This window comes from Uloborus diversus, chromosome 3 (genome assembly GCF_026930045.1).
Source record: "Uloborus diversus isolate 005 chromosome 3, Udiv.v.3.1, whole genome shotgun sequence".
Lineage (NCBI taxonomy): Eukaryota > Metazoa > Arthropoda > Arachnida > Araneae > Uloboridae > Uloborus > Uloborus diversus.
The window spans coordinates 216,605,507-216,677,595 of NC_072733.1; the positions used below are offsets into that span (position 1 = coordinate 216,605,507).

A 72,089-nucleotide genomic window follows, 5' to 3' on the forward strand; every position below is an offset into this window, starting at 1 on the left:
TTAACAGGGGTGATTGTGAGTTCATCAAAAAATACCTGAAAGTTTCAAAGCGAGAACGGGGGGGGGGGGGGCTAATCTTTGGCCCCTATTACTTAAGTGCACCTTTACCATAGTATTAAATAGTTCTGAGTCAAAATATTATGTGTACATTTGATTAAATTTTTAATGGGTTACAAAGTTACTTTTGAGCTGGTGTTATAAAAATTATCTTGACATTTGTACATCTTAAGGGATATGGGTTCATCTTAAGGCTCTTGCAGGAATATTTGATGAGTATTATGTAATTTTAAAAAAATCGCGGAGGTAGGGAGATAAAAGCATTAAAAAAAAAAACATAATTCCGGTATTTTTGGACATAAAAATACCAAAAATACGTCCGAAAATACCGGAAATTCGGTAAAATACCGGAACACAATCACCCCTGTATTAATATTTAAAAACTTTTCTGTTCTATTAATAGTATTAAGTCTGGGCGGCAAATGAAAATGAGTGACGAGCGAAAAAGACTGACTGATTTTAAATGACGAAAACATGCTTAATTAAAAACCGATAAACAGAAAGGAATCTTCAAAAAGTCTTTAAAAGCGATACATATTTTTCAAATGGGCAGTTTTCAAAAGCAGAATGTTTGGACTTTTTGGAAAGTAATTCAGTAACAGTTTACGAGTGAAATACCATGAGTAAATGAAGAGTGGTAAGAAACGTAAAGTAAGTGAAAGTAATAACGCAGAGGAAATTATTTAAATCGTTGATTCGTAGACGAAAACAACTCTTAATTTGCCGAATGATAAAATACGAGCATGCACGAATGTCATACATAACACCTAATCGGACGGAACGTTAAGCATCATTACAAAACAATTTTAAAAAAGAAAAAAAAAAAAAAAAAGAAACTGATGTGATATACCCCACCCTTGGCGACTTTTTCCTGTTGGCGCCAAGAAAGCGTCGCCACGAAAACGATGTATGACGATATATGTCATACATCGTTCTTAGCGATGCTTTTTTTTAGCGCCAACAGGAAAAAAATCAGATAAAAAAGCATGATCAAAGCACTTCAGAACACAATATATATAAAAATAACATAAAACCACAACAAAAAACATCACGAATATACGCTTTAAAAATACCAGAAACTAGAAAGTTTTTCTACACGAAGAACAATTACTAGAAAGTATTTAAAATGCTTAAATTGACAAATTACTATAACAGCTCACCAATGAAATATGTACCAATAGAAATAAAAGCTATTTTCCAACATGCATTTCATCGAACAAAAACTTTTCTCATACTCTGCTAAAAAAGAGCAAAGCGATTCAAATTGCGATGTTTAAAGCGGAAAACATCCTCAAAATCAATAACTATTTCAGCCAAAAAAGCGCTTAGTTACTCAAATTTCGAGGTATGAAAAGTAGAAATGTCTCAACAGAACATCCTAAACATAAACAATACAAAAATACCATACATTTATTTGCTATCCAGACATGCTTTCAAAATACCTATTATATTTTACATAAAATAACACCTTTATATTTTTATAAAATGCTGGAGTCAACTTATTTTCAGAAATTCAGTACCGAAAGGAGGCACGTTAATAGAATGTCTAAGTAATTCGTGGCATCGATAAGAATTAACTTTTAGAACAAAATAACCGTACTATTTTTTGTAAAATTAATTTACATACAATAAAAATAAAGTTAAAAAACTACAAGAACCCCTCAAGGATTTGTAAAAACAAAGAACTTCGGAAGTGAGAGTTTTTTTTTTTTTTTTAATTCTAAAATAAGGAACTTACCTTTTTATGGTATAAATCCTCACACTCAGTCTAAAACAATACATCATATGACAATGGCACGTTACAGATACACAACACGTTTTGGAGTTGACTTTTAATTAACGTTCAAGTTTGAAGAAAATGGCATTTTCTAATGTTTTACTTCAAAACACAACTACTGAATTTAAACTAACACAAAATAAGCTTTCCTGTAAGGTATATTGCACGAAACAACACGTATCTCTCCTGCGTAAAACCGTGTAAACCCAAGTAAACAAGTTTGAACCAAAGAGTTGTTTGGTTTGAACAGATTTAAGATTGCCTTCGGGTTACAAAACACAGGTTAGTTTCGCCAGGGGTGCCATGCTTAAAAAATTATCGCCTTAATGGCGAGAAAAAATTTCAATTTTGTGCAAAAAATCGGATGTCGCCAAATGGAGGGGTATATCACATCTGTACCAAAAAAAATCTCAATGTAGCATTTTTGTCTCCAAATTTTCCAAAGAAGGAATCTTATATAAATTGCCATCATTTCTTCATAAGCTTGACAGTTTAAATTTCGGAAAAACTTTTTTTTTCGTTTTTTTTTTTTAATCACGGAAATTATGCATCTTTTTTTTTCAGGGGGGGGGGGGACGGCAAATTTCAGATCTGCCTAGGGGCAGCGTAGAGCTAAATTCGACTCTGCCTACCATGGAGTGAATATTATACTCCGGATTACGCTCATATTGTCTTAAAAAAAAGGACAGAATCCCACTATCTTTTCGTGTGTTGTGATGTATGGTGATGTATTGAATGTTGGCTATCAATTTCCTACGTCCCCTTACTTTTTGTACCTCACGACGGTCTTGCACATATGTGTCTAAGGCAAGTTATATAAAAAGCGCTCATAGTTTTGATTTGTCTTTTGTGCATCAGCTAACTTAAAATTTCGTTTCAACACAATTGAACATGAAAAGCCTTTTTTTTTCCTCGTTTGTAAAGGTGACATCACAAATTGCCGCCCCAGGTGTCACCCATGCTAGGTACGTCACTGCATATAGTATTATCAATAGACCATGTATAACGAAAAAAGTAACAACAAATATATCGGTAGCTCAGCCGAAGTACCGGATATTTTAATTTAAAAAAAAACTAAACCTTAAATATGAAGGAGCTTCAAAATAATTCCGCAGTACTGATAAGAACAGAAAAAAAAAACGCAACACTTTTTTAAATGGAGAAAAAAATTAAACAGTATTAATATTTAAAATAATTAATTATCCAACGTTTTGAAGCACAAAATTGCAGCTGGCACGTGTTTCGGCGTTACAAGGAACACCTTTTTCAATGCAAAGAAGTATAAGCTTCTGGATTATAAGTCATCCGAAAAAAAAACAAATTAAAAATGTCAGGATATTGAACGTAAAATCAGCTACTTGGAAGTCGCCACGCAAGTTAAATATAAAGCCGAATCAATATATATGGTAGTTGATAGGGATGACAAAAGAAAGAGAAAATAATCGCCAGAAAAGTTATAAAAGGTATATTTTCAGAAATAATTTTGGGAGACAGAAAGCTTGTGAAGGATTTTAGCAGGTGCGTGGGACAGGAAGTGGAAACATGCACTTCCGAACATTTTGTTTGTAGCCTAAACAAGTGACACAAAATATTAAGAACGGGGCGAGATCCTATTAGGCTTGCCCTACCCTCATCGAGTTTTATAAAATTTGTAAATAAAACGTGAAAGTAAGAATTTCTACCTCTTTCACGTGAACTAATCAAGGTTGAAAGTGGTTGAATGGTGACTAAAAATGAGTAATTTACCCTCATCGAGTTTCCAAAACTCGTTATCATAAATGAAAAGTAACAGATGGAAATAAAACGCTAAACTTTGGTTGCCTACCTTTTTTGCCTTCCTAATCAGGGTTGTCAGGGGAAAGAAGGTTTTCAGTGGAGGGAGATAATCTACCTTTCATCGAGTTTCCAGAAATTGTTGTCATAAATGAAGAGTAAACGCTGTGTTAAAGCGCCACCTATGTTTAGTTAAAAACCTCTGGCTGCAACCAATTCAGGGAGTTTAAGGTCAGAGCGGCTGAAAGAATGCTGCTCTCAAGTGTATGAAATTAATCATAATAAAAGTTATACAGTCCACTTTTGTTGTAGTTCAATGGTTGTGTTGTGTTGCAGAGTAGAGCCAACCGCAAGAAACCAGCTAATAGAAAAAGATAATCTTACCTAGAGGTAAGAACACGCTGTAAAGAAACGTTAAAGTACATTTGCCTACCTTTTTCTGGTCCCTAACCGGGGTTGTCAGGGGCTTAAAGGTGCCCAAAAGTGAGTAATTTACCTCATCGAGTTTCCACATAAGTTATATAAAAAAGAGTAGGTAAAAATATTGCAAAACCAATGGTATAGGGTTGCCTAAGCAAAAGTGCTCTAATCATAGGGTTGCCGTTGTGCGAAGTTTCAATATGGAAACTCGATGAGAGTAAATTACTCATTTTGGGACACTTTTTAGCCTCTGGTAACCCTGCTTAGGGACCGGGAAAAGGTAGGCAACCTTACTTTAGTGTTTTATTTACATTTTTATTCTTCATTTATGATAACGATTTTCAGAAACTCGATGACATGAGGGTAAATTACTCATTTTTAGGTACCTTTCAACCCCTGGCAACCCTGATTAGTTCATATGAAAGAGGTAAAAATTCTTACTTTCACGTTTTATTTACACTTTTACTCTTCATTTGTGGTAAATTTTAGGAAACTTGATGAGGGTAGGTCAAGCCTAGTGGGATCTTAGACTAGAATGGATACATTGGAAAATTGCAAATGAACTGCAACGATTAAAGAAAAATGATGAATGAAGCAGAAAGTAAAAAGGTTCGAATGAATATATTGTACTGCAACTGATAAAAAGGAAATTTGAGATTGTCCGAGAGTTAAAAATTTAAAGAACGAATTGAAAAAAAAAAAAGATGCGATTTTATCACAAGTGCATCTCAATACAATGTTCCAAGCTGCTCACCGTTCATTTTAAGGATTCATTCTTTTTGACTTGTTCGTTCATGAACGACACATCCCTAGTCAAGATCCACAAGTTGTTTCTACACGTGTAAGACATTGCAAGAGCTTTTTGTGGGATATCTCAGTTTTAAAACATTATTTTTGTTACATCGGCTAACTCTCGCAAAGCAGGAGGGGAAAACTTAGTATGTTCATTCTGGACCCATACTGAATGCATTAAAACAATTTCCAGCTTTCCACCAATTATGCTTTCAATTTCAATTTCCCAACCACTGGGCTATTACGATTCTTTCCACTTTCGTTTCATATAAGTAAAATAAGAAGTCAACTATGCTATTTAAGGATCATTGATCAATCTGAGAAGCGTCAGAGGACGAATTACGTTATCAGTAATGGAAAGTTATGTTCCATTTTAAGCATTGCACGAATATAACAGAATTTTGTCATGCAATTGAAAAAACATTCAGCTTCTGGCACTAATTTGAATTTTGACATCTTGAATTCAAATTATGTTCCTCGCAATCACAAATTGAGATAGGACCCTACTCGTGGGTTTTCTTGTTTTTAAAAATGGCTCCTATCCTAATCATAATTGCGAAAAACATAATTCGAATTCAAGACGTGCTGAAATTCAAATTAGTGCCTGGGGTTGGACGCATTTATCTGATTGTGTAAAGTTGAGAGGATCGGGTATAAATAAAATCAATTCTGAGGGAGATGGATGAGGAGCACCCCGCGGCTCCTCACGATATCTCAGATTGTAGATGCGTATTTTCAGTTTTCGTTTCATGTCTCAAAAACCTGTTTGCAGCGAGTTAAACTATTAATTCATAAATTAAAGAGCATAAAACTACCTTTTAAGGTATTTTTATTTCAGTTATATTTAACTTCATTTTTTTTGTGAATGTTGAACCAGAGTCCAAGCTAAAAAGAAAAGTCCTTATATACCTTTCCCAAAATATAGTCCCAAAAATAAAGGGAGGAAAATATTTTTCAAACATTCATTACATTTATAGTGCGTTTGAGTCAAGGCTGCGGAGTCGAAGGAAAATAGCCGATTTCGGCTACTGTACCCCAAAACCAATCAGACTCCAGCTCCGCAGCACTGGCACAGTTGCAAAAATTTGACTCTCGGAATTTATAACCTCTAGAGTCCGACACCATTACCTCAAAATCAGTCCGACTACGCAGTCCTGGTTTGCTTCTTACTGATAGTAATTTACAAAGAAACAGAACATATGAACGTTTAAATCAACTTTTTATTACATGCATTGATAGCGATGTATAAGGAAGCCCAATATAGGAATGCTTAGATTAAATTTTTATCATGAAGAACAACAAGTAAAAAATGACACATATCAGTAGCGACCCTTCATCTTTCGATTATATCAAGTGATGGAACTGATGTCTTAATGAGAGAACTCAACACCAGTAATAAAGCTGCGCATATCCCTGTCACTCAGATGAAGTGAGATAATATCGGTACATGGTTTGGGAAACCGACGGGTCTTACAGGTGAAGCACTCGATCCACTGATCAGTGAGGGCCCTCCTCTCCTTGGCTCTCTTGACTTTATACGTGATCAAGTCCGAATAATTCGGGAAAGTTTCGAATGAGCCATCCAGAACCTTAAGGATTTTTTTATTTTGCACATAACGTGCCACAATTGCTACGTCTTCTGTCGCAATATCAAAAAAGCTGATGCTCGATCCCTTTATTTTGGCTTCCTTCATGCGTTGGATCTCAGAGCGACACTCTGCAAGTATAGAGTTGCAAAAGTCTCTCTTATATCTCATGACGTCCATCTCTTTCCAGTCCAGTGCGATATCTTTTAAAGCGCACATTCGAAGGATCATCTTCGTTACATTTACAAATCGCGAGTGATTTAACTGGCTCAAAGCTTCCTCTAGAGGGTAAATTCCAGTCCCATCAGGAACATGCGGATTAGCACCCATAAACAGTAGCAGCTTTACACACTCTTCCAAGTCGGAATTAGCAGCAACATGCAGAGGATACTTTCCAGTTTTATCTGGAAGATTGATGCCACAATCTTCTTCTATCAGGACCTGTGCTGCTTCCTCGCAGCAGTCATTGAGCGCGATGAGGAGTGGCGTATACCCGTGGATGTCGTAGAGAATGGGATTGAAGCCTTGACCAAGAAGCTCTTTCACTCTTTCTTCATCTCCTCTTTTTGCTGCTCTATGCAAGGCATGCCGCCCTTGCATGTCAGTTCTATACATATTCTGATATGTATAGAACTCTCCATATACCGGCAGATCCCTCCTGGAAAAGAAAGGATTTCAGTGTTACAGTAGAAGACCTATATAACGCAATTCTCTAAAAACCGCACAACTTTTCAGAGGTAAACAATAGGTTTTGAAGTTTAAAAAATCCCTCTGTTTTGCTTTGCTAACATAAAAATTGCTAGAAAATAAATTTTGAAACAGTTTTTCATCATTCCATCTTAATCCAAAGCTTTTAAATGAAAATTAAATACTTACAGTAAATAGAAAATACCAGATGGCTCTAGCAAATGCAGCTGTTATGCAAACCATGAAGCTAGCAGAAGTGCAGGATAATGCACTTTCTTTTGATTGTGAAACATATTTATTTGTGAATAACTAATTGTAATATTGGTGCTTTAATACTCATTGTAGACAAAACTCATTCTGAAGTGCTAATATATAGACATATTCTGAATATTAGTTTCAAAATTTGTGAAATGACCTATATAACGCAAAAACCTGTATAACGCAATAGCTCTGGTATTAAGGAGTGCGCACAAATAAAAATACATACATACATTTACCGATGACAGCAGAAAATACAAACTGAATTTTTTTGCTGTCATCGGTATAATTCAGTCAGAGTAATGAATGGAATTCATTAAAACTAATGATGAATTTTAAAAATTGACATTTCTAATTCAAAAAATGATTGAAAACATTGCCGAATGCCCTCCAGGAACAAATGCAAAATATTTCAATTGTTTAGCAATATTGATAATTTTTGAATTGGGAAATGAAAATGTACTTGGAGTGGCAGACTCACAGTCAAACAATAGTAGTAACAGCAAAAATATTAGAATTTAGCTTCGACGACCGGATTTTAGTTATCGCAAATACTGCAAAAAACTAACATCCAGGGCCAACGATCACCAAATTGAACGGGAGTTTCTCGGAATTGGCGTAAGGGGCTTGCTAAAGCTCTTCATTCAGAACTCTAAGAAACTATAGAGGGATAAGGTCCGTTAAGAGAAAGACCACGATAGGATACTAATTACACCAAATTTCAGATTTTGTGAAATGGATAGCAAATTTCTTTTTCGTCCATTAACCTGGAGACTTGATACCAGATGTACTATGTGTGTATAGTGTGTGACCTCAGAGCCGATGCAACGCACTGAACCGTAATAACTCTGGAGTACAGGTGTTATTTGTTTTACTTCATTACGCCAAAAAATCAAGTTTTTCTATAATCATGCCATTTTGCATTGCGTCTTACTACTCCTTCATTCGCGTTGAGAACAGAGACATCATAAGTCCGGTACTTATGCCCTATCTGCAATAGGGTGGTTCAAAAAAAACTTTTTAAGCTAGAGTCTAGGACACCTCCTAATTTTTTTAGCCTTACTAATAGTATTATGCTGTAAAAGTTTTAGTTCTTACTCAAATTTTAAGACGTTGCTCAATGACCCCTCCATTTAACATTAGCCATAGCATAGAAAATATCACAAATTTAGAAACATTTCCGCAGCTGTTTTTTTGTAAATAATTATTTTACTGCAATGTATATGCATAATGCTCGTGTATAGTATAATATGTAGCGTTGTTTTTTCATTTCTATGTATTTTTGAAACCCCCGTCCCCATACTGACGAAGTTTGGCGGGGGGGGGGGGAATGATTGAGCACCCTCTTTCAGTTGAAATAGGTAGCTAAAATTCATCCAGTATATTGCTATCCACAAGTCTAAAAATATTGAGGGGTGTCCTGGTACCTAGAAGAAACTTTTTTTAACAGGTATTTTTGAACCACCGTAATCTGCAGCAAACAAAAATTGTGGCCCTAAATAAAGTGTTTTGTTGTACAAGGATTTTTTCCCCTTCCACACCAGTCGATTTCTCTACAAAAAAATATGGTAAAACCACAGCTAACTCAATTTTGCAAAAAAAGGGACCTATGTCCTTTCTGAACTAATCGATTTCACTATATGGGATGGTGGTCCAAAGCGGGTAGGTTTTCGAAGAATGCTCCAAAGTTGCAGTTTTTGAATTTATATCGCAACAATCTCGGTTTTATTTCCTAGCAGGGTCCTTGAACTTTAAAATAAAAAGTGATTTTTGTATTATTTCAAATCCAATATTTATTTATTATTAAACATTAAACATTTGAAAAACCCACTTTGCCACAAGGGGGCCCAAAGTGGGTAAGCTTAACTAATTGTGATTTGGTACATTTTCCAATCAAATATGAAGTTATAAATGATTAAATTAGTTGACTATCCTACCTGCTATCATAAAATCTATATATATATATATAAGGTTATACTTATCATATTTAAAGTCAGTACATCTATATATAAAAAATGAATGTTTGTCTGTATGTCATCCATGAACTCAAAAACTACCCGGCAGATTTGGCTGAAACTTTCATCGTTTGTTATTTTTGGTACTGGGAATGTTTATAGACCAGTTCGAAAAAAATCCGATCGATAGTTCCTTTTTTATTCCAATTTAAGTCACAATCCATTGGATAAATACGAATAAATGATCGGCTGCAGAAATTAATTCGCGCGAAAGATCTAATTGATAAGAAGTTAGCTGTTGCCATTTTTCTTGAGTTTGAACAAATAAATTCTTTCTTTATTGTTTTATGGCTTTTCATGCAACAGGGGGATTTAAAACTTTTTCTTTTTGATATTTTTAGCGATGGATCGATCTTGCAAACTGCGTGAGTACAAAATTTGAGGCTTCACTTGATACCTGGACCGATTATTATGAAAATGGCTATATATATATGTATTTTTCCACGGAGAAGGTGCATAATATGCTCATTGAAGCCACTCGCCACCAGGTGGCACTGCAGAGTAGCAACTTCTACCCTGTTCAACCAATTGTCATGAAAATCAGTATAATGATGTATTTCTTTGTTGGCGTAGCAACGCGCGTCAGGTACAGCTAGTTTGTTTATAAAACATAAAGAAATAACTGAGTTAATTAATAGACTAATTAATTGCCATCATAAAAAATAACTTTTTAAAGTTATACTTATCCAATTGAAATAGAAAATCTAAGTCAGCACATGTTTCAAAAAATTATAAATAAACACATGATTAAATCCTATACCCGCTTTGCCCAAAAGCATGTTTTTTTATTTCAATAATTATAACCTTAAATTAATAATTAAATGAACTGATTTGTGGATCACATGACTTCCTTTTATGTCAATTTAATGATAGTAGTCCCTTGTATTAAGCAAAGAAGCACTTTAAATATTTTTACTCCAAGTTTGTTGCGAAGCGTAGCAAAAAAACGTTTATCGAGATTAATTTTCCCAATATTGGAGAATTTAATGTGACTCAATGGTCAACTCTAAATATTGCCAATAGTGGCCAAAATAAAACCAGATTAGAAAAAAAATGTCGCCAAGTTGGCGACCAAAAGTTTGGCGATATACCGCCAAGTGTTTGGCAAATTATAATACACTTGAGTTCCCATTGAAATTAACAATGATTTCCCCCAAAAAAGGTGTAAAAAACCCCCTTTGGAACATTCGAATGCAACCAAAAATTGAGGTGCACAACTAGACCCCACTAGGAGTCTACATACCAAATTTCAACTTTCAAGGACATACCGTTCTTGAGTTATGCGACATACATCCGCACAAATGCATATACAAACATACGGACGTCACTTGAAAACTCGTTGAAATTACCTCGGGGATGGTCAAAATGGATTTCGGGTGTCTATACCTTCTTGGGCACTTATCCACATGTGGTCGAGTTGAGAAAAAAAATCAACATTCATTCCGGGGTGAGCAAAATGAAAATTAAGGCCGATTTTAGAGTGAAATTTTTTTCGCGAATACGACTCTTCCTTTTTTTGTAAAAGGAAGTAAAACGAGCTGATGTGTGCATCACATGACTTCCTTTTACTCCAATTTAATGTCATTTCCCCATTATTGGCATTTTTAATGTGATTCAATAGTTCACTCTCTAAATATAACCAACAATGGCCAAATTGAAACCAGATTTAAAAAAAAAAAAAAAAATTAAATCGCCAAATTTGTCGCTAAGTTGGCGACAAAATGGCGCCCAAAAGACTGGCGATATATCGCCAAGTGTCCGCCAAATTATAACACCACTTGATCACCAAATTTGTCGCCAAGGTTTCGACCAAAATACAGGTGATACATCACCAAATGTCTGCAAAATTATGACACTACTTGAGTTTACATCAAAATTAACAAAGATTTCCCCCAAAAAAGGGGCAAAAGACCCCTTTAGAAACACCCGAATTCAACCAAAAGGGGAGGTGCACAACTAGACCCCACTAGGAGTCGACGTACAATTTCAATTTTCTAGGACATACCGTTCTTGAGTTATGCAACATACATAGGCACAGACGTCACGAGAAAACTCGTTGTAATTAACTCGGGAGTCGTCACAATGGATTTTTCGCGTGTCTATATGTTCTTAGGCACTTATCCACGTGTGGTCGAGTCGAAAAAAAACTCAATATTCATTCAGGGTCAGTAAAAGGGAAATTAAGGGCGATTTTTGAGTGAATATTTTTTTGCAAATACAATACTTCCTTTTACAATGAGCTGATGTGTGCATCACATGACTTCCTTTTACTCCCATTTAATGTCATTTCCCCCATTACTGGCAATTTTATTGTGATTAAATAGTTTACACTCTAAATATCACCAACAGTGGCCAAATTGAAACAGATTTTAAAAAAAAAAAATCGCCAAATTGGCAGGGTACCCTGGTGTCAGTTTTGAAATATTTTTATAGTTTATAATGTTCAAACACTAATTTTGCCTGTTAGTAATATGTTAATGTTTGAAATTTTTTTAAATATTGATTTTATAGTTTGCTGCACTAAATGCTTGATAAATACTGATGATAAAGCATGAAATGCTTCAAAAAGGTTAGTTATTTTTTATTATAAAATTGATTTTGCTGGTTAAATATTAGTCTTAATTGTTTTTGTCTTGTTTCATTTCTTAATTTGGTACAAACAATTTTGACTTTTTGTGAATAAATAACTGATTGGTCCCAATAATAAATATTTGAATTGTAAAGACACTTTCCCTTTCCCCCCAGGATTAAGTATCCTTGTATGAAGGAGTCCTGTTACTTAATTTTCTTAAAAGTATCTCGTTATAAAAATAAATTTAAAAAACTGTATATCATTTTTATGGGTAGAAGACTTCTAAATATATAGCCTAAAAATGTTTAGTTCCATTGATTCAAATAAAAATGATAAGCTGCAACAAAAAAGGGATCAATTGTCCCCAGCCCCAAGCAGAATGGTTCATTGAATGAAATCATACCTCGGGGGTTCTTCCAAATCTTTAGCAGGGCGCTTGGCAGGTGCACTCTTCTTTCTTCCATTAGATCCATTGCCTCTTTTCTGGAACATAAGGTTATTTGGTTAAACAACTGGAACTCATTAATAAAAGAAACCCTAGTCACAAAGATAGTTATCCTTTTCCTGCAAAAGTTTATGAGGAAAAGATGAATGAGCAGTGCTATGTTATTTCATAAACGTGCTTGTTTTTATAGATATTTATATAAAATACTTTTTTTAACATTCTCAAAATATGTCTTTTTAGCAATAGAGACACCAGAGAATTTTTTATGCTAAATTTCACACAATGTACAGTCGAATCTTGATATCTCATATCTCCTTATCTCAAAACCCTTGATGTCTTGAAAAAATATTTTTCCCCTGCATTTTCTATAAAAACCCCTATTTTTTTTCCATAGTTATCTCGAAACTTATTTTTTGAAACCCTTGATATGTCGAAATTTTTGCACAGAAGTAAGTTTCAGTTATCGTTTTTCTTTGGCAATTTTTGTAGTAAAACCAGTTCTAGGGACCAGTTTTCATCTCTCTTCTTGGAAACTTTGTGATTAGGGGATTGAAGCAAGATAATAGGGTAGTGTTGGTATGAAAGGGGTGCTGTGTTTTCCCAGAGTTTAGAATCTTTGTGCATTTCTCTCGAACATGTTGTCCATTTTGAGGAAAGGGGGTTGATTTTTCGCCAGTCAGTTTTCAAGTGAAAACGGAAAATACGTTCCTCATTTTCATCAATCTGCTTTTTTAACTCCTACAAAATGGCTGCTGAAAAGTTTTTGAATGTGTGGAGCTACTAGTTGAAGATAAGAATTTTTCAATTTTTAGGTGAAAAACCAAGTTGAAATTTTTGTTCATTTCAAAATCTCTTCCTGTGCACTTTCAACAATTATAAAATTTCAAATCTAGTAAAATATTGAAGACTACTTTATTAATCGTAATGCAAAGTGGTCTCATAGTACATATATAAATGCATCTAGCATACGTGAGTATAATTGTGAGAGTTTCTAGTGTAATTTTTTTAAAACCTTGATAACTCAAAAACTCTATATCTCGAATTTTTTTCCCATCCTGAGAGATTTGAGATACCAAAGTTGTACTGTATACTCATAAAGTCTAGTGGCTCAATAGAAGTGATTTGCACTTTCACAGAAATGGGGGAGCTATTGTCTAGGTCAACCTGGGTTCTACTACCGAGTTGGGCATGGTGGACTCAGCCTTTCATTCTTTCCGTGGGTCTATCAAAAGAGTACTAAGCATGCTTGGAAACTAAACCCTGTGGGTTCTGTGTCCCATTGACCACACAAACAGAACATCTGCCTTCCACCCAAGATTGAGATGGGCACAGTAGGCATTGGCCCCCACAGTTTGTTGCACCACTTAGTTTATTTTATACTTATTATAAGGTATATTTTTTATTGATTTTTTAACCATAGAAAAAAAAGGGCGAATGACAAGGAAGGAATATTAGTAAGATTTATTATTTTTTTAAGTTACAAGATATTCCTATAAATTTTAATCCGATTAAGTACCAGGCATTCAGAGCCAAAAAATATCAAGTCCATTTCAACTTGATTCGCTTAAGTGGTCACAGTACCTTTTGAACATTTTTTTTAAATTTAAGTAAATTTTATATTTCTTTGAACCCATAACATGCATACTTATTTCGTAATTAATAATTTATTTTCAAAATTGAAAAATATTGCATATTTTTTTTAAAAATTCAAAAAATTGAGACAAATTTCAATTTTTTAAAATTTTTAAGGCTTTTTTATTTTTGCACTAATTTAAAAAAGTTTTTTGCTAAACTATCACTATAATCATCTCTAAAAATCTGTGCATTCATTTGCTTATGAGTTTATTAGAAAATTTTCTGTGATTAATTATGTAAGAAAATCAAAGTTTTTTTTTTTTTTAAATTCTGTTTTTAAGGTTTAACATGCTCTAAAAATTTGAGCAATTTAAAAAATGCTTATCCAATGCACATTTTTGTCAAATATGTTATCCCAATTGCAAAAAGTATTACTTTAAAGCTGTATCTTTAATAGTAAAAAATCCTTAGGGATTCTAATGACATGAAAACACAAAAAAACCATCATCGAGAAAAAGCAATTTAAAGTTTTTCTTTTGCGTAAGAACACATAGCAAGCATGATCTAAAACCACTCATAACTTTTTAAATATTTGATCTAAAGCAATGAAACTTTTCCCCCGTGTTTAGAATAGTTTTTAGTTTTGAAATAAGCAATAAAAAATTTTTTGATCGTTTCATCATTTTTGAGGTACTGTAACCCCTTAGCTCTGAAAGACTCAATTACAAATGTAACATTTTGTTTTAAAAATTTACAACATTCAAAGCTAAAGTGGGTCAAATCGAAATCACTGAATGTCACTAGTATACAGATCATTCCACCTCAAATAACCTAAATAAAATAGTTGGCTTTGTTGTCATGTCTCAGATGTTGTCCATTATTTTTTTACAAATAGATATATACTAGGGGATTCGTGCGGAACTCCACACCGTGTTTTAAATCGTTTCCTGTGGCATTCCACTCTTTAAAAATTTCAAAGAAAGGACATTATAAAGAAGAATAAAAAAAAGGTAAATGGATGTTGGCACAAAAGAAGCCACGTAATTTGAAGACATCACTAACAAAACCCCTGTAAATACAATGCCGGTAGTGATAATGTGACCATTTCTCACTTTTTGGTTGGACGTATCGTCAATGCAAACATAAATATCATTAAAAGTTTTTATTCGTGAAAAAGCAGTAATTGTTCATGTGAAAAAACGAGTTGTGGCAAATACAATTGTGCCTATGTGAGCCTCTGATGAAAACGAAACAAAACAAAACAAAAGAAAACATTAAAACGATATTTATTGGCACGGATTCAAACTGACGCCATTCTGATTATAAACACGACACCTTAACCAACCGAGCAAAAATGTTTTCGTTTTTGCATGCTATTCCTTAAAGCAATGAAAAAACAGCAAAAACAGGGCGGTCATTCCAAGCTCGTCAGCTTGTGAGATCAAGATTCTCGCTCACGTGATTGGTTGTGATGTAGAAATGCCACAAACTAGTATTCTAATCTACTCGAACTTAGCTTGCGGCTAGGTTCGAGTAGATTAGAATACTACTTTGCGACATTTCTACATCACAACCGATCACGTGTGCGAGAATCTCGATCTCGCAAGCTGACGAGCTTGGAATGACCGCCCAGTATTTTGACAAAAACATGCAAAAAAAAAAAAAAAAACCAATAGGTCTATGTTTTGTGATTAAACAGCATGAAATGCTTAAAAAATATTCATTAAACATGGAAATTGGATTAGGAAAAAAGGTAGATCTTGCGCAGCGACAGAAAAAAAACAGGCTAGAGAAATAGCAAACAAGATTGAAAAGAAGAGTTTCTATTTTTTAAAATTTATATAATTTCCCATAGCAGGCTACTTTGACCGTTAGGGCTTGGATATCAGCACATGCTTTTCTCTTAATCAAGGAGTTAAAAAATAAAATCAAGATCAGTTGAACCGAGTCCATTTTTTAAGTGTAATTTTTCAAACGTTGACAAAATGCAATTGTTTGTTTAATTTTCGCCGAAAGCAGAGAGGAAGAAAATGACATCTTACTTATGAATGTGATAATAATTTTAATTAAGTTAATTATTATAGTAATTAATTCATATTCTAATAAATAGTTAAAGGTTTACTGAATGAAACACGTAATTTCAACTTGGGGCAGGAATTTTTTATTTATAAAAGATCGAACACTGCTATTAGAAAAATCTACATTTCAGCACACAAAGAAACATTTTTCTGCACAAAAAGGATTCCCTTGAGGTCTGAAATTTCTGAAAATTCAAAGAATCTGCATAAGAACTACAGGCTACATCAAACAATAAACTGATAAAACAAAAACAACATTGAAACTAAAATTTCCGTCCCAGATACGATATTTTGCCACCTTCCCGTTCATACGTAACGCTCGATCCTACCGAGCAAATTCCTGACCTAAGCTATTGAGTGCTATTCATTGAACTAATATATAATACAAAAAGTAAAAAAACCGGGGGTTTTTGGACTAAAAAATTAATTTTTAGACCCTAGCAAATAAGAAAGTTCTTGGACACCGACAGAAAAAGTCTAGAAAAATAATATAGAAGATAAGATACTGAAAATAAGAATTTTAATTTTTTAAAATTTATACAATTTGACATAGCAAGCTGCTTGAGCCGTTATAGCTTAGATGGCAGCACTTGTTCATCATTTAACTGAACGGTTAATATACAAAAGAAGTTGAACTATTTACATTTTTTAAACGTAGCTTTTTGAATGTAGTCAAAATGTGACTGGCTATTTACTTTTTGCCGAAAGCAGAAGAAAAAACTGATATTTTACTCATGAAGTTGATAGTAATTTTTATGCTTTCCTTCGCATTTTCATAAATATTCATAGGTTAACTAAATGAAAAGCGTAATTTCAATTTGGGGAGTAATTTTTTTATTTTCACAAATGGTCAAAATCTGTCATTAGAAGAATCTGCATTTCAGTATGCAAAAAAAAAAAAAAAAAAAAAAACTCTGCACAAAAAAATATTCCCTTGAAGTCTGAAACCTTAAACCTAATACTTTAATACTTTTATAAATGCAAACATTATGCTTTAGTTTTCTGAGCGGAGCCAAAAAAAGCTTGAAAAAAAAAAAAAACTCCAATAAGAGTGAATTCATCTGCAGGCTGCATCAAGATTTCGCAACAGCAAGGAGCATTCCCGTCTCATTTATTTTATTGCCTCCCTTGTGTTTTTTATTGTATTTTAAGTGTTAATGTAATGCGTGACATTTTTCTAATTTTTCGTTTCCGGGCTGGGCCCGAACGCTCGTTCTTCTGGTTACCAGTCGAATGCTCTACCGATCAAGCTATTCAGCTCGTCGATCGCAGCTCACGCTAAACTCATAAATTTAACCGAAAACCTCAGTCTGATGCATTAAAATGGGGTTTTTTTTTGGACAGAAAAAAAAAATTTAGAGCGTGGTTCTATTTTTCATCATTAGCCTGCACGATAAGCTTTGAAATGAAGGGTAAAATCCCTTAGTCCTAGGTGTATACCTCCAGTTGCAAAAATGTTCAAAATCAGATGCAGAGTTAAGACATTGACAGTTTGAAGCAAAACTAAAAATGAGTTGAAAAATATAAAATTTAACTTTTTATATGGGCCCTAGGTCCCCTAACTAATATTTAGATAACACAAAAACTTGACATTTGTGAGACCAAAACTCAGGGAGATATTCCAATTTAAAGTTTTTAAGGACCATACAAAAGATGAGATTGGAACTTATTGCCCTTTCAGAAGAATGACAGATCGTCAAAGTGAGAAAAACAAGGTATTTATGTTTTTCATTGCTATTCAAAAATTTATGCAAATGCTATGCCGCGATATACACAAAAACACACGACAAAACCTCAAAGAATTTGAAAACCCACACTCTATGCACACATATAATTTCCACCACTTGTTAACAACTATCTTTTCCCTCAAAAGGTATTATTGACAGCAAGTGAAAAGTGGTGTAAGTCACAAAACGCTGCGTTTCATATCTCGGTAAATATTGGTCTTACTAATTTCAAACTTTTTGTGTTGGAATTATTTTTCAATGGAGATTATTTCCCTAAACATAAGTTAGGGGACCTGGGGCCCCTATAAAAAGTTAAATTTCATATTTTTTGACTATTTTTATTCTTACTTCAAACTTGCAATATCTTAACTCTGCATCTGATTTTGAACATTTTTGCAATTGGAAGTACAGTCAGATCCCAACTTACGCGAGGGATTCATTCCAAGACCCTCCGCGTAAGTCGGAATTTCGCGTTGTGGAACAATGCATGTTTAGAAATTTTTTTATAAGCATACCCAATTATTTCAGACATGTGTTAACACCCCCCAAATTGTTTCAAACCATTTCTTAGCTATGTTTACCGTATGTTTTATAAAAAACTGACTTTTTACTGCATTTTGGAAAAAGCGTTACTATTTAACATGATTACTGTTATGAATCACAAAATCAATGATCAATAAGATACGTTGCACTTAAACAGTAGGGTACTTACAGAAAGAACATTACTGCCTTATAATAGCACTGAACAGTAGATATCGTAATTTTAATTATAATTTTAAAAAATATGAAGTTTATGCAGTGTGGGAACACCACTATTTTCGGCTTGGCTTTCATTTTCATGATGTTTGCATTTTGCTCAGACACTACTCTGCGAGTTTCATTATTAAAACTAAGTTCTGAACTTTTGCGAATTTCCTTTTCTTGACCTTCGATCGTACGTATCGAAGGTAAACTCATACCTAATTGTCGTGTTACCTTCGAGGCACTTTATAATTGTTCAAGCATCGAAAATCTTCACCTTTTCTTGCATTATCAGAAACTTTCTGTTTTTCTTTCCTCTTTTGAAAACTTTAGATGAAAGTCCTCGTTTGTGAACCATTTTGTTTTATCAATGTTCATAAGAAGGAAAAAAAATGTTAAGAATCGGAGCATTAATTTGTATAAACTATAAAGCAAAGCATTGTTTAGACTAATACAGTGTGTGAACTTCCGCTGTCAATGATGCTAAAAGGATGAAAGTCCATTCACGAAACCAATACAGTCGAGTCCCGACTTGCGCTAGGGATGTGTTCCAAGACACCTCACGTAAGTCGGAATTTCGCGTTGTGGAACGAAGTATGTTTAGTAATTTTTTATAAGCATACCCCATTGTTTCAGACGTTTGTAAACACCCCTCATATTGTTTCAAACCATTTATTAACTATATACTGCTGTATCTTTTACAAAGAACCGACTTTTTCTGTATTTTAGAAAAAGCGTTTTAATTTGACAAATTCTGTAATTTCGCACAAAATCAATGATTAATGGGGGAGAGAAACTTAAAATAAAGCAGAATGGTACTTACAGTATGTACACTACATCATTATTATAGCACTTAACAGTACAGATATAGTAAATATATTTATAATTTAAAAAATGAAGAAGGTTTATACAGCACGATCAGAATGTTATCAGAATGTATTTTATCAACGTTCATATGTAAAATGAAAAAAAAAAAAGTTAATAATCGGAGCAGTTATTTGTATAAACTAAAGCAAAATGTTGTTTAGTCTAATACAGTGGGTGAACTTCCACTTTCAGTGATGCTAAAGGGATGAAAGTCCATTCACAAGACCAATATTTAATGTCAACGAAGCTCATTCTAACTCTACGCCACTCTTTTCCGAAAAATTTCATGTTGCAAGCGAGTCATTTGTGTCCGCACTAAAAAAATTCATTACTCATGAAAAACTCGCGTTATAGCCATTTCGTGTAAGTCGGATCGCGTTGTAGCGGGATCCGACTGTATTTAGTGTCAGCGAAGCCCATTCTAATGCTCCGCCGCTCCTTTCCAAAAAAAAATTCATGTTGCAAGCGAGTAATTTGCCTCAGCAGTGAAAAAAAATCATTACTCATGAAAAACTCGCGTTATAGCCATTTCGTGTAAGTCGGATCGCGTTGTAGCGGGATCCGACTGTATACATCTAGGACTAATGGTTGCGAAAATAAAGGTCTTTGCAGGTTAAAACGGAACACCCTATAAGTAACCAAAAGGAAGTATTGGACACATTGAAATTGATTACATGCAAGAGACATTTAGGGGTGGATACAGACTACCATTTTAGGGTGGTTCAAGCTGCCCCCCCCCCCCCCATGAACGAACCTGAGGTTTACGGTATGGAAAATTTCTGAAACTGCTTAGATGTCAATAAAAAGCACCAATTGGGCCTGCAGTTAGGCACCTAATGGGGCACAAAAGTTACAAATTAGTTTCATAAGCAATGAAAAGAAGTCTAGTATTTCAAATATTTACTTTAAAAAATAATTAATGAATTAAAAAGACTACTGAAATTGTTTACATTTTATTCATGAATGTTTGAACACAATGTGGAGGGATACTATTGTTGACGGTTTAGGGGGGGGGGTCATGGTCCACCCCTGTTGCCATTTTAGCGAGTCATTCGAAACTTACAGATTTAGCAGTTGCATGGAAAACTTAATAAGAATTTTTTAAACACATTTCACTGTAAAACAAAAATAATTCTGCTCTAAAAATTTAGTTCTAAAGTGTTATTTTAAAAAAGCATTCAAAACATTTGGTCTTCATAGATTTAAGTTTTTTAGAAAAACAAAACAATTTCTTCAAAAGTAGTCCAACTTACAGAGCTCATCTTTTCTTTAATTGATTTTCTGCAGTTCTTTTTTAATCTGAGTTCTTTTCAAATCTGCAACAAAAATTCAAAGAAACTATAAATTTAAACAAATTTTCACAATATAGACATTATCATTGTTGCAAATATTTCAAAAATCAATTCCTCACCAATCAAATGTTTCAAACCTCTTACTTAAAAAAAAAAATGTAAATATTGGTATAGTCAACTCCTTCTAATCTGCAATACTTGGGATCAGACGTTTTGCAGATTACACATTACTTCAACGAACTTTTCTAAGAAATGTAAAATTACTTTTAAATCATGATAAAAATGGAAATAATTAAGAAATAAAATGATCTAATATCATTTTAATTTTAATAAGAAATACTATTACTTTATTATTCATTGCTGTTTATCAATTTTCATACATAAGTTAGCCAAACAAAGAAGAGGTAGTTGATTCTTTAAAATTATTTTGGTTGAATTAGGTAATCATTAGTTCTTGCTGTTACAGTTTTGTCTTTGAAGAAATTTTAAGTATTTATTCCCAAAATAGATATCTTCCTCACCAAGAGGATATTCCCTCATTATCTCACAACATCTTATCATCAGTTAGAGTACAAACTCATTCAAATCATCATTACAGGGCTGCCACTGAGTTCTGCCCCTAAAAACAGCTGCTTTAGTAGCCTGTAAGATAAAAAATACTCTCCAAAGTAGTTACCACATGAAAAAATAGTTTAAATAGATTACAAAATAGTCTCTCATTTAAAAAAAAAACGCTTAGGTCATAATGTATGAATTTAGAAATAGTTAATACGTAGTTTATTTCTGAAAGATTTCCCCTTCCACTTTCCTATTTTTTTCAAAATAATTTCCAAATTTCATCCAGTTTCTTTGAGCTAATTTTCATGTTATTGTTAGTAAAAATACATTACGTTAACTAGAAATGAAATTTTCAAAATATTAGGGGGTAGCCTGTGGGAAGAGACTTGTTTAGAAGCACTTTTAATTTAAATTATTTTTTTTCATTATAGTCATTTAATCCAAGGTTTTTATTCCTTATAAAAATTAAAAAGTTATCTAGAAGTACTATGCTAAAGAAGAAAATCATCAACACATGAAAAACATTGCTAATTTTTATACATATGTATATTTAGTCAAAATAGAAAAAAATAAATTAAAAAATAACATTACTTCAACCATCATTTTGTAAATAATAATAAAGTATGCACACATTTCTTTAAACAATGAAATGATATTTAATTATAATTAATGTTTTGTTGAATCAAAAATCAATAATTTAAAGATCATGTCATAAAATGTATGATCCAATCATATGTATAGGGTCACACGGCGTAAAACGGGTATAAACATCAGCATTTTTATTTTCAATGATTAATAGCAGAAACATAATAAAATATAATCAAAATTTATTTTATATTCTATACAATGTGTATCTTAGGTCTTAATGTAACATAGTTTGTTTTTGCTTTTTACTGTAATTTTTGTTTAAAGAAATATACCTATTTTAACCCCATGTTTTGGGGTAAAATCGGTAAAGTTGAACTACACTGTACCAATTAATTGAGCATGGTTATTATTTTTTCATGGCCCTATAGTTTCATAAAACATGTTCTCTTTCATTCTTTAAAGTTTTCAAACATTTCCTTACAATGGCAAAGCAGATGAATTACTGAAAAATATTATAGACATGAGTTAGACCTATAAGAGAAAATATAAAGATGGAAAATGAGGGGATAAATACTAACCAAGATTTGTCTAGAATGTTGGTATGTTTCATGTAAGACAGCATCTTTATTTTCAGAAAAAAAATAACTAACTTCTTAGTTCTTGAAATACACCCCCCAGCTCAGTCAATTCCAGCCAAGGACTACAGTTTTGTGCTTATAAGCACTCATCAGCCCGGCTTAGGAAGTGACTGAGCTGGAGGTGGAAAACCTCTTAAGGAAGCCAAGAGTGCCAAACAAACTGGTAGCTAATATAGAATTAGCACTGACCAGACAAGTGACCGAAGCAATGGTTCAGTTCAACTCAAAGATTGAAGGCAAGGCTGGTATATTCAGTAAGTTACCGCCCTATAGCCAGGGCTAAGGCAGAAATACATGAAATACACCGCTAGTACGAAGCTGTAGTCCTCGGCTGGAATTAACTGAGCTGGCGGTGTATTTCAAGTATTTCTGCCTTAGCCCTGACTATAGGGCGATAACTTACTGAATAACTTCTTTGTTGTTTCATTATTTCCTATCGTTTGCTCAAAAAAACATTTTTATTTTAGGAGGGAAAAAAACAGATAAAAAAAGACGATTACATTCCGAATTAATTCTGTTACTTTTTTACAGTGTGATTTTTCAGTATTTTTACTGAATTCAGTAGTTTTTGAGAAAGCAAAATATCGTATGCAAAAAAAAAAGCAGGGGTATTGGAAGTTAAATTCAACATGTTCCAGTTAATTTCATGCATTCAATTAAAATAGTCTGCTATATAGATACAAAAATACATGGGAGTTTCAGTTGTAGTAAAATATACTAACAGTGTTATGTTAGTTCACACAGCTAAGCAATTTCAGTATTTTTTATTTTGTTTGGATCACATGTCTGTTAAAAAAAAAAAAAATACATATTCAGGGTCCACTACAGGCTGATTTTACTACCGTTTTACGGTACCTTCACAAAAATCTTGTTTTGAAATCGGTACTTTCACAAAAATCAAGTAGTAAAATCAGTAGCTTCACGAAAGCATCAAAAATTTCACAAAAATTCGCATTTTAAAACATAAAATTTGTTTCTCTGTTTAAAACAAAATATATTCATAAAATAAAATTATAAGCAGGTTTATATGAACAAACGCTTAAATAGAAATCTTTTTGTAGTATTTTAACTAATTTTTAGCTGTTTTTCACCTAGTGTATTTATGCAATATTATCGCAATCTTTAAACATCTGTTTTAAAGAACCGTTTTTCTCATAATTTCCTATATTGTACACCGTACATAGACCATTAAGCTGAAATTATGATGGTATTTTTTGTACTCCTTAGGTTTTTAGCTCCCCCCTACCCAAAAAAAACGAAACCTGTTAAAGATAATACTAGATGACATTTACACTTTTCGAACTAAAATTTCACTTGTTCCACTACTTCTTTCACAAAAATTAGGATGCGTCTAAAATTTCACAAAAACAATGCCGATAAAAAAAACTTTCACAAAAATAGAATGATGCAATACTTTCACAAAAATAGGTAGCGAGAAAAAAATCCTGGATTGGCCCCTGGTATTATTAAGGGAAGGTGGGGCACCTTGGGACACCATAAATTTCAGCTTTAATTTCGTAAACAGAAATTAATTCTCTTAGGACATCATCAATGACAGCCGGATTTACTGTTCAGTGTACTTTGGAATTTCTCACATGTGAACAGGAAAAAACGGATCTAATTTTCTCTGTTTTGAAAGGTTCAGAGTTATATTAATAGGTAGTTTCATTATTTTAAATAGGAAATGAAATAATTTCAATCATAGCATGTGGGAATTAAAACATGTCCTTTCATAATAATTTTAAGGTTAAAAAACGTATTGTGCGGCTAAGTATAACTTTTAAAAGTTGATATATAATAACAATCTTAAGTAAGGCAGGTTTTGACACATAGTGGTGGGGCATGTAGAGACACTGCCCCAAGCTGCTCCACCAATGTACAGAAAAAACCTATTTCATTGTACAGTCGTCCTTCGCTACTTCGCGCTTCGACTTTCGCGACTTCACTACATCGCGGTTTTTTCTAGGTTTTTTTTTTTTAAATATAGTAATTAGCCTTTGTTTTGATATCCTATGATTTTATTTTCCCACCGCCACCCTCTGCAGCATCACCGTCGACCGGCTCCTCACGATACTTCTCCTATAGCGAAAGCTGTCTCCAGGTTGCATCCATGTCCTACACACACGCGCATACATACACAACTTCACGCACACACACACATACAGACACCTACACACACACAAAAACATACACACATACATACAACTACTTGCACATTCATGCATACATACAGACACCTACACACACACAAAAACATACACACACACATACAAACAACTACTCACACATTCATGCATACATACAGACACCTACACATACACACACAAAAACATACACACAACTACCCACACATTCATGCTTACACACACACATACACATATCCCCCACACACACATTCATACACACAACTACCCACACACTTATGCCAGCACACAAACACAAACACACATGCCCTCTACCAGTCTTGCATAATATAGACGAACGCGCGAACGGCGTTCGCAGAAAATTTTTGGCTCTGCAGAAATTTATTTTTCACTACTAACGTTAATTTAAATAAAAAAAAAAGATTTTTTTTTTTAAAAACCTCACATTTTATTTCTGTTTTTTCTAAATCTTATGCAAAATTAATCTAAAAAATAATTATTTATTTTTGAAATCGCGATTATAGTACACTAATTACTTAAAAGACAAAGGAGTCAACAGTTGCAAATCAAGTCGAGACCGCTCCTACTATGACTGTATAGTTTTTTATTTTACACAGCCTGGATCGTGTAAGGGGAAAATTCAAGTACATAAAATAAACAACTTTACAGACTACGGAACGATCACTCCCGCTGTAAATTGAGTTCAAATGCGTTGGCGTAGAAAGAGGGGGGGGGGGGAGCACTAATTTAAAACTTTTTTAACAGATAACATGCAGAAAATACAGTATTTATTTTTGCAGAAATACTTAATTTCAAACAAATAAGTAGTTTTGTTGATTTGTGTACAAAACCAAATATCTTCATAAAATTTTCAAGTAAAAAGCAGGTAGCTCATGTTTTATCAGATCTACATGAACTTTTTCACTAAAATGAAAGTAATAATATTGATCATGTGATTGATATTGAGCAAAAAATAATAGTTTAAGCAGTTTTCTTCAGTTAGTGAAAAGTAAGCATAAACTATATGCTATTTTAAAATAAATAAATAAATAAATAAAAATAAAGTTCCCTCCCCCCCCCTTTTTATATTTTTGCATAAAAGCGTGAGTAAGGCAAAATAGTTATTTGCAGAAAATTTTCCAGTTAGGATTTGTGTTCGCAGAAAGCTTTTCATTTTATCTAAGTCTGCCCTCTACACACAAACACGCATACCCCCCACACACAAACACACACGCCTACATACACACACTCGTGATTGCGAAAAACATAATTTGAATTCAAGATGTCAAAATTCAAATTTTTTTTTTTCATTGTTTGTTTTAAATTTCTGAATTTTATACTGCGCTACATTGATTGTGAAAAGTAGAAGAAAACGCGTGCATAAGCTCCCACTTCCGGATTCATCCAAGAACGTTTCCCTCATTCCCCGAAACCATCTTCACTGCTGACGAGAAAAGAAATCCGTCCGAAATCCGAGCCGAGAATTGCAAGCCCCAAACCAATATTTTCCCAGAAATCATTCGAAAATAACTAGAGGGGGAATGATTCGAGGTTCTTGGAAAATGGAGTCACTCACAGGGTTGAGTACTTATGCGCTTCTATAAACTTTTTTCTACAAAAGCATAACAAAATATATGTCTTTTAAGTAAAGTCTGAGGGGCTAGTTGTACGTGGAGGTATAAAATCGCTGAAGAAAAGTGTATGGAATCGCTATCTCATTTTAACCCTTAAGCACTAACTGGAAAGTATAAATCACTGTATTATTACTAGGGGATAAATACATCTGTGAATGGTGTTTCTACAATGCACTAGCTTTTTAAGTTGTATAGGTAAATGTAGAGGAAGAACGGGGGCTCCTGCTCCTACAGTCACTAACGGGCAATTGATTCATCGGGCAATTCCATGGTGTCATGCGTAAAAAATGAAGAAAAATTTCTCAATTTTAATTCTATTTACCAAATATAAACTGTTCCAAAATGATCAAATTTATTTACAAGATACTTACTACATCCCACTGAATAAAAAATCATGTTAGTTTTTCAAAATAGAACCATAAAGTATAAATTAAAAAAATTTAAAGAGTTGGTGTCGGACGTAAACACACAAATAGTAAAATTGATGGTTCACTTAAAAATTATTAAAAGTCTGTGAATTGGCTTACATTTTAATTTTAAAAACAGCATAATTCTAAAGTACACTTATGATTGAAGCATATTTCAGTTTTCAAATGATATTATAAAGAATAAAATTATTTAAAAAATATTTTTAGCTTGGTGTTTGGACGTAAATTTTCGGTGTCGGACGTAAATTGTTCATATTGGATGTAAACTATTGCTCTTAAATGTAAATACATAACAATGATTACAGTTATAAATATGTAAATTATAGGTTACATATACTGAAACAAAATTTACTAAGTAAATTCAAAAGTAGGGTTAATTGGGGTAAGTGGGACACTGGGGTAAGTGGGTCACCCCCCAAAAACTGAAATATCCATATGGTTTTTATACTTTTTTACATTGATCATGTCATGGTTCATCATAGTGATTAGTTTTGCATATATTTGGGTTAAGTGGAATTTTTTTCTAGGTCAGAGAACATAGTCAAAAAAAAAAAAAAAAAAAAAAAATCTGAGCAATATTTTTTGCGAATTTAAGCAGTATTTTTCAAAGAAGTGTTTCCTGGTCAGCATTTATTTTTTATTATCATTAAACATTCATGTACAGTTTAACTTAAAGTGCATACTGCAGTCAGAATTTTTGAGTAAAATATTATTAAAAACTTTTAGAGGAGGGGCCCCACTTATAAAATTTTGCTATAAGACGTCCCCACACTATGGGGTAAGTAGTCTCCCCCCCTAATAGTGAGGATTTGAAAATCAAAAGCAACTTTGATGAAATATTTGTATTAGTGAAATACAATACAACTATGATGACTTAGTAGGAATTGATAGTTCAGCTACAAAAGCCGGTGATTAGTCATTTGTGAAACTTACATGAAACAAATCCATCAAGATTTATATGGGTTGAATGTTGATAATGGTTCTTCATTAGCCAACTTTACATAGACACAGTCATTTAGTGTTTCTAATTTCTTTTTACGCTTATAGTTTTGGCAAATTTGCCAAAATTGATCTTAATCAACTGTGTTACGTTCATTCAACACACCTTTTCTCAACAGGGGTCTTACTTACCCCTATCAACCCTAAATGTATATACATTAAATTCACTAAGTTGTTTTTTATGCATGTTTCACTTTAACTTTGAAATTAAAGGCAAAAAAAGGAGAAACACAGTTGAAAACATATGTTATTTAAAGGAATGTAACAGCGTCGAACGTAAATAGTGTCGAACGTAAAAAAATTTTTACGTCCGACACCTAGATTTTAGTACAAAATATTCACCTGTTACAAAATGAAAATAGGTTACATCAAAGAGATTGAAATTCTTACTTTGCACCCAAAAATACATGTATGTAGCTTTAAAATTATTGGCTCAGCATAATTAACTGCCCATTTTGGTGTCGGACGTAGAACACTTAATGTACCCCAGAGGAATTCTTTTACAAATCAAAATGAATTATATTTTGACACATTTTTGCAACATCACCAGCAACACATTGTATCTTTAAATGGTTACTCATCTTAGTTCATAATATTAGCATGTATTTTTTGGAAAAAAAACAGAATTTCTTCAAGAGTCTCCAAATATGGTTTGAAAATACTCAGGATGTTGACCTTGGTTTAACCTGCTGTAACTCATTTATAACTGAAGTGATCAAATTTTAGACAGGCATTTCAAAATATACAACTCTTTACCTTTAAAATGACACCTCATTTGTTTACAAATTTTAATTTTGAAAATTTGATCATCTGGTTGACTTTATCATGGAATTGCCCCACAGGGTTTGAAATAGGGTTCAATTTCTAGGGGGGAATGTCCCCCTTTACTTCAGATTCCAGGGGGGATTTTTTTAATTTGAGGGAGAATTTTTATAAGTTCTGAAAATTTGTTTAGAATTTTTTTATAATTCATTTTTATTTCATTTTTCTATTTATTCATTTTTAAATTATAATATTTTTAGTGTAATAACAACCCCGCGTGTTCAAATAATTATTCAGTAATTTTGCAATTTCATTTTTAATGAAATATTTTACAACTAAGTAACATACACATACGCTAAATTATTTTTTTAAATAGGCCATTTTCTGGATCTAATTATCGGAATGGGGTTCGGTCCCCATTGTTTAGAATAATATTTCCACTGCACAAGGCTTTTTTTCTAACGATCAAAAAGTTAAAGTAAAAAATTGCCCATACCTTTCGAAAATCGAAAACGGACTGTCGTTCCCAGCAGCTTTCGGATCGCATTTCGACCGGCGGATCGGAATCGGTTGATGTCGGCGGATCGGAATCGGTTGATGTCGGCGGATCGGAATTCGTTGATGCCAGCGAATCGGAATTTGTCGATTAAACTTGAATTGCTTTGAATTGACGGATGCTTTATTAATTTTTTTTCCATCTTTCCAAAATGAAAATGGATTTTGAAATTTTTTTTTACCTTTTCCGCTTTCGGGGTTCGTTATCTAGTTTAAGGGGTCTGGCCCGAGGATATTTGGGTCCGTTAACGGACCCTTCACAAAAATCCGATCAACTAAAACGGACCTTTCACAAAATCCCGATCAAACAAAACGGACCTTTCACAAAATCCCGATCAAACAAAACAGACTCTTCACAAAATTCTGATAAACAAGATCGGATCTGTCACAAATTGTTTATTGAAAGAGCAAATCTGAAAGCAAAATAACGCATATTTCTGTGCATAAACCGATAATTTTTGGAACCTTTTTTAAAGTCAAATTAGAGGAATTAGCTAATACAAAATCGGCAGTCTTGCGATGCTCCTGCAAGCGATAAATAATTGCTACTGCCAAATAAATATAATGGCTGTTTGTTTTATCACAGCTAATTAGCGGCGGTGTTGTAAACTTTTCTGAAAAGGCATTGGTTAGCACTTTTCTCCGCTCATGATTTAATAAACAATAATAATATATATCTGCGAAATGAACTTAGAACTGCAAAGGAATAGTAAGGATGAGGAAAAAATATGATCGCTTCAGATAGGGTTACCAACTTCAAAATTATCACCACTTAGCGTCTGGCGTTGAACCTTTATAATGACTTGATTAGGAAATATTCTCATCATTTTGCCAGCTTGTCAATATTTGCGTTTTTATGGTGCGGTGCGATGTTTAATTGTTATTTTGGGAGAAAATTATATGGGTTTTGATTTTTCGATGCTAACAAGGATGATTAACTTTAAATAAACTCTTTTAATTACCGTTTTTTTTTCTTTAGATGTCTACATTTTGAAAAATGCAATCTTTTAACATCCGATATGAGAATCATATTTTGTTCTTTTTTCAAGCTAACTTCGATTTATTAGCATTCAAATAAATGAAAAGTCTCTTTATTTCTCTTAGAACTCTCATTTCAAGTTTTTAAAGCAAAATTCCATTTTCTGTTACGAGTCAAAAATTAAAATGCTGAATAGATGGTTTATTTTATTTTATTTTTTGGGTCAACTGTGTCCACAGATATTAATGATATGTTTATCATAGGACTCTAAAATGCAATTTTAAAATAATTTTATCAAAAACATTTCTTTTACAAGCCGTTTTTATACTTTTGATGCCTTCACTTTGAGAATTGCGATCTCTTTGCATCCGCTATGGGAATCCGATTTTACGAAATTTTGATGATTATTACGCTTTGTTAAGAGGTAAAGAATTGAAATATCTTTTTATTTTTGTTAAAATCACGGAATTTATAAGTTTTAAACGGAATTCTTTGCTTTTAAGAATGTCTTGGGTCAAAAAGTTGAATGCTGAACCCTATTCTGAATTTTATTTTATTTATTCATATTTTTGTTACAATTATTTTAAGTACTGTACAGAAATATATCTAGTATAATTTAACATAATGAATGTAGAATGGTAGATAAATATTGATACTTGAAGCAGCGATGCCCCCCCCCCCCCAAATATCAGAAAAAAAATCCAGAATGATTTTATCGACGTAGAAGAGGAAAACACTCAACTTTAAGTTTAATTGATGTCGTTTGTGCCATCTCTAAATTCTAAAATTTTGTTTTGACAAATTTTTTTTTTTTTTTTTTCACAAAATTAATTCATTTTTCACAAAATTATTTGATTTTTCACAAAAAACGGACCCTGTGAAAAATCCTGGACAGACCCCTGAAGATTTTGCAGGGGGGAAATCCCGCACGGACCTTTGGATTGCGCGGGATTTACCGATTTTTTGCGCGTTCCGCGCAATCCCGCGCTCTATTTCAAACCCTGGCCCCCTCATCGAACAAGTTGAGGTTTTTTCATAGACTAGTAGTAGTGTGTAAGAACTGCATATGTGTGTATTTTATTTCCCAATAATTAACAATGTGATATCTATTACGTCTAACATACCTAACTTTCTCATATTTTGTGCAATATATTAAGTAATATACAAATGTAATGGTGGCTAAGGGTGCTGTTTTATGTCTAGGAGGCACAAATTATGATAAAAATCTATTTATATTGCTGTAAGTTTTATGCGCTCTAAGTAGAAAAATATATACAGAATCCTACTTCGCAGAAATTCAGTTATTGCGGTCAAGTCTGGAACGAATTAACCGCGATATACGAGGGTTGACTGTAGCTCTAAATAAATCTGATGAGTTTAAATGAATTACAATATTGAGGCATTTAGAAGCAAAGGGATATAAGTGGACATTTTCAAGTTTCGAGGAAAATGCGGATAAAGATTATGTCCTAGGTAGGCTTTCATTGAACTTTTTCCTAAATCACGCTGTATAGCTACCAGGGCTACAAGTACTATCTCTTGACCTAAGGCAGAGGAGAGGTTCACCAACCATTTGTACTGGTTATCTCCAAATTTTTAATTTTGCCACTTGCCTCCCTTTGCTTCTCACTGCCTCAATTGAGAAAATAGCTATTTTCAGTAAGTTACCGCCCTATAGCCATAGAAATACATGAAATACCCCGCCAGCTCAGTCAATTCCAGCCGAGGACTGCAGTTTCGTGCTTATTAGCACGAAATGTTAGCTACCAGTTTGTTTGGCACTCTTGGCTTCCTTAAAAGGTTTTCCACCTTCAGCTCAGTTAGTCCTATGCCGGGCTGATGAGTGCTAATAAGCACGAAACTGCAGTCCTCGGCTGGAATTGACTGAGCTGGCGGTGTATTTCATGAAAATAGCTATTGTTTAACAGAAAATTGATTTTTCATCCTAGGTAAAGTATTAAAATATTAAAGTAACAGAAATGGTGAGATCTAGAAAAGAAAATAGAAAGTTCCCTGCTGTTGATGGTCTGTTGTTGAAACCAGCAGCAGAAAATGTTATTAGTAATAAGATTTCAATTATTTAAGATTATTGCTGGTGTTCCACCCAGTGGGGCAGGTTGGGACGTTGTAATAACTTTTTAATTTTTTTATGGTAACAGGGGTGAGAGTGGTCAGAGAGCAAAAAGGAGGAAATCTAAAAAAAAATTCGTAAAAGGGATGTAACTAAAAAAAATTCGTGAAAGGGATGACATCCAAAACTGCATCAAAATAGAACCTGGAAGCCATGATATTCAAAAACTCAACAAAAAATGGCTAATTTACCAGTTTTAAAGGTAATACACATTTAATTAAGTATAAGGAATAATTTTGTACAATTTGCTGCATTGCACCATTTTTTGCAGGAGTATTTAATCCTAATTGAATCTAAATTTTGTAAAAGAGGCAACAATTTCTAACCCCTGAGCCCTTGAACAAAGGGTTGGGAGAGTCAGAGTCATCTTGGCTGCATCACACAATAATGTCAACTTTTTATGTTTTTTAGAAAAAATAAATTTTTTTCATTAAAAACATATAAATTTATAGTTTTAAATGAGTGAGTACATAGATTTTAAAATTAGGTCTGTTTGTAAAGTAAAAATTTACAACAGAGAGAAAAATCTAAAATTTCTTTATGTGGTAGAACATACTTTTCATAGTAAGAATTGAAAATAAATAAATATGTATGTATATAAACAATCGGTTATCTTTTTCCTTGCATTGGAACCCAAAATTTGTTTTTAAAACTTCCTAATACGATTTCAGAATCAAAAGAACTTGCAGCTGCGTCATGAAATCACAAAACCTATAACAGGTTGTAAAGCCTAAACCGTTTGAGATTCACAATAAATATATTTTACACTTTCTTAAATACACAAAAAAAGTAATCATGCCAAGTTTCAATAAAATTCGAGGCTGTGGGTGTTAAGCCATTTTTTGATTAACTTTTGCATTTTTTCTAAAATAAAGTAATAAAAATATTATTGAAAATGATGAATAAAATAAGCAGATATAAGGTAGCATATAGTAAAAAACCACTCAACATTAAAAATAATTGAAATACTTGCAGGATGCAAAAAGATTGAAATCTCAAACGAGGCATGCAACTTTCGGCGCAGCACGTGTCTGACGTCGTTGGCATGATTCCAAAACATACGTTTTCGGCAGATATCACGGAGGAGGAAGATTCGAGAGGAAAAATAAAAAAATTAAGAAATCGGGGACCGAAAATTTTAAAAAATCGTATTTTTTCCCGATTTTTTAGAAAAATAAGGCTTGAAAGAAGCAAAAAAAGGAGGAAAGGTTTAAAAAGCCAACAGAAAAAGCCGGAAAAATCTCATCCCTGTGATAATTTAATTTGATGAATTAATGGAGTAAAATAAATTTTTATTGAAACAAAAATATCTGAATTGTATGTTCCGCTAAGTTTGGTGAAAATTGGTTTGAAAATAAAATTTCTAAAAATCATTTTCTAAAAAGTGTCCCAAGGTGCCCTCCACCTTCCCCTACCCTTTTGATCAAAACTGTTTTGAAATCGAAAATCTAGCTTAGTTATTTAAATGTCGATACAGATGAATCTTTGATGAGCACTGAACTTTAATGTCTTGTGCGTTAACCATTTTACCAGTTGTTATCTCTATGTAGGACATCATCTTTATCCAGTTATTTTTTTTTTCATCAACCAATCAACAATTTGAATAATTTCCTCTGTTATTACGTTCACTGACTTATGTTCTTGCCACTCTTCACTGTTCGATGGTATTTCATAAATAAATAGTAACTGGATTACTTTGTAAAAAGTCCAAACTTTCCGCTTTTGAAAACTGCCCATTCAAAAAAAAAAAAATATATCACGTTTAAAAAATTTTTGAAGACTCTTTTTTTGTTCTTCGGTTTTTAATTTAGCATGTTTCCTTTATTTTAAATCATTCAGCCTTTTTTGCTCGTCATTCATTTTCCTTTGCCTCCGAGACTTAATATTAACAGAAAACAGTTTTTCAATATTAATAATGTAAAAAAGAAAAACGCCAATCACTCAAGAAACCAGCACTGAATAAACTTTAGAAAAGCACTTAATACCTCAAAGTACAAACTCCAATCTTGTTGCGACTTCCGGATAAACGCAACGACACTTTCTGAAATCAAAACCCGCTTTTCGTCTCCACTTACAATTTTATGCTGATCAATTACAATGGTTGAAAAACATTTGATTTTACTAAAATGTGTGAAAGTAATCATAGTTAAATTACAAGAAAAAATTGTCTGCTTGAAAAATGAAAGAATGCTAATATTTTACATTCAAGAATAAAAAACTCATTGAAAAAATGCTTGGTTTGCAAAATCTGCCGCCCTTGAAACTTTTGCTACCGTAGACAGCTGCCTATTGGGAAATAGGACCCCGTGAATAGGGCTCAAAATGCAGGTTACTATTATCCCATTTTGAAGTTATAAAATAAAAAAAATCACTACAGCTTTAAGGTTGGGAAGAAAAATGTTTTATAAAAGTTAAGGCATTAGCTTTTTTTTTTTTTTTCTCTTACAAGTGATAATAATGAACATTTTCTTTCTAATAGGTAAAAATTTTAGGAAACTCAAAGGAAAATGAATACAATTTTAATACATTTTGTCGGAAATAAAGTTCAGAAAGATGAGGAATGAAATTAAAATGTTTTGTCCATGTTGGATTTCTGGAGAAGTTTACTTTTTTTCAAACTAAAAAATCGAGATTTTATCCTTTTCAAATGAAATTCAGACAAATAGAATGCATGAAGAGGACAATCTTCTGTACTCATCATAGCTTTTAATAAGCAAGAGAATAATAATAATAATAATAATAGCGTCGCTTCTTTGATCAAAGTGAAAACAAACCAAAGAGGTACAAGACGCACAAAAAAACCACATCCGCTCCTTAGGCAAACGAACAAAGCGTCTGAGAAAACTTTCAAATTAAAAAATCCAGTGTGAAATTAAAATAAAAAAAAATGCTTACTGTGAACACCAACTGAAAATTTCGATCGACGAGGGCAGGATATTGCTTTTAAGCGACGCAAGCAACTTTCACCATTTACTTCAGCGATTCAACAATCTTCTAGCGTTCAATGGCGCCCAGTGGCAAACTCTTCGGAGTCGTATAACTAGTTATATTACATCCAATGCAAAGAAAGAGAATCGAAACAAGCCGAATATGCTGACTTTGTTGAAATCTTGCAATTCTTAACGAAGCAGAATCTTTTTCTCAGTGAAAAAGAATATTAACTAAAATCTGGAAATTTAAAAGCGTATTAAATTCTTTTGTTAGCGAGTTCACTGCACCTAAACCGATGACGAGAAGTTAGCAAGGAGAAAAAGTTAGTCATCTAAACTACATTATATTAAACAGAATAGAGTGGAGCAGTAAGGAAAGGTTTTTGCTGTCAGCTCCTCCCGTCCAATACGTAAGAAATGGTCACAGAGGAAAATTTATTTTCCTAACAACAATCTGACGAACCACCGTTATTAACGCATAAATCATACATTAAATAGAGAAAATTAAGTATATACGTTATTAAATAATATTTTTGCCGTCTAAAAGCTGCCTTCTTGATTTTTAAAAAGTAAATCAACTGTCGCTCTGTCGTTGCGCTATTTGTATTTCTGGCTTTGGCAGCAATAGGTGCTGCTAGGCATTCACTCTCTCAATAATAAGATATTTTAAAAATTTGAACCATAACTTCTTCTGAATATTCGTAATTTTAACATTATTTATGTTGTTTGCCAGATTGGTTGCATTTGACAAGTTCAACCCGTAACTAACCGCAGCTGGTAAATTAGACAAAAATGTATGAATGTTAAAGGTTAAGGAGAATGTAATGTGTCGTATAAACATTACAATTAAGAGTTCAGAATTAAAAAAAAAAGGTGTGCAGCGTTAATAAACGCACTTAGAAGACGTTTTATAGATTATCTATAACTGTTCTTGGAAACGTTACCTAGCGCTATGGATATCGCCCATTATTGATCTAATTCCACCATTTTTCATCCATTGTAGTCGTCTTTTCGATGTGTACAAGACGACTTTCGACTGTTCTGAGGGGACATTTCGACGAATGAGGGACGGTTTTTAGATCAGTTATAGACGAGTGTTTGGATCAGATTCGACGACTTTTCAACGTCTCTTCCCCCAGTTTGTGTTGTGTGGGATAATAAGTTTGACACTCCAAAACACACATTGTGTTTACCTGTCAGAGCGCTTTGTTGGCCGCGCTATAAGCGTCATCTAGTGGCTAAGTTCCCTGTCCCTGTCCCCTGTGAAAAGAACAGGCTCCTCAACAACAGCAGATGGGCCGTGGTAGCCCTAGAGTCCCTACGTTTTCATATAGGGACTCTAGGTAGCCCGATCGGTAGAGTGTCGGATTCGGGGCCGGAGGGTTCTGAGTTCGAACCTCGATGATTGAAGACCCACGTCGTCATTAAAGGGGACTAGGCGACGTTAAATAGGCTCGTGGTCTCAATGTCCTCCAAGTGAAACAATACCTCTGATGGTGCTAGCACCAGGTAGCTATTAACTCCTGGTCTAGTTCTAAATTCTCATTAACTGTTCGATCCGGTGATGGTGCTGCCATCTATCATTATATAAAATAATGGAGGCAAGGCACTTAGTATGCAGTCCTCGACATAAATACAGTTGTAGTCAGTTGTGACTCTGAATAGGAATAGGAACAACAAGCGGATAGCTTCGCCGCCTTCGCGTAAGTCGAAACGAAATTTCGCGTTGTGAAAACAGGTATGTATAAAATTTTTTATAAACATACCTAATAATTTTAGACATTTGTTAACACCACCTCAAACTGTTTTAAACCATTCCTGAACCATACATCACCGTTTCTTACATAAAGAACTGAAATTTTATTTATTTTTAAAAAAGCTGTTTTAATCAACTTAAAACACTGTTACGATGTACAAAATCAGTGATGTACAAAATCAGTGATCAACGGAAAAAAAAGACATAAAATAAACCAGTTTAGAACGTACAGTATGTGGTAATAATAAAATGATGTACAATAATAATACTGTGTGCTGTAGTTCCAGTAATGATATGTGTAATTTTTAAAAATGAAGATGTTGATATCAAATCGTTATTCTAATACTATATTTTTAAACACAGTTGCTTCGCTAGTTCTTTTATAACTATGGCAACAACCCTCTTCCTGGTTTCTCAATTTCTTAAGAGGAGCAGCTTCCATTTTCACAATTTTTGCATTTTGCTACTCCGCGAACTTTTACGGATTTCATTTTCTTGACTTTTAATTGTACGTATGGAAGATTCACTCACACCTAATTGTTGTGTTATCTTCGACGCATTTTTTAGTTGTTCAAGCACATTGAGAACCTTTTAGCTTTAATCGTCAGAAACTTTCTCTTTTTCTTTCTGTCTTCACAAACTTTATATACAAATACAAATACAAAAGTGACGACCAGCAACAGGCTCTGGGCCCAGCTAGATTGGTCCTAGTCAATTTACAATCCCCAGTGAAGATCAATGGCCCTCTTAAAACTATCTACTCCCTTGCTCATTACCACCTCTTCCGGTAAACTGTTCCAAGGTTCCACTACCCTGCTAAAATAATAATTTTTCCTAACATCCATGTTAGCCTGAGATTTAAATAGCTTAAAACAATGACCCCTCGTCCTGTTTTCAGTGCTAAACTTCAGCCCCGTAACATCTTTCATTTTAGTAAATTTAAACAACTGAATCATGTCCCCTCGGTCTCTTCTTGGCTCAAGACTGTACATTTTTAGCCTTCTAAGCCTGGAATCATAGTCTAAATGAGAAAGTCTATTTATTAGCTTTGTAGCCCGCCTTTGAACCATTTCCAATACATTAATATCTAACTTAAGATAAGGAGACCAAAACTGAACAGCATACTCCAAATGGGGTCTTACCAAACTTCTATATAAGGGCAGAAGAACTTCTTTAGATTTATATGGAACAGTGCTCTTAGGTGTCATTATATTTCATCAACTTTCGCATTTAAAATTTAAAAAAATATGGAAAATGCAGAGTAGATATTTGTGTATGCAAACAATGCTATGTCCAGACTGGTATGGTGTGGGAACTTCCGCTGCCTGTGATGCTAAAGAGATGAAGATCCATTCACGAAAAAAAATTTTTAGTAGCCAATAACAAAGCCAATACTTTCACCCTGCCATTCTGTTTTTTGAAAATTTTCATGTGTGGGCGAGGAATTCGTGTTAGGTCTAAAATTATTTACTGGGGAAAAAATTGAGTTGTGGCCATTTCGCATAAGTCCGGGAGTTGACTTTATATAATAAATTCTTCCCCTTCCTCCCTCTTCCAAAGATCAGAAGAAAGCATTAGGTTAACGAATAAATACCTTTGTGCTGAAATTAAAATAATTAGTAATCCAATGTTATGAAGCACAAAAATTGCAAAATTATTGCAAACGTGTTTCGGTGTTACGAGGAACACGTGTCTGCAATAATTTTGCAATTTTTGTGCTTCATAACGTTGGATTACTAATTATTTTAAAGCATTAGGTTGTTGAAGTGAAAATTATGATTCATATTAATGACATCAGTAATAAACGAAGGTTAATTATTGATAAAATACTACCTGTCCATTAAACACTCTTAATTTAAGATTGATAAACAAATAGGGTTCCTAAAGTACATTGCAACGGGCCCCTTAATATATAAATATATATTTATGTAACCCTCAAATGTATAAATCTGCCACTGGAAACAGATGGTAATACAACAAATATCTTTCAATTTAACAATTTCTCAAGAGTTCTTAGGTTCAATTATTTTTGGTGTAATTGTTTGTGTGTGTATATATATATATATATGTATATATATATATATATATAAATCGAGGCTTAATTAATCGAGGCGAAACCCCCTGCTTTTAGTTTTAGGTTTGAACTATTGTTTATAGTTTAGCATGTGGTGCCTTTTCCCAATGTTACTCTATATTGCATGTACTGGAGCTTAAACATTCTCTTTTAGTTCATAGTTAAAAAATTTTGGTCTTTTGACCATATTTAATGAATTTTCCACGGCTGATGAGCTCTGGATTCATACTTTATCTTTTCCTATTTAATAGCTATTTGCAATTTTCCTTTTTATCATCATTATGTTTATATAATTTGTTTAATATTTGGAATTTGGTTGCTTATTTATATATATATATATATATACATATACATATATATATATATATATATATATATATATATATATATATATATATATATATACACATATATGCATGCGTGTGCGTATATGTCTTGATTGTATCCTACGCGAATGGTTAGTTCATTCGTGCAGTTGCATTATGCTGCTATGGACAGATGGGCTCAAAATGAGAAATTCACAGTTAAAATTTTACAGCTTATAATTTTTTAATTGTAACTGAATATAAAATTTAACTTACCGTAACTTATATTTATAACTAGTTGATATAACATACACAAATAAGTTTTTTGTTCATGAAATACACCGCCAGCTCAGTCAATTCCAGTTGAGAGCTGCAGTTTCGTGCTAATTAGCACTCATCAGCCCGGCATAGGAGTGACCGAGCTGAAGGCGGAAAAACCTCTTAAGGAAGCCAAGAGTGCCAAACAAACTGGTAAGTCCTCGGCTGGAATTGACTGAGCTGGCGGTGTCTTTCATGTATTTCTGCCTTAGCCCTGGCTATAGGGCGGTAACTTACTGAATAAGTTTTTTGTAGTTACTGTAAATTTTCTCCTAACTAATGTGTTCATTTACTAAGGTGTTTTTTCCGTAAGTGAATATTACTAGGGATATTTAGCAGCATTTGTTCGATACGACAAAAATAGCTTAGTAAAGTGCTATTTAAAGATACAGTAGAATGCCTTTTATAACGCCGACCTATATAACGCAATTCTCTATAAACCTCACAACTTCTCGGAAGTAAACATTTGGTTTTGAAGTTCAAAAAATCCTTCTGTTTTTCTTTGCAAACAGAAAAATTGTTATGCAAATTAAATTTTGAAACAGTTTTTCATCTTTCTGTCTTAATTCAAAGCTTTTAAATGAAAACTGGTACTCACAGTAAAAAAAAAAAATACTATGGCTCTTGAAAATGCAGCTGTTATGCAAACCATGAAGCTACCAGAAGTACAAGATAATGCACTTTATTTTGATTGTGAAGCATATTTATTTGTGATTGACTAATTGTGATATTAGTGCTTTAATACTCATTGCAGATAAAACTCATTCTGAAATGCTAATATATGGATATATTCTGAATACCTGTTTCAAAATTTGTGGAATGACCTATATAACGCAAAAACCTGTGTAACGCAAAAGCTCTGGTCCGAAGGTGTGCGTTACAACGGTCTTCTACTATAACAATCAGGAGCGGTGGCTTAGCAAAATTATATTTTTGCACTTGATTAATCAATGAAAATATTATGATGCAGGTTATGATACTCATATTAAATGAATTTTCATTTACAAGACTCTACAAGGCTACTTTCCATTCGTCAATAAAATGCTTCCTTAAGGCATGTATCTTTACAATTGATAAATGCAATTAAATGAAATATAATTTTTACATTTATATAATACATTTTTTATTATCTTCAATGGCATGAGCTTACAGAATGCAAAAGATATTTATTGAATACAAATTACAATACAAAAAGAAATCATGACAATCTACATAAAGTGCAGCTACAAAAGCTTAACAAGTGCAATAATTATTCATTTTTCTCCCTCAGCAACTGATTCCAAAATGCAAAAATACTTGACGGTATTATACCTTTTTCTGAATTAAGATTTTTGATTATGTTATTTTTTCTTCATACTGTGATTCTAACTACATGTTCATAATGTTGAGGCAATTTAATGGCATTTTTCAACATTTTGATGTTCAAAAAGTCAAGTTCTTCCCATATAGTATCGCTATACAGTGAAGCACCGTTTATACGTTTCTCTTTTATACATTTTGATCAATTACGCGTTTTTTATATAGATCCCTGCAGAGTCTAATACACATAAACGTAGCCCTACCGTATGTACTCGCATATAAGTCGAGAAATTTATTACAAAAAATGATGCTTAAAGTTAGGGGGAAAACTAATACACTGGGACAGAATTGCTGAAATTTTTCATCGATTTTTTCTTAGAAAAAACTCAAAAATGAATATTTTCCCGATTTTAGTCCATCCATTTGACGCAGATGCTAAAGAAGATAATTCTTAAACATTCTGCTATGATTTTACATGGTCTAACTGTGAAATAAAGAATAAATAATTACAGTAAACGGCCGACTACGCGAAAAGTGCATGGTATTTGAAAAAAAAAAAAAATATATATATAATGGCTACAGCATAAAATTTGATTGATATAAAATTGAAATAAAAGTAATCAATTAAAAAATTCGTTACAGCGAAATCGAAATCTTTACAAAAATTGCAATCGCTAAAGTGAACACTTTTGGTGCAAAGGAATAAAGATTGGACGTTTTTTAACATAAAAATGCATTACATTTCATTTTCCTCCTTTTTATAACTTTTAAATTCAAAATTAGCGGCAAAACGCTCCCGTTTTTTCTAAAAGTAGGGACTCGACTTATATGTGGGTTTTCAATTTTTCTCCTAAAAGTAAGGGGGTCGTTAATACGCCAGATCGACTTATATGCGAGTATATGCGCTTCATTTATACGCTTTTTTCATACGGTCCCTTCAAAAACGCATAAACGGTGCTTCACTGTAGTATTTTTTGTAGAACAAAATGTTCTTTCCTCTTTCTGCCCGCAAATGTACGATATCACGTAAATGGGGCAAATTGTAATTGTCAGTTTTTCCCTTGTTTCTAGTCAAAGCTGAACTTGGGTCACTTTTTGTTGTCCTTGACACATTTCTGTTATTGTTTTTTCTTTTTATTGCATAGTCTTTCCATTTAAAAAAATCATTTGCTTGCATTTTCACCACATTAACTTTTGCTCATGTAGTCGTCAAAATCATAAAAATCGTTTTTTATGATTTTGACGAATTTTTTGAATAGTCAAAATCATAAATCTTTTTTGTTTTATGGATTGCTTTCTCAACCTGGTGATGAAATGAATCACAGGACATAAATGTATGCCCTGGCTCAAAGTACTTAATTTGAATTGTGTCTGCGTCAATGTAGATTGAATTGATGCAGAACTCAAGAAAGCTTAGGAAAGCCCAATTTTTATTTTGCAATGAGAAATTATCCAGCCATAATACGATATGCTTCATATCACGACACGTCATTATGAGAAATTTGTATACCATACTTATAATTTCTTCTTTATTTAGGCCTGGAATGGCATCATGCCAGAAGCATGCAACAGTCAGAATGTTTGATTTTTTTTCCTTACTGGTACGAAACTTTCATTGTAAACTTTTAATATTCAGCTGAAAATAATAGATTCGAACATCTCACACCTTGGAAGCATAATTCCTTTTTCCATGTCGGCAGAGTATTTCATAACTTTGTGTATTGCACCCTCGTCCACATCCTTTTTATACTCTGCTCTAGCCATAGTAGCTGTCCAATGTGATTGTTCATGCAATATGAAATGCTTACATAGCTCGCATTCTTCGTTCAATTAAAGCACTTTTGAATTCTTTTTTTGGGGAGGGAGGGGGGGGGGGACTGACAAGGGTCAGCCTTTGGCTTTCTGCGTCCCTAGTGGCGGTTTAAAGAATTTTCCCTAATCCTGCAAATACATGTTTTCATGAAAATATATTTTAAAGTGTCTATTTTACTTTCCAAATGAACTTTGAAAAATAAGAGCCATTGGTTTTCCAGCAGTGTGTCAGCAACTGTATGAAAAATGTCTTTTTATTTGAATGGATCTACGTTTTATCGACTGGAATGAACACTGACTTGCGGGACATGGTACTGAGCTCTCACCTGGAATATTAGGTAAGACCTTTAAATTTCTGCTGGTGGTACGGTGGAGGACTATTATTGATAGCCTTTGGCTTCTAATAGTCGAGACGAAACCCCAGTGTATAGTTTTAGGTCCTAGTTCCAAGAAATCTTGTGTTCATTTTTCGCGTACGGTATGTTTAGCCCTATGCATTACTGAATGCTAGCTTTTTTGGAACTGGACATCCTCGCTTTAGTTTTTAGTTTAAAATTTTGTGTCTGTTGACTTTAGGATGAAGGTTCCACTGCTGAGGAGTTCTGGCTTCATCAACTTAGTCTTATTATTAGTTTTAGTATTCTTATTTGTTTAATTTTATAAATCCCTTATGTGTTTATTGTTTGCATTTTGTAATATATATACAGTAGAAGTTATAATGCCGACCTATATAACGCAATTCTCTATGAAACGTTCAACTTTTCAAAAGTAAACAATGTGTTTTGAAGTTTAAAAAATCCCTCTGTTTTGCTTTGCAAGCACTAAAATTGTAAGGAAAATCAAATTTTGCAATAGTTTCTCATCTTTCCATTTTAATTCAAAGCTTTTAAGAGAAAATTAGTACTTACAGTAAATAGAAAATACCAGATGGCTCTTGAAAATGCAGCTGTTATGCAAACCATGAAGCTAAACAGAAGTGCAGGATAATGCACTTTCTTTTGATTGTGAAACATATTTATTTGTGAACAACTAATTGTAATATTGGTGCTTTAATACTCATTGCAGATAAAACTCATTCTGAAGTGCTAATATATAGATATATTCGGAATATTAGTTTCAAAATTTGTGAAATGATCTATATAACGCAAAAACCTGTATAACGCAAAAGCTCTAGTCCTGAGGTGTGCGTTATAACGGTCTTCTACTGTATATATATATATATATGACTGCAAATCAAAAAGTCTGGGCCTATTTTTTTTAAGCCAAAATACGGCTGTGAATACAAAACAAACATATACATTCCCAACAGTGACAGTTCCTTGAACCGTACCAGCCATATTTGCTTTTTGCTAGGAAGAGCAGAGCTGCTATCAGTCATTTAAGGTGACGGTTGTTCTTCAGATGTCCACAGCTTATGAGCAGTGAAGTGTTATTCGTTTTGTAAGGAGCAAGGGACAAAAGCCCGTAGCAATTCACTTGGAAATGCACCTGCAGTCCAGACCTCCCTCTTAGTGATTTTTACGATATCGGTCTACTGAAGAAGTTTCTGGCAGGACAGAAGCCAAGAACGTTGTTCGACGGTGATTCCACAGGCAACCGGAAGAATTCTACGACAGGGGGATCTCTAATTTAGTGCCGCGATGGGACAAATGTCTGAACCGGTGTGGTGACTATGTGGAGAAATAGTGTAAGTGGTATAGTTTACTGCGTATATTTGTAAATACCTGTAGGTATCTTTTTTTGGCAAATAAAAAATAGGCACAAAGACTTTTTGATTTGCCCTCGTATATACAGGGTGCGGCAAAAAAACAGAGATTTTTTTGCCCCTTGTGCAAATTCTGCCACACACCAAGACCAACTTCGGATTTTGTCGTTGTTCCGCATTTTTCAAGGTGCTTAGAGTGTATACAGACCAAATCCTAGGGTTCTGAGAGTTATGGAGCTGGTTGAACGGTAAAGAGCTGCTCATCAGTGAAAGGAGTTTCGCCCCAGCGATGACTTGCGGCCTGTCTCAAAAAATTTTGGCATCTTTGGAACATCAGAAGTTTGTTTTCTTCATAAAAAGGTCGAACATTTTGGAACTTGTAAAACTTTTGTCTGGGCTCTATTTTTAACCCTTAGCCACACTGATTGGTCTCATATTCCCATTTCACCAGCAATCTCTCTTATGGAAAACCAAGGATTTCATTGAACTTGCTTTTTGTTGGCCTTACGATTAACAGAAGTGTTCATTGTACGTTTTTGTACACTTCCTGGACATCGACTATCATTTTCAGGCTCCTTGAAACCAGGGTTGGGTTTTGGACTGTCCACAACTGGTTTAGGACAGGACAGGTGGTTTTTACCATGTAAAACTGTCTTAAACTGTCCAAAACTATGCTAATGCTAAAGGGGTATAATCTAATCAATCCGTATTTACTGCAATGTTTGTAATGCATAAATACTGACATTATTGAGCCTTAATTAATGAGTATTTGATAATATTTTTCTCCAATGCTTGTCATTAAAAAAATATTTTATTTAAAAAATTGGCAATAACTATTACTAAAAACTTCCTTATATGTAACAGTTGGTAGAGTTATGAGAGGAAATTCAAAACACTACCAAGACAAGTAATTTCAGTTCCATTTATAACTCAAAGGAATGTTATTAAATGTGCAATATTTAAGTGCCAAAAAAAAAAGCTTTATTTTTTAAATTGTTTTTTGAAAATAAGTTTTACATGATGTTTTAACGGGAAATTGTTTTTTAAATCATAGATTACAGAACAAGAAATCAACGATTAAACACTTATGTTATAAAACTTGTGCTATTCTATTTTTAGTTCGTATTTTTAATAAAGTACATTCTGTAACTACAAACAATTGTAATTTATTGCATTGAAGTCAATTATTGCACTATATTTTGAACACTTCTGCATACAAAATGAAATTTTTAATTAAGAATTTAATTTCTACATAACTAGATTAAAATCCGCTGCATAAATAAGTTACATATGTATTTATACTTGAATGTTCGCATTGAATAAATATTAAATAGTCAAAAAAATAATTTTTACACATTTTGTTCTGTTTTTGATTGTTTTAGCTACAAAATATAGTTTCTCAAAAAATAGTTTTGGACACTTTCGGACTCGAGGGTTTTGAACAGAATGGCAAAAACCTTGCCAACCCTGCTTTCATTTGCACACATGCATAAACATAGGGAAATTTGGTTACTATTATCAAAAAAAAAAAAAAAAAAAAAAATATATATATATATATATATATATATATATATATATATAAACTCATGCATACAAATTTAAATTTTAATCAAGAATTCAACTTCTATGTGACTAGATTAAAATCAGCTGCATAAAAGTTGAATGTTCTCCATTGAATAAATGTTCAATATAAAACATTACTTTGGTACATTTTATTCTGTTTTTGATGCTTTTTCACAGAATATGATTTTTCTAAAAATATAGTTTCGGACAGTTTTGGACGGGACGGTAAAAACCCTGGTTTTTACCGTCCTGTTCAAAACCTTGTCAACCGTGCTTGAAACGGCATATTGCATCAAACACTATTTGTCGAGGTACATGAAGCAAACAAATTGTCGTTCTCCTTCGTGAAACAGCTTTAAAATAGCAGATCTTTTGCTTGACATTGTAAAAATGCCAAAAAACAAAATATAAACAAGGATTGATTATAAATTAATTTCCAACGAAAAAAAAAAAAAACGCATTCATTAAAAATAAATTAGTTTACTTCCATTGGATGATGCAAACTTTGTCCGAGGTTTTATGTGGCACTCTGTATGTATTGCAACATCCGAATGTAAGGGTGGTGATGCATCATGATGTAGAAATTCCTACATTGCCCTGGCCTACTGTGCTCTAATAATGAAATTTAATGTTAAATTTTTCACCTTTCAAAAAACATTTTTGATCCGAATGTAATAAAAGAAGTTCCTTGTATGAATGGTGAAAGAATCAATAAACTTGAATTTTTATACTAAGTCTTTGACTGCTAAAAAGAATATTTTCATTATTTGGTTTTGTACTCTCAAAAATACGGGATACATTAGGATTAAAAATGCTTCACAACTTGTCTTTTTATTCAACGCTGTTAATTGAAATGATTTTTTTTTTCAAAAACTATTTCCTTATAGACTTATGAGAAGACAAAATTGCATGATTTTACTCTTAATTATTTAATTAGTTGTCAAGAAATTAAGTACAAATATACATATTAAACATTAATTAACAATTCATGAAAACATTATGACTTTTCAAAAATAAAATTGTCCTTCTTACAAATAGTGTTTAAACCAAAAAAATCAACATTTTTTTTGTTTTTTTTACCCCCCTCCCCCCGTTTTTTTTTGCTTTTTGAATACCAACCCTGATTTCAACATAATATGTTATAATTAGTATTTTTTAATTTTGTGGAATTTGAATGAGGCAGCACAACTTTTCGTTAAATAAACTGCAAAATATTTATCTGACTTGTATTTCAGAAATGCAATTATCCAGTTTCCCAAAAAGCAGGAATATAATGAACTTCAGGATAAGGTAGCAGTCACTATCAACTGAAACAAAGTGGAAGTCAAAGATGCAAAGTCCAGCAAGTTAGAATACTAGTGATGGTAGAAGAATTACTGAAGCAGATTGTTCTTAAAAAGCCGCAGTAAGTGCCTTTGCATGCATTATAGTTGTTTCAACTCTATCAGTATCTCATTTACTAATACATTCTTGTTGCATTTGATTATTACTGTTCAAGCTCCCTGCGGCAAAAAGTTATACTTTCTGGCATCATTAGCACCTTTTTTTTTCTTTGCTAGATTGATCTGTGAAGAAGGATTTCAAATTCAAATAGAGTGAAATTATTTTGTTTAAGAAATTTCACTTAATTTAATGTTAAAGAAAAACATCTAAATGTGCAAGAACCATCATAACACTGTACTCGTGTTAAATCTAGTGAAAGTTAATGAGCTGTTTTTAATTTACCTAACCAAGCAGTTCCATTACTCATTTGCAGCAAATACAGTGATCCCAAACCTGCTTCAATCGCGCTGATGTGTGTCCCCGAATACCTGCTGCTCTGTTGTGCTCCAAAATGTATTTTTAAACCCCTTTTGTTCGGAAGCTGCCCCAAAACACTTTCATTGTCAAAATCTCGATTTTCAAAGGGTTTTTTTTTTTTTTTTTTTTTGAAACATTGATACATTTTTTGGAAAGTTGAGATTTCTTAAAGTCAAATGCGTTTAACAAGTGAAGCAAGTTAACCGAGTGAGGCTTTCAAAAAGAGAATGCGTTATCTAACTGGTCGTGCTCAGGCAATGTAGCTCAGATTAGTTTCGTGAAGCGAAATTCTTAAAGCTCGTGAAGGAAAAGGGTGGTTTTGTCAGAAAATGCCCAGTGCATACAATGTTTATGTTTATAAACGAGATGTGTGTGGTTCATATTCAGAGAGCTATGAGTTCATTGTTGAGCATATGAAATATTGTAGCTGGAGTAAACATCAGGGTTTGCAGGATTAAGAAAATTTCAGTAAAAGAAATCAAAACAAATACTTCACTTTAATTATTTATTTGTTCTATGCAACTGACAATAAACAAATATATATATATATATATGGAATGCATTTTGAATTTTAATAGCCTTTACAAATGCACTGTACTTTACTTTTAGTCAAATAATTTAAATACTCCTATTCCTACTATTTCCAAAGTCTTAACGGGGAAAGAAATGTGTAGGAGAGATTTTAAATTAAAAACGCATTTTACAATTTACTGTAACTGATCAAGAAATAATTCAAAATACCTTGTCTTCAAAAAGCATATGCTCCGCAAAAGGAATGATCTGCGTCGTCTGCTTCCAAATGTCCGCCATCTTTATTTTCAAATGAGCGTTCAAAAAGTGAACGCCGTTAACGAAAAACCGATGAGTTAATGTTTGTTAAGCCAGTGAGTTTCATGAGACATAGTACCCTAGTTAATAGTTGAATAAAAAAGAAATTTCCTTCAATATTTGCAGATATTTAGAGAGATTTGAATGACTAATATTTCTTTTCTTGGGTTGATATTGCTAAAACATTGAGATTCAGTTTTGTTCTAGTTAACAAATGAAACATTCTCTATCAATACTCTCACAGCCAGTTATGTTCATATTTATGAATTCTTTATTGAAAATTTAAAACCTAATGTAAATAAATAAATATATATATATATATATATATATATATATATATATATATATATATATATATATATTGTCTTCGTTACAACATTTTAAAGTCGAAAAATGTCCGGAAGAAAGCTCAAGGTGTATGTGCAATCTTTTTGCATTCTTACTACAGGAGAACTCGTCTTGAGTTTTCAGTCACCTTAAACTTTCTATTTTCGAATATACAACTCAACTGATATTAACCGAATCTTTAGTAGCTTAATTTCTATGTGTTTTCTTTCAAGAGGGTGTTTTTCATTTCTTGGGAAACCATATTCATTTTTTGGAACGCCATCTGCAACTATAGGCCAAATCCAACTGATAGCTAAATCGGAAAAATCAAATTCTCTTGTGTGAAGGGTTAAGGTTCAGTCCAATTATGTTTGTGATAAATACATCGAAATTGAATATGGATTTGTATTAATTGTCTTTCCATTGTATTTCTTAATTTCTTTTCTTTTTTTTTGAAAAGTTTTTTTAAGAAACTTGTTGTAGTAATCAATTTAAATTCTCTCATATTGTTATTTGTATAAAAAATATCTATTTTACAAATTAACAATAAACTTTTGTTAAATCTACATTGTATAAATCGCATTAGGCCAAAATTAATGGATGGGTCATACAGGTACTCTGCGCATCTTTTATGTGGTGTTTAGTACCCCAGTTCTACCTGGTTAACAATAATTGAAATTAATAAATAACCTTTCAAAGAATTTCCCAATAGTCTACTAAGACTGATTGTATATTTTTAAAATTATTTTTACCTAAACTAGAAAGTTTTATTTTACAATTTTTTTTTAAATTTCTGTCTGAAAATTTAAAAAAAAAAAAAAAGCTATTGATAATTTTAAATACTTTTCAACTAAAAATGGTTAAGATTAAATTGTAGATCAAAACCATTTATTTAATGGAATACAGTCGACGCTCGATATAACGACCATCTCCGTCCCAGAGAAAAAGGTCCTTATAACGAGTGGTCGTTATAAGAGGTATAAATTTAAAAAATGTACATCGTCATCATGCATGCCCAAATGTTTTTTATCATAGGATTTTTTAGAAAAGTAGTGTGCAAAATATTATGACAGAATATTAAACAAGTTTTAAAGTAGAAAATATAGGGACGAAAATGTTACACACTTTCAGATCTACTACTACTACTACTACCACAACAATTTCTGAAGATAAAACCAGAAACAGAGGTCTGCCTTTTTAGCAGACGTGATTTTTGCAAAACATTATTTTCTGTTTCAGATATAGGTGATAAATTGTGTTTCCCTTGCTTTCCAAAGAAACATTTAAAAGTCCCTCGAGAACCCCAAATCTTTAAAAATACTAGATTTAAACACCAAACTACCAATACATCTGTCAACTCCCTTTTCTTAGGAATCTGGAATTTTCTCGATTTTTCTTCCAATTATTTTTTCTGTGCTAGCTGTGGTGAATGGTAATCTCCCCCCTCCCACCCCCTCTTAAAGTTGGATTTGACATTGAAAACTTCAGGCAGATATCCGTAAACAATGATCAATGTCATTTTAAGCTACAAATTTGTTTTATTGGAAAGAACACAACAAATAGCGTCCGCTGATTCGGTCGCTGTATTGGATTAGACGATACAGAACGGTCGTTATAACGAAAGCAAATTAACATAGAGTTTATAGGAACAAAGTTGGGACTTCTATCACTGGTCGTTATAATGGGACGGTCTTTATAATGTGTGGTCGTTATAATGAGCGTCGACTGTACTTGTATAGTTCTAGTTGACTTATGAAATAAGTGTCGGCTATTTTAAAAATTAGCATTAAATTTGAAAAAGGAGAAAGAAAATGAAACTTTTCGCACTTATGCTGTAAGCTGCATATTTGATATACTCGAAATCAATTTTAATTCATAAAGATAAAATTCACTTTTATTATTTCTTGACTTTTTTTTTATGGCTTGATATTTTATTTTTATGTTATTTAGAGATTTTCATCAATCTTTGAAATCAAGATTTTTTCTTTACAAATATTTGACTAATAAATTGAAACTCAATAAGCTTGTTTTGACTTGAGTTTATAATATAATAAGGTTTAAGACACAAAAAGCTCAAGTAATATCTATTTCAAACTGATTTTTTTTCTGTTTTAAGAAATGTTTTTGATGAAACTTGAGAAATAGCCATAATTTTTTGAACATTTCCCTCAGTATAATTACTTTTACTCATTTATAATTTGCTTTTTAGTTTCTCTAATGAGCCAACTAGTTAACTGGGAATTTCTAAGATAGGGTCCTAAATTCCTAAACATGCATATTTTAAAATAGTTTGTGATATTGCTCTTAAATAATAAATGCAAACTGAAATGGGCACAGTAGGCCTTTGCCCCCATGAGCTGCTGCACTACTGAGTTTAATTAATTGATCAATGTTTTAAGTTGAACTGTTATCTGAAAAATGTACTGCCAATGTAAAAGGGTGTTGGTAGAAAATCTTCTTCCCCTTCTATAGGTTTTTTAATTAATTTGTTTTTATTTTTTTTAAATTTGGATCTAGTTTCAAAGTTACAGACAATTTAACATCGCGAACTCTGACTCTCGGAATTTATAACCTCTAGAGTCCGACACCATTACCTCAAAATCAGTCCGATTATGCAGTCCTGGTTTGCTTCTTACTGATAGTAATTTACAAAGAAACAGAACATATGAACGTTTAAATCAACTTTTTATTACATGCATTGATAGCGATGTATAAGGAAGCACAATATAGGAATGCTTAGATTAAATTTTTATCATGAAGAACAACAAGTAAAAAATGACACATATCAGTAGTGACCCTTCATCTTTCGATTATATCAAGTGATGGAACTTTAAATTACAGAAGGTTTAAAGGTTCACATTAAAATATAACAACATTTAGAAAGTTTATATGCGTTTGTAATGTCTTAATGAGAGAACTCAACACCAGTAATAAAGCTGCGCATATCCCTGTCACTCAGATGAAGTGAGATAATATCGGTACATGGTTTGGGAAACTGACGGGTCTTAAAGGTGAAGCACTCGACCCACTGATCAGTGAGGGCCCTCCTCTCCTTGGCTCTCTTGACTTTATACGCGATCATGTCCGAATAATTCGGGAAAGTTTCGAATGAGCCATTCAGAACCTTAAGGATGTTTTTATTTTGCACATAACGTGCCACAATTGCTACGTCTTCTGTCGCAATATCAAAAAAGCTGATGCTCGATCCCTTTATTTTGGCTTCCTTCATGCGTTGGATCTCAGAGCGACACTCTGCAAGTATAGAGTTGCAAAAGTCTCTCTTATATCTTACGACATCCATCTCTTTCAAGTCCAGTGCGATATCTTTTAAAGCGCACATTCGAAGGATCATCTTCGTTACATTTACAAATCGCGAGTGATTTAACTGGCTCAAAGCTTCCTCTAGAGGGTAAATTCCAGTGTTATCAAGAACATGCGGATTAGCACCCATAAATAGCAGCAGCTTTACACACTCTTCCAAGCCGGAATTAGCAGCAACATGCAGAGGATACTTTCCAGTTTTATCTGGAAGATTGATGCCACAATCTTCTTCTATCAGGATCTGTGCTGCTTCCTCGCAGCAGTCATTGAGCGCGATGAGGAGTGGCGTATACCCGTGGATGTCGTAGAGAATGGGATTGAAGCCTTGACCAAGAAGCTCTTTCACTCTTTCTTCATCTCCTCTTTTTGCTGCTCTATGCAAGGCATGCCGCCCTTGCATGTCAGTTCTATACATATTCTGATATGTATAGAACTCTCCATATACCGGCAGATCCCTCCTGGAAAAGAAAGGATTTCAGTGTTACAGTAGAAGACCTATATAACGCCGACCTATATAACGCAATTCTCTAAAAACTGCACAACTTTTCAGAGGCAAACAATAGGTTTTGAAGTTTAAAAAATCCCTGTGTTTTGCTTTGCTAACATAAAAATTGTTAGACAAAATAAATTTTGAAACAGTTTTTCATCATTCCATCTTAATCCAAAGCTTTTAAATGAAAATTAATACTCACAGTAAACAGAAAATACCAGATGGCTCTAGCAACTGCAGTTGTTATGCAAACCATGAAGCTAGCAGAAGTGCAGGATAATGTACTTTCTTTTGATTGTGAAACATATTTATTTGTGAATAACTAATTGTAATATTGGTGCTTTAATACTCATTGCAGACAAAACTCATTCTGAAGTGCTAATATATAGACACATTCTGAATATTAGTTTCAAAATTTGTGAAATGACCTATATAACGCAATAGCTCTGGTATTAAGGAGTGCGCACAAATAAAAATACACCGATGACAGCAGAAAATACAACTGAATTTTTTTACTGTCATCGGTATAATTCAGTCAGAGTAATGAATGGAATTCATTAAAACTAATGATGAATTTTAAAAATTGACAATTCTCGTTCAAAAAAAGATTGAAAACATTGCCAAATGCCATCTAGGAGCAAATGCAAAACATTTCAATTGTATAGCAATACTGATAATTTTTGAGTTGGGAAATGAAAATGTACTTGGAGTGGCAGACTCACAGTCAAACAATAGTAGTACAGTAAAACCTGTAAAGTTGACCACCCTTGTAAGTTGACCACCTGCCTATGTTGGCCACTTTTGTCGGGAACGGAATTAGTCCTATCTTATAATAATGAAGGAAAACCTCTGTAAGTTGACCACCTGTCTATCTTGACCACTAATGTACACCAAATTTGGTTTGGAGTATTGTAAAAAACCCTTTGTAAGTTGACCATTTGGTTTATTTTTTTTAAACTTAAACAAGCAAATTCTTTTATTATATTTTTATTTATTTTTTACGGCTTTCCACGAATAATTTTACTGCTTTGATGCAGGGTTGCCAATTGCTCTGCATCTTGCGGAGTTCCTCCGCAAAAATAGCTAAACTATGCAGCTCCGCAAAAAAGTTACCTTGCTCCGCATTTCTTGGTCGAATGTTTTCAAGCATGACATAGTGTTTAAAGCTGTTTTTCTTTTGTTGTTCTATTTGAGATAGCCTTTTGTACTCAGTTCAATGAAAACAAGTGTCAGTAAAAAAGTATGAAGTATTTTCTTCCAGTTGCAATATTTGTGGCAACACTGGAATTGTGCTTAAGAGTAAATTTATTTATTTCCGGTGCAAGGGATTAAAAGATAGAACATTTTCATTTTCCATTCCCTTTCTGAATTAGGAGAGTCCAGCTTGTTTCTCATTGTGTTATAAATTTTACATAAAATGGTTTCAAAAAGAAAGTTAGTAGAACTTGAGATTGATAAAAAGTATGAAATATTAAAATTAATTGAAAAGAGGGAAAGCAAGAGAAAATTAGCTGACACAAATGGTATTCAGAATTCCTAAAACTACAGTGTCTAATATAGTAAAACACAAGGGGAAAAAACAAAAATATTTGAATAACATTTTTAATTACTGTTTCAAAGTAATGTTAAACAATGAAAGTAAGTTGAACAGAAAGAGTAAGTGTGAATTAATCGTAAAATGAAGACATGATGCAAGAAATGACAAAAAAAAAAAAGGAAAAAGAAATAGTACCACCCTTTATAAGTTGACCACCTGTCTAAGTTGACCTCCAAAGTACTGCACCGCAAGTGGTCAACTTACACAGGTTTCACTGTAACAGCAAAAATATTAGAATTTAGCTTCGACGACCGGATTTTAGTTATCGCAAAGAAAATAACAGTAAAACTAGTACTGCAAAAAACTGACATCCAGGGCCAATGATTGCCAAATTAAACTGGAGTTTCTCTGAATTGGCGTAAGGGGCTTGCTAAAACTCTTCATTCAGAACTCTAAGAAATTATAGAGGGATGAGGTCCGTTAAGGAAAAGACCACGATAGGATACTAATTACCACCAAATTTCGGATTTTGTGAAATGGATAGCAAATTTCTTTTTCGTCCATTAACCTGGAGACTTGATACCAGATGTACTATGTGTGTATGGTGTGTGACCTCAGAGCCGATGACAACGCACTGAACCGTAATAACTCTGGAGTACAGGTGTTATTTGTTTTACTTCATTACGCCAAAAAATCAAGTTTTTCTATAATCATGCCATTTTGCATTGCATCTTACTACTCCTTCATTCGCGTTGAGAGCAGAGACAGCATAAGTCCGGTACTTATGCCCTATCTGCAATAGGGTGGTTCAAAAAAAAACTTTTTAAGCTAGAGTCTAGGACACCTCCTAATTTTTTTAGCCTTACTAATAGTATTATGCTGTAAAAGTTTTAGTTCTTACTCAAATTTTAAGACAGTGCTCAATGACCCCTCCATTTAACATTAGCCATAGCATAGAAAATATCACAAATTTAGAAACATTTCATTTCCCCAGCTGTTTTTTTTGTAAATAATTATTTTATTGCAATGTATATGCATAATGCTCGTGTATAGTATAATATGTAGCGTTGTTTTTTCATTTCTATGTATTTTTGAAACCCCCGTCCCCATACTGACGAAGTTTGGCGGGGGGGGGGGGGGATTGAGCACCCTCTTTCAGTTGAAATAGGTAGCTAAAATTCATCCAGTATATTGCTATCCACAAGTCTAAAAATATTGAGGGGTGTCCTGGTACCTAGAAGAAACTTTTTTTAACAGGTATTTTTGAACCACCGTAATCTGCAGCAAACAAAAATTGTGGCCCTAAATAAAGTGTTTTGTTGTACAAGGATTTTTTCCCCTTCCACACCAGTCGATTTCTCTACAAAAAAATATGGTAAAACCACAGCTAACTCAATTTTGCAAAAAAAGGGACCTATGTCCTTTCTGAACTAATCGATTTCACTATATGGGATGGTGGCCCAAAGCGGGTAGGTTTTCGAAGAATGCTCCAAAGTTGCCGTTTTTGAATTTATATCGCAACAATCTCGGTTTTATTTCCTAGCAGGGTCCTTGAACTTTAAAATAAAAAGTGATTTTTGTAATATTTCAAATCCAATATTTATTTATTATTAAACATTAAACATTTGAAAAACCCACTTTGCCACAAGGGGGCCCAAAGTGGGTAAGCTTAACTAATTGTGATTTGGTACATTTTAAAATCAAATATGAAGTTATAAATGATTAAATTAGTTGACTATCTACCTGCTATCATAAAATCTATATATATATATATACATATATATATATATATATACATATATATATATATATATATATATATATATATATATATATAAATATATATATATATAAATATATATATATAAAGTTATACTTATCATATTTAAAGTCAGTACATCTATATATATAAAAATGAATGTTTGTCTGTATGTCATCCATGAACTCAAAAACTACCCGGCAGATTTGGCTGAAACTTTCATCGTTTGTTATTTTTGGTACTGGGAATGTTTATAGACCAGTTCGAAAAAAATCCGATCGATAGTTCCTTTTTTATTTCAATTTAAGTCACAATCCATTGGATAAATACGAATAAAATGCAGAAATGAATTCGCGTGAAAGATCTTATTGATAAGAAGTTAGCATTTTTCTTGAGTTTGAACAAATAAATTCTTTCTTTATTGTTTTATGGCTTTTCATGCAACGGGGGGATTTAAAACTTTTTCTATTTGATATTTTTAGCGATTGACTGATCTTGCAAACTGCGTGAGTACAAAATTTGAGTATAGTCACGGCTTCACTTGATACCTGGACCGATTATTATGAAAATTGCTATATATATGTATTTTTCCACGGAGAAGGTGCATAATATGCTCATTGAAGCCACTCGCCACCAGGTGGCACTACAGAGTAGCAACTTCTGCCCCGTTCAACCGATTGTCATGAAAATCAGTATAATGATGTATTTTTTTGTTGGCATAGCAACGCGCATCGGGTACAGCTAGTTTGTTTGTAAAACATAAAGAAATAACTGAGTTAATTAATAGACTAATTAATTGGCATCATAAAAAATAACTTTTTAAAGTTATACTTATCCAATTGAAATAGAAAATCTAAGTCAGCACATGTTTCAAAAAATTATAAATAAACACATGATTAAATCCTATACCCGCTTTGCCCAAAAGCATGTTTTTTTATTTCAATAATTATAACCTTAAATTAATAATTAAATGAACTGATTTGTGGATCACATGACTTCCTTTTATGTCAATTTAATGATAGTAGTCCCTTGGATTAAGCAAAGAAGCACTTTAAATATTTTTACTCCAAGTTTGTTGCGAAGCGTAGCAAAAAAACGTTTATAGAGATTAATTTTCCCAATATTGGAGAACTTAATGTGATTCAATGGTCAACTCTAAATATTGCCAATAGTGGCCAAAATAAAACCAGATTAGAAAAAAAAATGTCGCCAAGTTGGCGACCAAAAGTTTGGCGATATACCGCCAAGTGTTTGCCAAATTATAATACACTTGAGTTTCCATTGAAATTAACAATGATTTCCCCCCAAAAAAGGTGTAAAAGACCCCCTTTGGAACATTCAAATGCAACCAAAAGGGGAGGTGCACAACTAGACCCCACTAGGAGTCTACGTACAATTTCAATTTTCTAGGACATACCGTTCTTGAGTTATGCAACATACATAGGCACAGACGTGACGAGAAAACTCGTTGTAATTAACTCGGGAGTCGTCACAATGGATTTTTCGCGTGTCTATATGTTCTTAGGCACTTATCCATGTGTGGTCGAGTCGAAAAAAAAACTCAATATTCATTCAGGGTCAGTAAAAGGGAAATTAAGGGCGATTTTTGAGTGAATATTTTTTTGCAAATACAATACTTCCTTTTACAATGAGCTGATGTGTGCATCACATCACTTCCTTTTACTCCCATTTAATGTCATTTCCCCCATTACTGGCAATTTTATCGTGATTAAATAGCTTACACTCTAAATATCACCAACAGTGGCCAAATTGAAACAGATTTTTAAAAAAAAAATCGCCAAATTGGCGGGGTACCCTGGTGTCAGTTTGGAAATATTTTTATAGTTTATAATGTTCAAACACTAATTTTGCCTGTTAGTAATATGTTAATGTTTGAATATTTTTTTTAAATATTGATTTCATAGTTTGCTGCACTAAATGCTTGATAAATACTGATGATAAAGCATGAAATGCTTCAAAAAGGTTAGTTATTTTTTATTATAAAATTGATTTTGCTGGTTAAATATTAGTCTTAATTGTTTTTGTCTTGTTTCATTTCTTAATTTGGTACAAACAATTTTGACTATTTGTGAATAAATAACTGATTGGTCCCAATAATAAATATTTGAATTGTAAAGACACTTTCCCTTTCCCCCCAGGATTAAGTATCCTTGTATGAAGGAGACTTGGTCCTGTTACTTAATTTTTGATTTACTTAAAAGTATCTCGTTCTAAAAATAAATTTAAAAAACTGTATATCATTTTTATGGGCAGAAGACTTCTAAATATATAGCCTAAAAATGTTTAGTTCCATTGATTCAAATAAAAATTATAAGCTGCAAGAAAAAAGGGATCAATTGTCCCCAGCCCCAAGCAGAATGAAATCATACCTCGGGGGTTCTTCCAAATCTTTAGCAGGGCGCTTGGCAGGTGCACTCTTCTTTCTTCCATTAGATCCATTTCCTCTTTTCTGGAACATAAAATGAACAAGGTTATTTGGTTAAACAACTGGAACTCATTAATAAAAGAAACCCTAGTCACAAAGATAGTTATCCTTTTCCTGCAAAAGTTTATGAGGAAAAGATGAATGAGCAGTGCTATGTTATTTCATAAACGTGCTTGTTTTTATAGATATTTATATAAAATACTTTTTTTAACATTCTCAAAATATGTCTTTTTAGCAATAGAGACACCAGAGAATTTTTTATGCTAAATTTCACACAATGTACAGTCCAATCTTGATATCTCATACCTCCTTATCTCAAAACCCTTGATGTCTTGAAAAAATATTTTTCCCCTGCATTTTCTATAAAAACCCCTATTTTTTTTCCATAGTTATCTCGAAACTTATTTTTTGAAACCCTTGATATGTCGAAATTTTTGCACAGAAGTAAGTTTCAGTTGTCGTTTTTCTTTGGAAATTTTTGTAGTAAAACCAGTTCTAGGGACCAGTTTTCATCTCTCTTCTTGGAAACTTTGTGATTAGGGGATTGAAGCAAGATAATAGGGTAGTGTTGGTATGAAAGGGGTACTGTGTTTTCCCCAGAGTTTAGAATCTTTGTGCATTTCTCTCGAACATGTTGTCCATTTTGAGGAAAGGGGGTTGATTTTTCGCCAGTCAGTTTTCAAGTGAAAACGGAAAATACGTTCCTCATTTTCATCATTCTGGTTTTTTAACTCCTACAAAATGGCTGCTGAAAAGTTTTTGAATGTGTGGAGCTACTAGTTGAAGATAAGAATTTTCCAATTTTTAGGTGAAAAACCAAGTTGAAATTTTTGTTCATTTCAAAATCTCGTCCTGTGCACTTTCGACAATTATAAAATTTCAAATCTAGTAAAATATTGAAGACTACTTTATTAATCGTAATGCAAAGTGGTCTCATAGTACATATATAAATGCATCTAGCGTACGTGAGTGTAATTGTGAGAGTTTCTAGTGTAATTTTTTTAAAACCTTGATAACTCAAAAACTCTATATCTCGAATTTTTTTCCCCATCCTGAGAGATTTGAGATACCGAGGTTGTACTGTATACTCATAAAGTCTAGTGGCTCAATAGAAGTGATTTGCACTTTCACAGAAATGGGGGAGCTATTGTCTAGGTCAACCTGGGTTCTACTACCGAGTTGGGCATGGTCGACTCAGCCTTTCATTCCTTCCATGGGTCTATCAAAAGAGTACTAAGCATGCTTGGAAACTAAACCCTGTGGGTTCCGTGTCCCATTGACCACTCAAACAGAACATCTGCCTTCCACCCAAGATTGAGATGGACACAGTAGGCATTGGCCCCCACAGTTTGTTGCACCACTTAGTTTATTTTATACTTATTATAAGGTATATTTTTTATTGATTTGTTAACCATAGAAAAAAAGGGCGAATGACAAGGAAGGAATATTAGTAAGATTTATTATTTTTTTAAGTTACAAGATATTCCTATAAATTTTAATCCGATTAAGTACCAGGCATTCAGAGTCAAAAAATATCAAGTCCATTTCAACTTGATTCGCTTAAGGGTCACAGTACCTTTTGAACATTTTTTTTAAATTTAAGTAAATTTTATATTTCTTTGAACCCATAACATGCATACTTATTTCGTAATTAATAATTTATTTTCAAAATTGAAAAATATTGCATATTTTTTTCAAAAATTCAAAAAATTGAGACAAATTTCAATTTTTTAAAATTTTTAAGGCTTTTTTATTTTTGCACTAATTTAAAAAAGTTTTTTGCTAAACTATCACTATAATCATCTCTAAAAATCTGTGCATTCATTTGCTTATGAGTTTATTAGAAAATTTTCTGTGATTAATTATGTAAGAAAATCAAAGTATTTTTTTTTTTAAATTCTGTTTTTAAGGTTTAACATGCTCTAAAAATTTGAGCAATTTAAAAAATGCTTATCCAATGCACATTTTTGTCAAATATGTTATCCCAATTGCAAAAAGTATTACTTTAAAGCTGTATCTTTAATAGTAAAAAATCCTTAGGGATTCTAATGACATGAAAACACAAAAAAACCATCATCGAGAAAAAGCAATTTAAAGTTTTTCTTTTGCGTAAGAACACATAGCGAGCATGATCTAAAACCACTCATAACTTTTTAAATATTTGATCTAAAGCAATGAAACTTTTCCCCCGTGTTTAGAATAGTTTTTAGTTTTGAAATAAGCAATAAAAAAATTTTTTATCGTTTCATCATTTTTGAGGTACTGTAACCCCTTAGCTCTGAAAGACTCAATTATAAATGTAACATTTTGTTTTGAAAATTTACAACATTCAAAGCTAAAGTGGGTCAAATCGAAATCACTGAATGTCACTAGTATACAGATCATTCCACCTCAAATAACCTAAATAAAATAGTTGGCTTTGTTGTCATGTCTCAGATTTTGTCCATTATTTTTTTACAAATAGATATATACTAGGGGACTCGTGCGGAACTCCACACCGTGTTTTAAATCGTTTCCTGTGGCATTCCACTCTTTAAAAATTTCAAAGAAAGGACATTATAAAGAAGAATAAAAAAAAGGTAAATGGATGTTGGCACAAAAGAAGCCACGTAATTTGAAGACATCAGTAACAAAACCCCTGTAAATACAATGCTGGTAGTGATAATGTGACCATTTCTCACTTTTTGGTTGGACGTATCGTCAATGCAAACATAAATATCATTAAAAGTTTTTATTCGTGAAAAAGCAGTAATTGTGCATGTGAAAAAACAAGTTGTGGCAAATACAATTGTGCCTATGTGAGCCTCTGATGAAAACAAAACGAAACAAAAGAAAACAAAAGAAAACATTAAAACGATATTTATTGGCACGGATTCAAACTGACGCCATTCTGATTATAAACACGACACCTTAACCAACCGAGCAAAAATGTTTTCGTTTTTGCATGCTATTCCTTAAAGCAATGAAAAAACAGCAAAAACAGGGCGGTCATTCCAAGCTCGTCAGCTTGCGAGATCGAGATTCTCGCTCACGTGATTGGTTGTGATGTAGAAATGCCACAAACTAGTATTCTAATCTACTCGGACTTAGCTTGCGGCTAGGTTCGAGTAGATTAGAATACTACTTTGCGACATTTCTACATCACAACCGATCACGTGTGCGAGAATCTCGATCTCGCAAGCTGACGAGCTTGGAATGACCGCCCAGTATTTTGACAAAAACATGCAAAAAAAAAAAAAAAACCCTATAGGTCTATGTTTTGTGATTAAACAGCATGAAATGCTTAAAAAATATTCATAAAACATGGAAATTGGATTAGGAAAAAAAGGTAGATCTTGCGCAGCGACAGAAAAAAAACAGGCTAGAGAAATAGCAAACAAGATTGAAAAGAAGAGTTTCTATTTTTTAAAATTTATATAATTTCCCATAGCAGGCTACTTTAACCGTTAGGGCTTGGATATCAGCACATGCTTTTCTCTTAATCAAGGAGTTAAAAAATAAAATCAAGATCAGTTGAACCGAGTCCATTTTTTAAGTGTAATTTTTCAAACGTTGACAAAATGCAATTGTTTGTTTAATTTTCGCCGAAAGCAGAGAGGAAGAAAATGACATCTTACTTATGAATGTGATAACAATTTTAATTAAGTTAATTATTATAGTAATTAATTCATATTCTAATAAATAGTTAAAGGTTTACTGAATGAAACACGTAATTTCAACTTGGGGCAGGAATTTTTTATTTATAAAAGATCAATTACTGCTATTAGAAAAATCTACATTTTAGCATACAAAGAAACATTTTTCTGCACAAAAAGGACTCCCTTGAGGTCTGAAATTTCTGAAAACTCAAAGAATCTGCATAAGAACTACAGGCTACATCAAACAATAAACTGATAAAACAAAAACAACATTGAAACTAAAATTTCCGTCCCAGATACGATATTTTGCCACCTTCTTGTTCATACGTAATGCTCGATCCTACCGAGCAAATTCCTGACCTAAGCTTTTGAGTTCTATTCATTGAACTAATATTTAATACAAAAAGTAAAAAAATGGGGGTTTTTTGACCCAAAAAATTAATTTTTAGACCCTAGCAAATAAGAAAGTTCTCGGACACCGACAGAAAAAGTCTAGAAAAATAATATAGAAGATAAGATATTGAAAATAAGAATTTTAATTTTTTAAAATTTATACAATTTGACATAGCAAGCTGCTTGAGCCGTTATAGCTTAGATGGCAGCACGTGTTCATCATTTAACTGAACAGTTAAAATACAAAAGAAGTTAAACTACTTATGTTTTTTAAACGTAGCTTTTTGAATGTAGTCAAAATGTGATTGGCTATTTATTTTTTGCCAAAAGCAGAAGAAAAAAAAATGATACCTTACTCATGAAGTTGATAGTAATTTTTATGCTTTCCTTCGCATTTTCATAAATATTCATTGGTTAATAACTAAATGAAAAGCATAATTTCAATTTGGGGTAATAATTTTTTTTTACTTTCACAAATGGTCGAAAACTGTCATTAGAAGAATCTGCACTTCAGTATGCGAAAAAAAAATTGCACAAAAAATTATTCTCTTGAAGTCTGAAATCTTAAACCTGATACTTTTATAAATACAAACATTATGCTTTAGTTTTCTGAGCGGAGCCAAAGCTTGAAAAAAAAAAAATTACAATAAGAGTCAATTTATCTGCAGGCTGCATCAAGATTTCGCAACAGCAAGGAGCATTCCCGTCTCATTCATTTTATTGCCTCACTTGTGTTTTTTATTGTATTTTAAGTGTTGATGTAATACGTGACATTTTTCTAATTTTTCGTTTCCGGACTGGGCCCGAACGCTCGTTCTTCTGGTTACCAGTCGAACGCTCTACCGATCAAGCTATTCAGCTCGTCGATCACAGCTCAATCTAAACTTATAAATTTAACCAAAAACCTCAGTCCGATGCATTAAAACGGGGTTTTTTTTGACAGAAAATTTTTTTTTTGAGCGTGGTTCTATTTTTCATCATTAGCCTGCACGATAAGCTTTGAAATGAAGAGTACAATCCCTTAGTCCTAGGTGTATACCTCCAGTTGCGAAAATGTTCAAAATCAGAGTTAAGTGCAGAGTTAAGACATTGACAGTTTGAAGCAAAAATAAAAATGAGTCGAAAAATACAAAATTTAACTTTTTATACGGGCCCTAGGTCCCCTAACTAATATTTAGAGAACACAAAAACTTGACATTTGTGAGACCAAAACTCAGGGAGATATTCCAATTTAAAGTTTTTAAGGACCATACAAAAGATGAGATTGGAACTTATTGCCCTTTCAGAAGAATGACAGGTCGTCAAAGTAAGAAAAACAAGGGATTTATGTTTTTCATTGCTATTCAAAAAGTTATGCAAATGTTATGCCGTGATACACAAAAACATACGACAAAACCTCAAAGAATTTGAAAACCCACACTCTATGCACACATATAACTTTAACCACTTGCTAACAGCTATCTTTTCCCTCAAAAGGTGTTATTGACAGCGAGTGAAAAGTGGTGTAAGTCACAAAACGCTGCGTTTCATATCTCGGTGAATATTGGTCTTACTAATTTCAAACTTTTTGTGTTGAAATTATTTTTCAATGGAGATTATTTCCCTAAACATAAGTTAGGGGACCTGGGGCCTGTATAAAAAGTTAAATTTGGTATTTTTTGGCTATTTTTATTGTTACTTCAAACTTGCAATATCTTAACTCTGCATCTGATTTTGAACATTTTTGCAATTGGAAGTACAGTCAGATCCCAACTTACGCAAGGGGTGCATTCCAAGACCCTCCGCGTAAGACGGAATTTCGCGTTGTGGAACAATGCATGTTTAGAAATTTTTTTATAAGCATACCCAATTATTTCAGACATGTGTTAACACCCCTCAAATTGTTTCAAACCATTTCTTAGCTATGTTTACCCGTATGTTTTATAAAAAACTGACTTTTTACTGCATTTTGGAAAAAGCGTTACTATTTAACATGATTACTGTTATGAATCACAAAATCAATGATCAATAAGATACGTGCACTTAAACAGTAGGGTACTTACAGAAAGAACATTACTGCCTTATAATAGCACTGAACAGTAGATATCGTAATTTAAATTATAATTTTAAAAAATATGAAGTTTATGCAGTGTGGGAACACCACTATTGTCGGCTTGGCTTTCATTTTCATGATGTTTGTATTTTGCTCAGACACTACTCTGCGAGTTTCATTATTAAAACTAAGTTCTGAACTTTTGCGAATTTCCTTTTCTTGAACTTCGATCGTACGTATCGAAGGTAAACTCATGCCTAATTGTCGTGCTACCTTCGAGGCACTTTATAATTGTTCAAGCATCGAAAATCTTTACCTTTTCTTGCATTATCAGAAACTTTCTGTTTTTCTTTCCCCTTTTGAAAACTTTAGATGAAAGTCCTCGTTTGTGAACCATTTTGTTTTATCAATGTTCATAAGAAGGAAAAAAAATGTTAAGAATCAGAGCATTAATTTGTATAAACTATAAAGCAAAGCATTGTTTAGACTAATACAGTGTGTGAACTTCCGCTGTCAAAGGGATGCTAAAAGGATGAAAGTCCATTCACGAAACCAATACAGTCGAGTCCCGACTTGCGCGAGGGATGTGTTCCAAGACACCTCGCGTAAGTCGGAATTTTGCGTTGTGGAACAAAGTATGTTTAGTAATTTTTTATAAGCATACCCATTGTTTCAGACGTTTGTAAACACCCCTCATATTGTTTCAAACCATTTATTAACTATATATTGCTGTATCTTTTACAAAGAACCGACTTTTTCTGTATTTTAGAAAAAGCGTTTTAATTTGACAAATTCTGTAATTTCGCACAAAATCAATGACTAATGGGGGAGAGAAACTTAAAATAAAGCAGAATGGTACTTACAGTATGTACACTACATCATTATTATAGCACTTAACAGTACAGATATAGTAAATATATTTATAATTTAAAAAATGAAGAAGGTTTATACAGCGCGACCAGAATGTTATCAGAATGTATTTTATCAACGTTCATATGTAAAATGAAAAAAAAAAAAAAGTTAATAATCGGAGCAGTTATTTGTATAAACTAAAGCAAAATGTTGTTTAGTCTAATACAGTGGGTGAACTTCCACTTTCAGTGATGCTAAAGGGATGAAAGTCCATTCACAAGACCAATATTTAATGTCAACGAAGCTCATTCTAACTCTACGCCGCTCTTTTCCGAAAAATTTCATGTTGCAAGCGAGTCATTTGTGTCCGCACTAAAAAAATTCATTACTCATGAAAAACTCGCGTTATAGTCATTTCGTGTAAGTCGGATCGCGTTGTAGCGGGATCCGACTGTATTTAGTGTCAGCGAAGCCCATTCTAATGCTCCGCCGCTCCTTTCCAAAAAAAAATTCATGTTGCAAGCGAGTAATTTGCCTCAGCAGTGAAAAAAAATCATTACTCATGAAAAACTCGCGTTATAGCCATTTCGTGTAAGTCGGATCGTGTTGTAGCGGGATCCGACTGTATACATCTAGGACTAATGGTTGCGAAAATAAAGGTCTTTGCAGGTTAAAACGGAACACCCTATAAGTAACCAAAAGGAAGTATTGGACACATTGAAATTGATTACATGCAAGAGACATTTAGCGGGATCCGACTGTATACATCTAGGACTAATGGTTGCGAAAATAAAGGTCTTTGCAGGTTAAAACGGAACACCCTATAAGTAACCAAAAGGAAGTATTGGACACATTGAAATTGATTACATGCAAGAGACATTTAGCGGGATCCGACTGTATACATCTAGGACTAATGGTTGCGAAAATAAAGGTCTTTGCAGGTTAAAACGGAACACCCTATAAGTAACCAAAAGGAAGTATTGGACACATTGAAATTGATTACATGCAAGAGACATTTAGCGGGATCCGACTGTATACATCTAGGACTAATGGTTGCGAAAATAAAGGTCTTTGCAGGTTAAAACGGAACACCCTATAAGTAACCAAAAGGAAGTATTGGACACATTGAAATTGATTACATGCAAGAGACATTTAGCGGGATCCGACTGTATACATCTAGGACTAATGGTTGCGAAAATAAAGGTCTTTGCAGGTTAAAACGGAACACCCTATAAGTAACCAAAAGGAAGTATTGGACACATTGAAATTGATTACATGCAAGAGACATTTAGCGGGATCCGACTGTATACATCTAGGACTAATGGCTGCGAAAATAAAGGTCTTTGCAGGTTAAAACGGAACACCCAATAAGTAACCAAAAGGAAGTATTGGACACATTGAAATTGATTACATGCAAGAGACATTTAGCGGGATCCGACTGTATACATCTAGGACTAATGGTTGCGAAAATAAAGGTCTTTGCAGGTTAAAACGGAACACCCTATAAGTAACCAAAAGGAAGTATTGGACACATTGAAATTGATTACATGCAAGAGACATTTAGCGGGATCCGACTGTATACATCTAGGACTAATGGTTGCAAAAATAAAGGTCTTTGCAGGTTAAAACGGAACACCCAATAAGTAACCAAAAGGAAGTATTGGACACATTGAAATTGATTACATGCAAGAGACATTTAGCGGGATCCGACTGTATACATCTAGGACTAATGGTTGCGAAAATAAGGGTCTTTGCAGGTTAAAACGGAACACCCTATAAGTAACCAAAAGGAAGTATTGGACACATTGAAATTGATTACATGCAAGAGACATTTAGCGGGATCCGACTGTATACATCTAGGACTAATGGTTGCGAAAATAAAGGTCTTTGCAGGTTAAAACGGAACACCCTATAAGTAACCAAAAGGAAGTATTGGACACATTGAAATTGATTACATGCAAGAGACATTTAGCGGGATCCGACTGTATACATCTAGGACTAATGGTTGCGAAAATAAAGGTCTTTGCAGGTTAAAACGGAACACCCTATAAGTAAATAAAAGGAAGTATTGGACACATTGAAATTGATTACATGCAAGAGACATTTAGCGGGATCCGACTGTATACATCTAGGACTAATGGTTGCAAAAATAAAGGTCTTTGCAGGTTAAAACGGAACACCCTATAAGTAACCAAAAGGAAGTATTGGACACATTGAAATTGATTACATGCAAGAGACATTTAGGGGTGGATACAGACTACCATTTTAGGGTGGTTCAAGCTGCCCCCCCCCCATGAACGAACCTGAGGTTTACGGTATGGAAAATTTCTGAAACTGCTTAGATGTCAATAAAAAGCACCAATTGGACCTGCAGTTAGGCACCTAATGGGGCATAAAAGTTACAAATTAGTTTCATAAGCAATGAAAAGAAGTCTAGTATTTCAAATATTTACTTTAAAAAATAATTAATGAATTAAAAAGACTACTGAAATTGTTTACATTTTATTCATGAATGTTTGAACACAATGTGGAGGGATACTATTGTTGACGGTTTAGGGGGGGGGGGTCATGGTCCACCCCTGTTGCCATTTTAGCGAGTCATTCGAAACTTACAGATTTAGCAGTTGCATGGAAAACTTAATAAGAATTTTTTAAACACATTTCACTGTAAAACAAAAATAATTCTGCTCTAAAAATTTAGTTCTAAAGTGTTATTTTAAAAAAGCATTCAAAACATTTGGTCTTCATAGATTTAAGTTTTTTAGAAAAACAAAACAATTTCTTCAAAAGTAGTCCAACTTACAGAGCTCATCTTTTCTTTAATTGATTTTCTGCAGTTCTGTTTTAATCTGAGTTCTTTTCAAATCTGCAACAAAAATTCAAAGAAACTAAATTTAAACAAATTTTCACAATATAGACATTATCATTGTTGCAAATATTTCAGAAATCAATTCCTCACCAATCAAATGTTTCAAACCTCTTACTTTAAAAAAAAATGTAAATATTGGCATAGTCAACTCCTTCTAATCTGCAATACTTGGGATCAGACGTTTTGCAGATTACACATTACTTCAACGAACTTTTCTAAGAAATGTAAAATTACTTTTAAATCGTGATAAAAATGGAAATAATTAAGAAATAAAATGATCTAATATCATTTTAATTTTAATAAGAAATACTATTACTTTATTATTCATTGCTGTTTATCAATTTTCATACATAAGTTAGCCAAACAAAGAAGAGGTAGTTGATTCTTTAAAATTATTTTGGTTGAATTAGGTAATCATTAGTTCTTGCTGTTACAGTTTTGTCTTTGAAGAAATTTTAAGTATTTATTCCCAAAATAGATATCTTCCTCACCAAGAGGATATTCCCTCATTATCTCACAACATCTTATCATCAGTTAGAGTACAAACTCATTCAAATCATCATTACAGAGCTGCCACTGAGTTCTGCCCCTAAAAACAGCTGCTTTAGTAGCCTGTAAGATGAAAAATACTCTCCAAAGTAGTTACCACATGAAAAAATAGTTTAAATAGATTACAAAATAGTCTCTCATTTAAAAAAAAAAACGCTTAGGTCATAATGTATGAATTTAGAAATAGTTAATATGTAGTTTATTTCTGAAAGATTTCCCCTCCCACTTTCCTATTTTTTTCAAAATAATTTCAAAATTTCATCCAGTTTCTTTGAGCTAATTTTCATGTTATTGTTAGTAAAAATACATTACGTTAACTAGAAATGAAATTTTCAAAATATTAGGGGGTAGCCTGTGGGAAGAGACTTGTTTAGAAGCACTTTTAATTTAAATTATTTCTTTTCATTATAGTCATTTAATCCAAGGTTTTTATTCCTTATAAAAATTAAAAAGTTATCTAGAAGTACTATGCTAAAGAAGAAAATCATCAACACATGAAAAACATTGCTAATTTTTATACATATGTATATTTAGTCAAAATAGAAAAAAATAAATTAAAAAATGACATTACTTCAACCATCATTTTGTAAATAATAATAAAGTATGCACACATTTCTTTAAACAATGAAATGATATTTAATTATAATTAATGTTTTGTTGAATCAAAAATCAATAATTTAAAGATCATGTCATAAAATGTATGATCCAATCATATGTATAGGGTCACACGGCGTAAAACGGGTATAAAAATCAGCATTTTTATTTTCAATGATTAATAGCAGAAACATAATAAAATATAATCATAATTTATTTTATATTCTATACAATGTGTATCTTAGGTCTTAATGTAACATAGTTTGCTTTTGCTTTTTACTGTAATTTTTGTTTAAAGAGCTATACCTATTTTAACCCCATGTTTTGGGATAAAATCGGTAAAGTTGAACTACACTGTACCAATTAATTGAGCATGGTTATTATTTTTTCATGGCCCTATAATTTCATAAAACATGTTCTCTTTCATTCTTTAAAGTTTTCAAACATTTCCTAACAATGGCAAAGCAGATGAATTACTGAAAAATATTATAGACATGAGTTAGACCTATAAGAGAAAATATAAAGATGGAAAATGAGGGGATAAATACTAACCAAGATTTGTCTAGAATGTTGGTATGTTTCATGTAAGACAGCATCTTTATTTTCAGAAAAAAATTAACTAACTTCTTTGTTCTTGAAATACACCCCCAGCTCAGTCAATTCCAGCCAAGGACTACAGTTTTGTGCTTATAAGCACTCATCAGCCCGGCTTAGGAAGTGACTGAGCTGGAGGTGGAAAACCTCTTAAGGAAGCCAAGAGTGCCAAACAAACTGGTAGCTAATATAGAATTAGCACTGACCAGACAAGTGACCGAAGCAATGGTTCAGTTCAACTCAAAGATTGAAGGCAAGGCATGGTATATTCAGTAAGTTACCGCCCTATAGCCAGGGCTAAGGCAGAAATACATGAAATACACCACTAGTACGAAGCTGTAGTCCTCGGCTGGAATTAACTGAGCTGGCGGTGTATTTCAAGTATTTCTGCCTTAGCCCTGACTATAGGGCGATAACTTACTGAATAACTTCTTTGTTGTTTCATTATTTCCTATCGTTTGCTCAAAAAAACATTTTTATTTTAGGAGGGAAAAAAAACAGATAAAAAAAAAGACGATTACATTCCGAATTAATTCTGTTACTTTTTTACAGTGTGATTTTTCAGTATTTTTACTGAATTCAGTAGTTTTTGAGAGAGCAAAATATCGTATGCAAAAAAAAGCAGGGGTATTGGAAGTTAAATTCAACATGTTCCAGTTAATTTCATGCATTCAATTAAAATAGTCTGCTATATAGATACAAAAATACATGGGAGTTTCAGTTGTAGTAAAATATACTAACAGTGTTGCGTTAGTTCACACAGCTAAGCAATTTCAGTATTTTTTATTTTGTTTGGATCACATGTCTGTTAAAAAAAAAAAAAAATACATATTCAGGGTCCACTACAGGCTGATTTTGCTACCGTTTTACGGTACCTTCACAAAAATCTTGTTTTGAAATCGGTACTTTCACAAAAATCAAGTAGTAAAATCAGTAGCTTCACGAAAACATCAAAAATTTTACAAAAATTCGCATTTTAAAACATAAAATTTGTTTCTCTGTTTAAAACAAAATATATTCATAAAATAAAATTATAAGCAGGTTTATATGAACAAACGCTTAAATAGAAATCTTTTTGTAGTATTTTAACTAATTTTTAGCTGTTTTTCACCTAGTGTATTTATGCAATATTATCGCAATCTTTAAACATCTGTTTTGAAGAACCGTTTTTCTCATAATTTCCTATATTGTACACAGTACATAGACCATTAAGCTGAAATTACGATGGTATTTTTTGTACTCCTTAGGTTTTTAGCTCCCCCTACCCAAAAAAAAAACAAAAAAAAACGAAACCTGTTAAAAATAATACTAGATGACATTTACACTTTTCGAACTAAAATTTCACATGTTCCACTACTTCTTTCACAAAAATTAGGATGCGTCTAAAATTTCACAAAAACAATGCCGATAAAAAAAAACTTTCACAAAAATAGAATGATGCAATACTTTCACAAAAATAGGTTGCGAGAAAAAAATCCTGGATTGGCCCCTGGTATTATTAAGGGAAGGTGGGGCACCTTGGGACACCATAAATTTCAGCTTTAATTTCGTAAACAGAAATTAATTCTCTTAGGACATTATCAATGACAGCAGGTTTTACTGTTCAGTGTACTTTGGAATTTCTCACATGTGAACAGGAAAAAACGGATCTAATTTTCTCTGTTTTGAAAGGTTCAGAGTTATATTAATAGGTAGTTTCATTATTTTAAATAGGAAATGAAATAATTTCAATCATAGCATGTGGGAATTAAAACATGTCCTTTCATAATAATTTTAAGGTTAAAAAACGTATTGTGCGGCTAAGTATAACTTTTAAAACGTTGATATATAATAACAATCTTAAGTAAGGCAGGTTTTGACACATAGTGGTGGGGCACGTAGAGACACTGCCCCAAGCTGCTCCACCAATGTACAGAAAAAGCCTATTTCATTGTACAGTCGTCCCTCGCTACTTCGCGCTTCGACTTTCGCGACTTCACTACATCGCGGTTTTTTCTAGGTTTTTTTTTCAATTATAGTAATTAGCCTTTGTTTTGATGTGCTATCATTTTATTTTCCCACCGCCACCCTCTGTAGCATCACCGTCGAACGGCTCCTCACGATGCTGCTCCTATAGCGACAGCCGTCTCCAGGTTGCATCCATGTCCTAAACACACGCGCATACATACACAACTACATGCACACACACGCACGCATACATACAGACACCTACACACACAC

General features: G+C 33.0%; 2 protein-coding genes and 1 long non-coding RNA gene across 3 annotated transcripts in view; 1 reads left to right on the forward strand and 2 right to left on the reverse strand.

The window, feature by feature from the left end:
- Positions 1 to 6,027: 6,027 nt before the first annotated feature.
- LOC129219429 (ankyrin repeat domain-containing protein 53-like) lies at positions 6,028 to 35,340 on the reverse strand. The gene is made up of 4 exons (XM_054853828.1): positions 34,974 to 35,340; positions 20,624 to 20,686; positions 12,341 to 12,420; positions 6,028 to 7,063 (listed from the first exon to the last, which is right to left on the reverse strand). Exons 2-4 carry the CDS (start codon positions 20,630 to 20,632, stop codon positions 6,190 to 6,192), a joined length of 963 nt encoding a protein of 320 aa, XP_054709803.1. The 5' UTR covers positions 20,633 to 20,686; positions 34,974 to 35,340; the 3' UTR covers positions 6,028 to 6,189.
- A 1,317-nt stretch (positions 35,341 to 36,657) lies between these two features.
- On the forward strand, positions 36,658 to 47,239 carry LOC129219431 (uncharacterized). Its single transcript, XR_008580414.1, has 3 exons — positions 36,658 to 36,746; positions 42,794 to 42,910; positions 47,076 to 47,239. It is a non-coding gene; the product is annotated as an uncharacterized LOC129219431 (long non-coding RNA).
- Positions 47,240 to 51,472: 4,233 nt separating this feature from the next.
- The window catches only part of LOC129219430 (ankyrin repeat domain-containing protein 53-like), a 34,325-nt gene continuing 13,708 nt past the window's right edge, over positions 51,473 to 72,089 (reverse strand). The window contains exons 2-4 of the mRNA XM_054853829.1: positions 68,067 to 68,129; positions 58,293 to 58,372; positions 51,473 to 52,574 (exon numbers count right to left, since the gene is read on the reverse strand). Coding sequence (XP_054709804.1) covers positions 51,701 to 52,574; positions 58,293 to 58,372; positions 68,067 to 68,075 — 963 coding nt within the window. The 5' untranslated portion in view covers positions 68,076 to 68,129 and the 3' untranslated portion in view covers positions 51,473 to 51,700. The remainder of the gene's footprint in view (positions 52,575 to 58,292; positions 58,373 to 68,066; positions 68,130 to 72,089) is intronic.

What these genes read in the sequence shown, in the direction of transcription:
- LOC129219429 (XM_054853828.1), bottom strand. An exon ending in GATTTGGAAGAACCCCCGAG is followed by an intron (nt 7,064 to 12,340) that starts GTATGATTTCAT and finishes TTTCTTTTCCAG; the next exon opens with GAGGGATCTGCCGGTATATG.